This window comes from Bufo gargarizans, chromosome 4, assembly GCF_014858855.1.
Source record: "Bufo gargarizans isolate SCDJY-AF-19 chromosome 4, ASM1485885v1, whole genome shotgun sequence".
In the NCBI taxonomy this organism is placed as follows: domain Eukaryota; kingdom Metazoa; phylum Chordata; class Amphibia; order Anura; family Bufonidae; genus Bufo; species Bufo gargarizans.
Genome location: NC_058083.1, coordinates 538,639,301 through 538,700,248, shown reverse-complemented (window position 1 = coordinate 538,700,248; position 60,948 = coordinate 538,639,301). Strand labels below are relative to the sequence as shown.

Genomic DNA, 60,948 nt, shown 5'->3' with positions numbered 1-60,948 from the left:
ATCAAAAAGCTCAGGATTTAGTAGTAATGGGTACTTGTTTTTCACTGTAATTTTATTCAGTCCGGAGGACATGACTGAAAGGACCTTTTTCATGACAACAAACAAACTGGTACATGCCAGTGAAGAGGACCTCCGAATAAAGACCCCCACTTTAAACTAATTAGACATGGTTGGAGTTTCTTGCAGTGATAATGTGGAAGAGTAGTTTGTAGCACAAGGTTGATGGGACAGTCTTAGGGATGATGTGGTGGCAGAGTCTCAGCTTCCTTTTTATTGAAAACATTAGTGTTGCTAGCATAAGCAGGAGGTAGGCCTTGAGGATTCTGATCAAATGGTGAAGCTCGGGCAGTATGATGTCAGACAGTGAAAATGACAGGCAGAAACCCGGAGTAGAATCTGACCCATATTCCAGTCCAGGACTGTGCAAGCAAAAGCTAGGGCAGTTCCAGTAGAAGAGTACTGGTGGACACAAGCAGAACATAGAATGATATTGTCTTTGTGTGCAGAATTCCCATTTGAAGCTCCATGGGCATGGTGATGTACTGTATGGGTTCCAGAAGCGCTATCCCATTGACAGATGTCACCACCAAGGATTTACCCAGGCACATGGTGGGTATGCAGTGTCAAGTCACCAAGGCCTGATGCAGGATGTTTCCTGTTGAGCCAGAGTTCAGGAAAACCTGCACAGTAAACTGAATCTTTCCGAGACCCAGAAAGTGCTAACTCTGGAGAGAGCTTGTCTTCAGCCAGGGCTATCTGTTCAACCAATCCTAGGCTCTGGCGTTTTCCACATTGAGAGGGCAGTGTCCTTTGGTTCCATAATTCATGCATAAGTCCTTACTGTGTATACAACTTCTCAAACAATTGAACCTTATCAAGTTGTATAGGCTCTGAATCAGGAGATGCAGAAGATTGAAGCATGTGCCTCTGAAAAGCTAGTGTCAGGTTAGGAACTCTCCTTTCACCTGCAGACTTCTTGAGGGACTCTTTGAAACGTAGATCAATATGGGTAGCCAGGGTGATCAGATCATCCAGGGTAGATGGAACATCATGACCTGCCATTACATTTTTTATGCAACCTGACAGTCCCTCCCAGAAAGCCTCATTGTCCCATGACAAGTCAGGAGCCAGGCTGCAGAACTGTATGACATACCGCCCAACTGTGAGGTTGCCCTGGCGGAGGAGAAAAGAGGCAGGTAAGGTGGTACAAACTGATTCTTCAAAACCCTTGCAGAAGGTAGACAAAAAGGCAGACAATCTCCTTCTGGAGATTGCTGGTCAGAGCATCTCCTCATTTCCCAGAGCGGAGATGCCCAGATGAGTGCTTTAGCAGACAGGAAGCAGACCAAAAAGGCTATCCTGGCTGCCCGAGATAGTATGCAGGTACTGCAGGAGTTGCTGCTGCCAGCCACACTGAGTAGTCAGCCCCTCATATACGTCAGACAGACCCATTTGGGTTGACCACTGGGTTCCATAGCCTGAGCAAACTGTTACAGCAGTGGGTGTGGAACCACTGTGTTAACCAACAGATTTGGTTTTGGGCTAAACCTAAGAGCCTTATCCTAGCAGTTCCTGGTATTCACCCTTTAACACAATGATCTGGGCCTTGTTTCAGGACAGCCACCAGGCAGCTTCCTCCTGGAGTAGTCTGTTTGTGGTTAACAGCTGACCCACGGGGATCAGAGACACTAGTGGATGGCACAGAGGGGGCAGGCAAAAACGCAGTCATACAGTAAACTGGCAGAGATTGGTACAAGGGCAGGCAACAGAATACTGCACACCATTTGCAGGAAGTTCGCAAGCAAAGGAACCTATTGCTCAGGCATCTTCCCACAGGGGAAGGTGCCATAAGTACTGTAGGGCCATTGGCTTGTAAAGATTAGGGTTCATGCATACTGGCCCTTTAAGAACTGTAGGGAGTGCGATCAAGTACTGTAGGCTTCCATTTGGCCTGGATACCAGGTCGGGCGCTCCCTCTGCAGGAGCGCCACCCAGTCTAACACTACACCGGTGGAGTCACAGGTCACATGATTCTGCTTGCATCATGTGACTAGGAAGTGGAGCCTATTTAAACAGGCAAACTGATGGCCACAGGTTACCTGTGCTTGGTGCTTATCTCCCTGGATCGCCTCACTAGCCGTATTCTGTATTGTACACACAGAACTCTGGATTCTTGATCTCTGATTTGGATCCTGATCTTGACGATTTGGACCCTACCGTTTCTTCCCTGGCTTGGGATTGTATATGATTTGTCTAGTTCTTTTCCCTGTCTGTTCTCCTGGTATTGACTTTGGCGCATTTCTGACTCTGATCTATGGTTTTTTATTTGGTTCGTTTTTGTGTCTCCTGGTTTTGACCTGGTTTGTCTCCGTCATACTTGTGCTCTTCCCTCCTGTTTAGACCTCTGCACTTAATTCACAAAGGAACTGCTGACCAATTGTGGTCTGCCAACTAGGGCTGATTGTGCAAATAGGTAGGGACAGTGGGAACGGGAGAGTTCATGGTACGCTGCTCCTGCCGTGACAACAGGTATAGGAATGCCAAGCAGGCTGCAGCCTAACTGGAGGGACAGAGTGGACCTAGCAGCCAGACCCAGCATGAAGATGGTAGCAGGAGGTTGGCCGCCAGGTAAGGTAAGCAGGGAAGCTCGCAGCCACCAATGTAACAGTGGACTGCAGATAACAGGGACAGGCTGACCTCAGCCCAAGGTAGAATCCTCCCCACTTCCTCCAGAAGCAGTTCGGGTAGAGTGCCTCCCTGCTTGTTGAGGTAGATGGTGCTGTCTGACTGAACTCGGACTGCTTTCCATGAAATGTGGGGTGCAAAGTGCGAGACCGCATTACACAATGCTTTGAGTTCTCTCAGGTTGACAATATGGGACTCCAGATGCCTCCAGATTTCCTGGACTGATAGATCCCCTACCTGTGCTCTGCAACCTGTTTTGGATGCATCCGTAGTCAACAGGATCCAGATAGGGTGGACCATGGACTTTCCATCCTTGGGATGACACGTAACGATCAATCCACATATCATACGCCAACACTGGCCGTGGCCTTGCCAGCAATCAATAACAGAGCGCACCGACTGTCGCTTAATCCAACTTATCAGATCTCCTGCCCATCAGAATCCAGCTTTACATAATGAGGATATTGGACTTCTTACGTCTCTGTGAGATTTTGTTCTTACATTATTTGCAGCTCCTCGATGGGATCTCCTGTGGGACCAAGTTATACAAAGAGCTTTACACTGAATTTAAAGGGAAGGCGTCATCAGAAAATGAGCTGCTGTTTAAATCACTTTTTTATGTTTAACATTTTTAAATAATTTTTTGTTATTTTTTATGTCACTTTTTTATAAATAGCATTCTATTGTTACATAATGGTCAGGTGTACAGGTTTACATAGTTGGAGCATATACGTCTGTTATAGGCTATAAATTCCAGGGGCGAGGATTGAGGCTAAAGTCCTCTGGGAAGGTCCCCTATCCCAGAACCGAGGCACTGGAACATTACAGAGCTACAGCAATTAAGTAGGTGTTTGGAGCGAGCAGGTTAAAAGCTCCAATATTGTGGAGAGGTGAGAGGAAAAGCAGGAGATTCAATCCACTGCACTCCAAGTGTAACGGGCAGTGGGCTTGGACCCACTGTTCTCACTAACCAGTTTGACTTTGGGCTGTCTGTAAGGGCTTTATCCTGGCAGTCGTCTGGTTTTCAACCTTTAAAGATACAGGGATCTGGTCTTCGCTGCAGGGAAGCCACCGGGCCACTACCTCCTGAGATGGTTCCGGTGTAGCTGGTGGCTGACCCATCGATGCTAATTTCAGACGGATATTTCTTGAGGACAACCAAACCTTGTTGCCAGGAGAAAATTGTGGAATTCTTTGTTTCCTGTCGGTACACTTCTACTCGATGCAGATATGGAGAAATTGGTGGAGACCGAGCTGGCTGAACAGTAGGTGGTATACAACACCCCAGTGCAGGAGCTCTCTAGCGTTCTAGTCCAGGACAGGACCATGCACACAGAGTCAAGGAGGTCCCAGAAGTAGAGAACTAGTGGAGTTCACCCATACAAAGCTCCAAGAGCACCAAGACATACTGTATGGTCTCAGTAAGAGACCTAGGGTGGCCAGAAGTCCGGTTTTCTGGCTCTCTGTCCTCCGTCCGGTGCAGGGCCTGAACGGACACAGGGATGTCCACCCTTTCAGTAGCTCACGCTCAGAAAGCAGCACTGACTGAGGCTTCTCTCAACCCCAGTCAGTCACTGGAGCCGCAGACGTGGCTCCCTGCGGCTGACTGAGGGGGAGAGAAGCACCCCGGCTGCCCCCAGCTCACCTTCCATTCAAGAAGTTCTTCCCTCTCCTCCCCCCGTTTCCCCCCAGCCCGGCAGAGGTGGGGGCGTGGCTTCACAGAGGTGGGTGTGGTCTGTGAGGTGCGGCTTTCTGGGGTGAAGCCAGTAGCCACCCTAAAGAGACCCCTGATCAACAGAAGTCTCCAGCAATGGCTTCTTCAGACGTGGAGCTGGAATTTGATACCGATCCGCCAAGGCCTGATGCAGGACGTTGCCTGATGAACCAGAATCTAGGAAGCCCTGCAGGGTGAACAGGGAGCCCTCACTGGATAGTTCCACCAGAACAGCCAAGTCTGAAGAGAGTGATTTTTCACTTAGGGCTGTCTCTCCTAAGGACCCTGGGCCTGCGAGTTTCTCGCCTTGTATAGCGTCCTCCATCTCTGCAATATAGACAGGGATTATTAGAACGCCTATGCTGGCCCTCATCTTCAATGCCCTTCATGGTGTAGGAGGGAGACAGATGTGGACCTCCTATAGGAGAGGCTTGAGGTGCTGCTGCAGTAGATGTCAGGGTTAGGCGGGCAGATATGCTGCTAAGCCGCTTCTTGGACTAGTTCAGGCTGGCCTACAGAGAGTGGGGTCCACAGCCTGAGCTTACTGTAATGGGCAGCGAGTATGGACCCTCTGGACCTACCAGTTTGGCTTTAGGCTAGCTCTAAGGGTGTTCACCATTAAAGTGGTTAGATCACCAGCATCAGATCAGAAGAGCGATCAGATGTCACTCCCTTCCCTCTCTTGTACAAAGCTCCGCCCCTTCATGTTACAGGCTTCCCCAGAACTTCCCCACTGCTAAGCTCCACCCCCTGCACTGATCACATGGTGGTGACATCATCACAGGTCCTACATTATCACTTCTTTTCACTGCTGAACTCCGCCCTCTCCTGATCACATGATGGTGATGTCATCACAGGTCCTACATTATTACTTATCACCCACTGCACTGATCACATGGTGGTGACATCATCACAGGTCCTACTTAGCTCTTCTCTAAATTGCTGAGCTCCGCCCTCCTGATCACGTGATGGTGATGTTATCACAGGTCCTACATCACCACTTCTCCCCACTGCTGAGCTCCGCCCCTCCTGATCACATGGCAGTGACGTCGTCACAGGTCCTACATCAACACGTCTCCCCACTGCTGAGCTCCGCCCCTCCTGATCACATGGCAGTGACGTCATCCCAGGTCCTGCAGCTCTTGCAGTGCACAGATACAGAGCAGGTTCTGGTCTTCTCTCCAGAATCCCCCTTTATCCCCGGGGTCCCTCCTTGTCCTGGAGGATCTCCTCCAGCTCCTCCACCAAGGATGGACAGGAAGGAGATCAGCAGAAGAATATTAGACCTCACCTTGGAGATCATCTCCCTGCTGAGCGGAGAGGTAAACCTTTCTAGATTTCTCTCCTCTTTATTGTATTCTGGAGCCAGTCAGACATCGGGAAGGAGAATCCATCATAGGAAGTGACAGGAAGAGGCTCCTGGAGAACGGCCTCCAGACCTTCCAAGGGACGGAGAAGCTGAAGACCGGCCACCGCTCAGTGATGGGGGATGTGGAGCCATGAGGAGGGAAGTAGGCAGGTTGTCCCCAGGAGATGGCGGCAGTGTGGCCTGGAGGGAGGATTTCTACCACTAGTCTGACATCTAGATGATACTAGAAGAAGGAGGCCTCCACTACGTCTAGAGGAAAGAAGGCTTCTCCACAACATAGAGGAGGAGTCTTTACTGTAAGAGCAGGGGGACTATGGAGCTCTCTGCCAGAGGAAGGGGGGTGGGGAATTCTCTAGAAGAGTCCAGAAGGGGCTGGAGGGGGAGAATATTCCAGCTCCTAGGGACTAGATTACTGGAGATGGGGCCATGATCCCGGGAGGGATTCTGAGGGGAGATCTGGAGTCAGTGTCTCTCTCCATCTACAGGATTACACCCTAGTGAAGAAGACATCGGGGAGGACTCCCATCATCCAGGAATCAGGAGGGTGGACCCCCATCACAGAGCCTCCCCCACTGATACATGAGGAGAAGATCCTAGAACTCGCCCACAAGATGATGGAGCTGCTGACTGGAGAGGTGACACTGCTGGGAATACTGGGAGGTTCTCCAGTAACAGCACTGGAGGGGTCTGGGTGATGACGGTGTCATTGTGTTGTCAGGTTCCTGTAAGGTGTCAGGATGTGGCGGTGTATTTCTCCCTGGAGGAGTGGGAGTATATAGAAGGACAGGAGGAGCTGTACGAGGAGGCCATGATGGAGGAGCCCCGGCCTCTGACATCTCCAGGTGAGAGGAGACCTTCCTGATGATAGAGGTGTAAGGGTCCCTGGATACTACTCCCATCATCTCATATATAATACAGTCTGTGTGTTATCTCCTATAGGTTCTGACTCCAGGAGGAGAAGTCCCCCCGAGAGATGTCCCCGTCCTCTGTATTCCCAGGACTGTCCAGAGGAGAAGCTCCCAGAGAACCATCAGGTAGATGGAGCTGAGCCCTATACACATCTATATAGGGGGGTCCTGCAGTCATAGAGGGGTCATAGATTGTGGGGGTCTCTTATGTGGATCTGTTAGATTTCCCACCTGTCTGCTGTATTGTCCTGAATTGTTACAGATGACAAATCAGAGGGAAGATGTGACTGAAATCAAAGTGGAGGATGAAGAAGAGCGGATGATGGGCGATCCCCCGTGTAAGAGTGAGGTGGAGGAGGACATTCCAGGAGATGTGACCACAGGTATGGAATCATGAATGGAGGAAGGGAATTGGGAGGTTTCTTCAGATGAGGCTCCACCTTAGAGCTGCAGTAAAGGGGCACTCCGGGCAGTGACCCCTGTGTTATGTGCAGGAGCGGAGGGAGATGTGACTGTACATAGACATCCTCTCCAGGATCTTCTCTCCATCCTCTCATGGTCCAGGCTGGACACTCGGCTCAGCATCAGGTTTTGGGGGCATCGGCTGTGATGAACGGCTGCAGTAATGGCCGGGGTTATTTAGGCGTCTTCTTCTGTCCGGTTGCTGTCTGGATTGCACACGTGTCACATGGACCCATTAACCCATTCCCTACATGTATGTACTGTGTCGCAGAAAGTAAGCTTCCGCGTTTGTCTGTACATATACTGCGCAGTGATCAGAGGACACAGGACAGGCCCCGCTCAGTCAGGACAGAAGCTCCAGGCCCTGCAGTAACTGCTGGCAGTGGAGGTAATGCTGATGGTGCAGGTTTAACCTCTTAGATGCCACAGCCAATGCTGACCACCCATCTAAGCAGTTTTAGGAGGGTGGGGATCCCTCTCTGACAACATCCACTCACCTTAATTGTGAGGTGCTGGTGGTTCTCATGGCAGCCGGGAGCCTTACTAAGGGCTCAGGACCTGATAAGATATGGAAGCTGGTGAGGCCCAACACCAGGAGGACAAGGCAGTGTCACGCTGTTCTGCACCTGGTTTGCCTGGGCGAACGGGTTCACACCGGAAGGAACTGCTCTACGTCTATCAAGAGGAAATCAAAACCTGTCTCTCTCTCCTCACTAACTTAAAATCAGAACCATGGTCACTGACAACAGAAGAACATAGTGAACGTGCTCTAGATGGTGCACATCTTTAATCTGGTTGTAAAGCGGTTCCTGAAGTCTTCCACCCAACTGCAAGAAATCCTGAAAATGGCCAGGAAACTGTGCATGCACTTCAGCCACTCTTACACTGCAAAACACACCCTTCTTGAGCTGCAAAGGAAGAATAGCGTTCCCCAACATCACCTGATATGCGACGTTTCAACCCATTGGAACTCCACTCGCCACAGGTTGGACTGACTGTAAGAGCAGAGGAAGGCTGTAAATGATTTCTTGAAGATGCAGGCGGGCAAGAGTACTCCCCTGTGTAACTTCGATGTTAGCCAGTGGCAGCTTATGCGTGACACCTGACGTTTTCTCAGGCCCTTTGAGGAGGCCACTTTATTTGTCGCCAGGACTACGGGACGAATGAGGTAATTTCACTCCTTTGCATTCTGGAGCAGATGCTGACAAATCTGTCTGGCTAGGGGACAGGAGACATGGATCCTTCATCTCGTGGTCACCTGAATTCTGTGGCGGCTGAACTGGAGGAGAAGGAGGTCATTTACCCACAAGCAATGTATACAGAAATGGGTGTTTTTTCTGCACTAGTGACAGTAGAGGAGCATGAGGAGCTGAAGGGCGATGACCCTGACACACTGTGGCAGTATGCAGTCGAGATGAAGGCAGGGAGTGCCTCAGAGTCCCTTGTGCAAATGGCTAGATACATGCTAAGTTGCTTGCACAGTGACAGCCGTATTATCAACATTTGGCAGAGGGATGACTACTGGCTCTACACCATGTTAGACCCTTGCTACTGCTCCAGAAGGGGGCCTTTTTTCCACCCGCTGAGAGACATCCTGTGTAGTCATTTGGCCGCTGCTTATGTGCGTCATTGCCCATCCTCACAAAGGTCTGACCGGGGGAACCCTCTGCGATCATGTTTTACTGCCATGACTGCTGGAGGCAGGGGAGCAGGAGCAGCACCAGCTGCATCAGCACCAACTTAAGTCTGGAGTCTCTAATGAGAAGTTTTCTTCACCTGCCTACTGAACAAAACCACCTACCAGCAGCAGCAAGACATGGAACAGAACCTGAACCAGCAGGTGGTGGTATACTTGGACTGCACCCTGCCACGCCACATCCAAGATCCCCTGGTCTACTGGGCAGCCAAACTGGATTTGTGGCCGCAACTGCCCGTGTCCTTGGACAAGCTTTCCTGCCCGGCCAGTAATGTGGAATCAGAGTGGGTGTTTAGTGTGGCTGGTGGTATAGTTACCCCAAGGAGAACTGACCTTTCCACCCAAAATGTGGAGATATTGACTTTTGTAAAGAGGAATCCCGCGTGGATCAGCTAGGATTTCCACAGGCCAGTGCCTGATGCATCAGACTAGATCGTTCTGGGTGTCACCTGCTTCAGCCACTATTCAGATGCTGCCACCTGCCTGATGCCACCCAACTGCTTCCATGTTCTCCTACTGCCACCCACCATCTTGTGCTGTTACTGCCACTGCAGTTGGACCTCAACTCCCCACTCTGTGACTGGGCCATTGTGTTGACTCCTCATGGTGTTGCCACCCTCCCGACTCTATGTCGGGGCCACTATTGTCCCTGTTTGGCCTTGTCCCCATTTATTTTACCCTTCTTTTTATCTGTCAGAAGGACAAAAAAATGAGAAACACAACGGATCCTGTCTTTGGAGCAGCTGTAAGGCATGAATCACACGGTCCCTATTTTGCATTAGTATATGCTCATGATTTGGAAACTAAAAGCAGGAGTGGGTCCAAAACACAGAATACATACAAACTTTACAATCATGTGTCATCTCTGTTTGGATCCTCTCCTGTTTTTTGGGGGCCTTAGCAATACTGCAGGATTACTGACTTAATGCTGACCGTGTGAAGGCGGATGCTCAAAAGACAGGATCCATTTTTGGGGGATTGTTCTTATGATGGATGAGAAGAAGGACAAAAACTGGTGACGCCCTCTCCACTTGTTCAGGGGGGGCACTACATGTCCCAGCGTGTAACAGAACAGGTTCTGTAGAAATCTATGTGGAGTCAGCTGATGACTAGTGATGAGCGGCAGGGGTCATATTCAAATTCGCGATATTTCGCAAATATTTTGTAGAATATTCGGAAATTCTAATATTCATTATATTCAACGATTTTTTTTACTCGAAAAATCGGCAAGGTAATGATTGTGTAATATGCGAATTTTCATAATGCGAATTTTCGTAATGCGAATTTTTTATTGCAAATTTTTCAACTTACAACTATTAGACAAAGAAGATTATAGCACTATATTATCTAAATTGCTCTATATTCGTTTTTTTCCGAATATTCGCTATATTGCTATAACTTAGTTTTTTCGAATATTCGTAATATTCTAAAACAAGAATATATAGCAATATAGCGAATATTCGAAAAAAACTAATATAGAGCAATTTAGCTAATATAGTGCTATAATCTTCTTTGTCTAAGGCCCCTTTCACACGGGCGAGTATTCCGTGCGGGTGCGATGCGTGAGGTAAACTCATTGCACCCGCACTGAATCCTGACCCATTCATTTCTATGGGGCTGTGCACATGAGCGGTGATTTTCACGCATCACTTGTGCGTTGCGTGAAAATTGCAGCATGCTCTATATTCTGCGTTTTTAATGCAACGCAGGCCCCATAGAAATGAAAGGGGCCGCGTGAAAATCGCAAGCAAGTGCGGATGCGGTGCGATTTTCACGCATGGTTGCTAGGAGACGATCGGGATGGAGACCCGATCTGTACTATTTTCCCTTATAACATGGTTATAAGGGAAAATAATAGCATTCTGAATACTGAATGCAAAGTAGAATAGTGGTGGAGGGGTTAAAAAAATAAATAAAATTTAACTCACCGAGTCCACTTGATCGCGTAGTTGCGGATCTCTGTCTTCTTCTGTAATGTTGAGCTGCCGGCTAAGGACCTGTGGTGACGTCACATCTCATGATCCAATCACATGGTCCCTCACCATGGTGATGAACCATGTGATTGGACCATAGTGACATCACCACAGGTCTTTTGCCAGGTCCTGAAGATAGAACAGAGACCGGCAGCTATGGAGCAGGTAAGTAAACTTATTTTTATTTGCTAACCCCTCCATCCCTAATTTACTTTTATTTTTCCTTATAAGTTAAAGGGAAAAAAATAAAATCTACACAACACCTAACCCAAACCTGAACTTCAGTGATGAAGTCCGGGTTTGGGTCTGGGTACCAAACATGGCGATGTTTCTCATGTGCAAAACGCATTAAAACGCTTTGCACTCGCGCGGAAAAATCGCACATTTTACCGCAACGCACCCGCATCTGATCGGGCCCTCACACGCCACACTCGTGTGAAAGACGCCTAATAGTTGTAATTTTTTTTCTCATCTGAAGTTCAGATTGGAAAAAAATTACAACTATTTAAAAAAAAGATTATAGCACTATATTAGCAAAATTTCTCTATATTCGTTTTTTTCGAATATTCGCTATATTGCTATAACTTCGTTTTTTCAAATATTCGTAATATTCTAAAACAAAAATATATAGCGAATATTCAAAAAAAACAAATATAGAGAAATTTAGCTAATATAGTGCTATAATCATTTTTTTAAATAGTTGTAATTTTTTTCCAATCTGAACTTCAGATGACAACTATTAGACAAAGAAGATTATAGCACTACACTCACCTGAAGAATTATCAGGAACACCTGTTCTATTTCTCATTAATGCGATTATCTAGTCAACCAATCACATGGCAGTTGCTTCGATGCATGTAGGGTTGTGGTCCTGGTCAAGACAATCTCCTGAACTCCAAACTGAATGTCAGAATGGGAAAGAAAGGTGGGCTACAACAGCAGAAGACCCCACCGGGTACCACTCATCTCCACTACAAATAGGAAAAAGAGGCTACAATTTGCACGAGCTCACCAAAACTGGACTGTTGAAGACTGGAAAAATGTTGCCTGGTCTGATGAGTCTCGATTTCTGCTGAGACATTCAAATGGTAGAGTCCGAATTTGGCGTAAAGAGAATGAGTACATGTATCCATCATGCCTTGTTACCACTGTGCAGGCTGGTGGTGGTGGTGTAATGGTGTGGGTGATGTTTTCTGGGCACACTTTAGGCCCCTTAGTGCCAATTGGCCATCGTGTAAATGCCACGGGCTACCTGAGCATTGTTTCTGACCATGTCCATCCCTTCATGACCACCATGTACCCATCCTCTGATGGCTACTTCCAGCAGGATAATGCACCAGGTCACAACGCTCCAATCATTCCAAATTGGTTTCTTGAACATGACAATGAGTTCACTGCACTAAAATGGCCCCACAGTCACCAGATCTCAACCCAATAGAGCATCTCTGGGATGTGGTGGAACGGGAGCTTCGTGCCCTGGATGTGCCTCCCTCAAATCTCCATCAACTGCAAGATGCTATCCTATCAATATGGGCCAACATTTCTAAAGATGCTATCAGCACCTTGTTGAATCAATGCCCCGTAGAATTAAGGCAGTTCTGAAGGCAAAAGGTATTAGTATGGTGCTCCTAATAATTCTTTAGGTGAGTGTATATTAGCTAAATTGCTCTATATTCTTTATTTTGCTATATATTCTTGTTTTAGAATATTACGAATATTCGAAAAAACAAAGTTATAGCAATATAGCGAATATTCGAAAAAAAATCAAATATAGAGCAATTTAGCTAATATAGTGCTATAATCTTCTTTGTCTTATAGTTGTAAGTTGAAAAATTTGCAAACACCCCTACTCCTAAAGTCAAATATACTGCAGCCTTCTCATTGGCCCACAAGCTAGAAGCAGGGAGGGATTAAAAAAAATTATTGAATATTTGAAATTACGAATATATATCACTATATTAGAAATATTCGCGAATTTTCGAAGTACCTATATTCGCGATAAAAATTCAAATATTCGTGATCAACACTACTGATGACGGTGTAAAAGGAGTGCGCTCTCTCACTCTATAGTAGAATCTTGGGCCTCTGCACGGTTCTTTATACCTGGCACTAACTTTGACCTGTGAGGCTGAGTTCACACTTCAGTTTTGGCCCCGTGACTGCCCAAATAAGTGAAGTGTGCAGTGATTCTAAGAGCGACGCTTGTCATCAGCTTATCATACGGACTCACAGTATTATGTCACTACCACAGCAGACTCCCTATGTGTGTTACTGCAAGGCACAGTGTTCTACACCGCTATACAGGCACAGTGTTCTACACCACTATACAGGCACAGTGCTCTACACTGCTATACAGGCACAGTGCTCTACACCGCTATACAGGCACAGTGTTCTACACCGCTATACAGGCACAGTGTTCTACACCGCTATACAGGCACAGTGTTCTACACCGCTATACAGGCACAGTGTTCTACACCGCTATACAGGCACAGTGCTCTACACCGCTATACAGGCACAGTGTTCTACACCGCTATACAGGCACAGTGCTCTACACCACTATACAGGCACAGTGCTCTACACCGCTATACAGGCACAGTGCTCTACACCGATATACAGGCACAGTGTTCTACACCGCTATACAGGCACAGTGTTCTACACCGCTATACAGGCACAGTGCTCTACACCGCTATACAGGCACAGTGTTCTACACCGCTATACAGGCACAGTGCTCTACACCACTATACAGGCACAGTGCTCTACACCACTATACAGGCACAGTGCTCTACACCGCTATACAGGCACAGTGCTCTACACCGCTATACAGGCACAGTGTTCTACACCGCTATACAGGCACAGTGCTCTACACCGCTATACAGGCACAGTGCTCTACACCGCTATACAGGCACAGTGTTCTACACCGCTATACAGGCACAGTGTTCTACGCCGCTATACAGGCACAGTGTTCTACACCGCTATACAGGCACAGTGTTCTACACCGCTATACAGGCACAGTGTTCTACACCGCTATACAGGCACAGTGCTCTACACCACTATACAGGCACAGTGCTCTACACCGCTATACAGGCACAGTGCTCTACACCACTATACAGGCACAGTGCTCTACACCGCTATACAGGCACAGTGCTCTACACCGATATACAGGCTCTCTGCTGCTGTGCGATTCATCACAAATAAATTCTGATCCAATTGAATTGTTTTTTGAAAATTCGGCGAACCATCCGAATAAAATTTTTGGAAAATTTGCTCATCTTTAGTCCTTAAGTGAATTTGGGATACTTTCTTGGCTTGCGGCTGCTGGACAACCCTGTCTTGCGGCTGCTGGACAACCCTGTCTTGGGGGCACTCCCATAAATCGCCCCTTTTTATCCTGACAGCAACGAGGGATATGTGTACAGACAGCCTATCACACCTTATATACCCACTGAGGGATATGTGTACAGACAGCCTATCACACCTTATATACCCACTGAGGGATATGTGTACAGACAGCCTATCACACCTTGTATATCCACTGAGGGATATGTGTTGATATGGATAATTTGGTTGGACTTTGCGCACAAATCTCCGGTGCACTAAAAGGTACACTTCAGTATTAAAGTGCGCCCAACACAACCAATTCCGTAGCTATTATTCAGTTCTTTCTGTATAAGGGATGAAGTACTTCTTTAGCCCAGGAAGAGTCAGACACAATGCTGGTTCAAGCTGGAGTCAGTGTAAAAAACTTTTCAATAGACTCCAGACTCCTTCTTTATTAAGGCAATAGAACGACGCCCAGTGGGAGACGGCTTTACAACTTCAGCCAGTCAGCCCAGAAAGTGTAGGTACAGGGGGGCATCAACATGGCCGAACAGTGCAATGCACACACCTCATCCCTGTACAAGGAAGAATGAGTCATGTCCATTGTCTGACCAGCCAGGCGGCCGCCCATCCCCCATCACTGTCAGCATGGATCCCATTCAATACTGCTCAAAGCGACCAGTATCTAGTGAAGATCATTCTACTGGTTCTTATAGGTTTGAGATTATCTGCAAGACATTGCTACGGCTATTGTCAGTATATGGTACGAGTATACTGACAAGGCAGATATGCATGTCTTAAAAGCAGATATGTATCCAGAAAGGGATAGCGAAGCCACAGCAGAGGTATAATATGTATCTCTCGTTATGCAGACTTCACTTCTCTGATGTGTATAGGCATTTGAAGGGAAGAAGCAAACGCCCCCCTACACACTGAGAACACGTCCCCAAGCCCATGAGAAGGGTTTCATACTGACGGTTTTACCACTGGTCCCGATTCAACTCAAGTACCCTCTGCTAGAGTGTTCCTCGGTTAAATCCGACACAGGGCGACAGGTGATATTCCATAAAACACACACATTCTAAGATAAAATGCCCACATAATTCCATATAATAAAGTTTCCACAACAGTGCCTCCTCTTTGTCATATGCTCCCCAGTGTCCCTTGATGAATCATGATCTTCTTTGGAAAAGAAAAAAAAAACTGTCTCTCTTGTATACGAAAAGTCCTGAATCCAAAAAGCAAAACAGATTATGGAAAACAACAGAGCTTGAAAACAAATCTTGACTCAGAGGTTCTGCTCTGGGAGGTTTGAAATCCTCTGTATCTGGTCCATGGGTAGGTCTTCAGGGCGTCTCGTCTCGGCAACGAAAATGTAGTCATCTGATTGGGCTTTGGTGACTCGGTTGATTAGACAACAGGAACATCTCACTCCAGAAGGTATAGAAACAGAAACACCATAAGTATATATACTCCTATTTAGTTTAGCCAGGATCCAATGAAAAACAAAAAGTCCCCAAAGCTTCTCAAACTTTTAAAAGGATTCCAACCTTCACTAGCTATTGCTCTGGCTCTGCCTTGCAGGGTGCTAACCTTTTCTATATGTGCTTTGACCATGTCACTGGTGTCCGTTATCCAGGTACAATAGTTCTCACCTATGAATTCACAGAAGCATAGAAACCTAGAATGTGTCGGCAGATAAGACCCATGTGGCCCATCTAGTCTGCCCCATATACTGAATACTATGAATAGCCCCTGGCCCTATCTTATATGAAGGCTGGCCTTATGCCTATCCAATGCATGCTTAAACTCCTTCACTGTATTTGCAGCTATCACTTCTGCAGGAAGGCTATTCCTTGCATCCACTACTCTCTCAGTAAAGTAATACTTCCTGATATTACTTTTAAACCTTTGCCCCTCTAATTTAAAACTATGTCCTCTTGTAGCAGTTTTTCTTCTTGTAAATCTTCTCTCCTCTTTTACCTTGTTGATTCCCTTTATGTATTTAGCAGTTTCTCTCATCTCCCCTCTGTCTCGTCTTTCTTCCAAGCTATACATGTTAAGGTCCTTTCATCTTTCCTGGTAAGTTTTATCCTGCAATCCATGGACCAGTTTAGTAGCTCTTCTCTGAACTCTCTCCAAAGTATCAGTATCCTTCTGGAGATATGGACTCCAGTACTGCACACAATACTCCAAATGAGGTCTCACTAGTGTACAGAAACCCCCCTTGGACGCTAAAAGATAATCAAGAGTCATTTTTTCCTGCAGTACTAGAGTCTTCATCTGTCGTTGTTCCTGGGTAATCTCCCTGACAGCTTCTACAGTTTCATTGAACATCTTCGTCTACAATAGAGGAGAATCAGATCCTCTCGATTAGCTGCAATGTAAGAAGCTGGAACAAGCTTCACTAGGAATTTCTCTGATGTTCTCATGCACTAAGTAATAACAGAATAGACTGGGGGATCACCCCGGCAGTCTGAACATCACATACTTTTTTTCAACAGATATAATCTGGTCTATGGGTGTTACTAAAGAGATTAGGGGTTTCATTAGTAAGGTTGACTGTTATACCTTTCTCACAACTGGAGGATCCCACAAATCTATCCCCTTTACCGAAGCTGATGTGGAAGCATACCTGCGGGTCACCTAACTGCCCGGACACCCATACAGAGCTAATATTAAAACTATAACTGATGTTACCCTGTAGGAATGTATCATTAAATTCTATCGAAAAATGTCTCTGTGTGGTCTTGGCTAATTTCTCGTACTTCTTCATGCCAATATGAACGTTGTATATAGCATGAAAGGCTGCCATTGCTGGGGTATAATGGCCAGGGGGGGATTTAGAGCACACCCAGCAATTGGTCCTGTTTGCTGCCTTAGCTAGCTGGAAGTGCATTTTAAACAAAAGATTGGGATGCTTTTTATCGTTTCCCTCGCTAGAATAAACTATGCTACACAAATAAATGAAAATGACGCTTCTCATTCTTTGATGTAGTTGAGCAGCTTCTTGCAGTGACTTGCGTGGACCCAGTTGTCTCGTCCTTCGAGTTTAAGAGAGGTTGGCGTCATAAGCAGCACCTGGAATGGCCCAAGATATCTCGGTTCTAGTCCCGTCCTCTGATGTTTCTTTAGCATGACCCAATCAACTGGTTGAATAGAATGAACACCGATTATTGAGTCTGGGTCCGGGAGAGACTTGGTGGACTTTCTGGAGCTCCTTTTGCAGAGACTGCACATACTCCGTCAGCTGGGAATATAAAGAAGACAGCTGTTGAGGGTAGTACAATCCCGTCTTTGGAGGACTACCGAATAAAATGTCGTAGGGTGATAACCCATGGGGCTTTCTTGGGGGCATTCCTGATGGAATAAAGGGCTATAGCGAGACATTCAGGCCATGGTTTTTGAGTATCGGCCATGATTTTTGAGATCCTGTTCTTAATAATCCCATTAAGACGTTCAACCTTACCACTGCTCTGAGGATGATACGGGGTATGTAATCCCTGGTTGACATGTAGAGCTTTACATATTTCTGCAAACATCTGACCGGTGAAGTCAGAGCCGCGATCCGACTCGATCGTTTCAGGCATGCCCCAGTGGCACACTGTCTTGGACAGGACCTTTTTTGCTGTGGTAGTGGCATTGGCACATTGAGCGGGTCATGCTTCTGGCCATCTGAAAAACATATCTACACAGACTAAGGCATGCTCGTACGGCCCCCTTGGCAACATAATGTAGTCTATCTGTATGCGCTGAAAGGGATATTCCGGTTTGGGGGAATGCCGTTCTGGCGGTTTCACAGTTCTGCCAGGGTTGTGCAAAGCACAGACCAGGCAAGAAGCTGTAAAATTTGATGCTGCAGTAGTGAACCCAGGAGCAATCCAGTGCTCTTTCACCTGCGCACACATAACCATCTTTGACTGATGCCCTGGGTAGTGACTCAAATGGGCCATCATTGGAAAAACTGATCTTGGCAGACACCATTTGTTGCCAAGACTCCAGATGTCCTCTAGGCCCTGTTTAGCCCCAGAGCTGTCCACTTCCTCTTCTCCTGCATCTCTGCCTGCCCCTGCAGTTTTTTTTTTACTCTTCCAGAGATACATCAGAAGAAACGGCCAGCATTAAGATCTCTACAGAGGGGCTCAGAGCACCTTCCTTGGCAGCTCTATCTGCCAAGGCGTTCCCATCTTCCTCCAGGGACCTATCTGCCGTGTGTGCCTTCACTATCAGAATGGCCATTATGTATGGCAGGCTGAAGGCAATGAACAGCCTGTCAATCAACTCTGCATGTTTCACCAGCTTCCCCGAACTAGTCAAAAACCCTCTAGCTTTCCAGATTGGACCAAAGTCATGTGCTATCCCAAAAGCATACCTAGAGTCTATATAGACGTTAATCCTCTGGTCCTTGTGGATCTTACAAGCCTTTGCCAGTGCCCACAGCTCAGCCTCCTGTGCTGACATGTGTGAACTCAAAGAGCCTTTCTCCACAACCTCACTGACTGTAGTTACAGCATATCCAGTGTGTGGCTTACCATCTGGGGTGTAGTACCTGGAACCATCTACAAAAAGGTTTTTGGCCTCTGGAATGGGAGTCTCCCTCACGGGGCTGATGGCTGTTGACTCGAATTCCATCAAGGAAAAGCAGTCGTGATGTTCCTCGAGGTGATTCCCTACTAGGTTGGAAAATTGATTAGAAGTTGAGAAGTTAGAATGGTTAGTAAAAGTTGGAAAATTGTCATTTTTTACACCATTGTTTCCCCCTTCTCTTCTTAATAACGGGAAGAAGAGACGCTGGGTTCAAAATGGTGCATCATCTTAAAGTCAGGTTAGTAGGTGTTAGGAGAGCCACTTCGTACTTAGTCAACCTGGCAGCCGAGAGGTGTTTTGTCTGGGCCTGATTCAGGATCTCCTGCACCGAATGGGGAGTATAGAGGGTCAACGGGGAGTCCAAGACTATGTCACCTACTTTCTGTAGTAGTACAGCGCAGAAGGCCACGGCTCATACACATCCCGGTGAGCCTCGGATGACCGGATCTAGAACAGTCGATAGGTACATGGTGGGTCGGTAGCTGGACGCATGTAGTTGGGTCAATACTTCAGTTGAATGGCCCTGATTCTCATAGCAAAAGAGATAGAAGGGGAGATCATAGTTGGGCAGACCTAAGGCAGGTGCTTTGGAGAGCTCCTGGGTCAGATCCTGTAGGATTGACCAGTTGTCATCTGACAATTAAAAAGTTTTTTTTAATGTCAGCTCATAAAGGGGCCCTAATTTGGATGATATGTTAGGTATCCAGTCTCTGCAATAATTGATAAGTCCAAGAATGGTTCTCAATTGTCGGGTGTTTTTAGGTCTCTGCAGGTCTTTCAATGTCTGTACTCTCTGGGTGGTTAAATGTCGGGTGCCCTGAGAGATGCAATGTCCCAAAAAGATAACCTTTTCCTTGCAAAACTGTAGTTTCTCCTTGCTAGCCTTATTCCCCGTGGACGCCAGATGGTTAAGCAATGATACAGTATGCTGATAACATACCTCCCGCGTGGGACAGCAAAGTAGCAAGTCATCCACATACTGCAGCAGTACCATCCCTGAATCCATCGGGGCCCACTGGTCTAGCACGATCTTAAGCTTGGAACTGTATTCCGAGGGACTGGTCACCAATCCCTGAGGGAGACGTGTCCATGTTAGTTGTTGACCCTGGAATGTAAAAGCAAAAAGGTACTGGCACTGGGAGTCCAGTGTTACAGAGAAAAATGCATTAGTTAAATCAATAACAGTAAAAAACTTTGTGTTTGGGGATACAGAGGCCAGCAAGGTGTGGGGGTTAGGTACCAGAGGAGCATCACTAATTCTTTACAGCTCTCAGGTTATGCACTAGCTGGTATGTTGTTTCCTGGCCTTTGGCCGACCTTTTGGCCACTGGGAATAGTGGGGTGTTGCACGGTGATTTGGTTGGCGTGAGGACCTTTATCTGTAGATATCGGTCCACTTGGATCTTAAGACTATCCATTTGAGCCACACTAAGGTATTGTGGTAATTGGGGCAAAATGCTCCCTGGCTTGATGTTAACTGTAGTTGGCGGCACAGGCAGAAGACCCACATCGTACTTGTCAGCCGCCGAAATTTGGGAATTTACCTCTGCCAGCACATCCAACTCCAGGAAAAAGGCTATTTCCGTTAGATATGGTAATGCTACCATAGCACATAATCGTTTTTCTGTTCTCTGCACTACTGACCACAATACCAGCTGGAGTGTACTCAATAATCGCCTGTATTTCTGATAAGATATCAGCTCCTAACAAATTAATGGGAACATCATCCGATACCAGTACAGACCTGATGGCGTCCGTGTGCTGCCCTAGTCTACAATGGAGTGGTTTGGTGGTCTGTAGAGACAATGTCTGACTTGTGAGACCCACAGTGGGTATAGTCTCCCCAGAGTAGAGAACCTTGCCTCTGAGATCTGTGGATCTTAGAACAGTTCTGGCTGCACCGGTTTCAATGAGGCAAGAGAGGGGATATTTTAATTCCTCGATAAACAGGTTGATATGGCCTGACACCGGTTTGCCAACGCCCTATGAAGAATCATAGCCGTCCCCACAACCAAGTTGTTGGATCGTCTGGAATGAACTGCCACTTACCCTTGGGTCTGTTAGGACAGTCACGCTTTAGATGTACTTCCTTTTTGCAGATGTAACAAGTCCTGGTTTTCCAGCATTGTGTCTTTTTCCAACGATCTTGGTCACCAGGAGCTTGAGACACAAGGACTTTAGATGTTTTATCCTGTTTCTTCCTATCCACTTCTCTCTCTATGGCGGAGAGAGTGGATATAATGGCAGGTATTGTCATTTCATTAAATTCGGGTCTGGCTAACAATAACTGGTCTCGAATTTTCATATGGATGGCTTCTAAGAATTTGGCTCTTAGTAAAAGGTGAATAGCGGTTAACTTTTCTCCGTTGGTTGGCACATCAGGACCAACCTCCATATCTGCATCCAATGCAGCTTGTTTCAGACGACGCCAGAAACAAGCGCATTCCTCCCAAGGATTTTGACTGAGTTTCATCACATCCGTGGAAGTTTGCACCTCTGGAAGTTTGTCTAGCAGGGTAACACACAATTCCCTACCTCCAGAAGTGGCCTATTCGTCGGTGACAATGTTGCAACTGGAGATTATAACCCTTGCCAGTTCCTTTCCCAATTTTGCCCTCAGAACCTGGGCACAATCCGTTCTGCTCATGCCATAACTAAACTGATTTTGACAAAACATTCTCGCGAACCCTCGTGGATTCATTCTACAGTCAGGCAGTTCGGCCAGGATGGTTCTGATTTCCGAGGAAGCAAAATGTGTGAATGGTGGGTGACACCACCGAGAAATGTGTGTGCAGACAGCCTATCACACCTTATATACACACCAAGGTATATGTGTGCAGACAGCCTATCACACCCTTTATAAACAGACCGAGAGATATGTATGCAGACAGCCTATCACACACCTTCTATACCCACGAGGGATATGTGTGCAGACAGCCTATCACAACCCTTATATACCCACTGAGGGATATGTTTGCAGACAGCCTATCACACCTTATATACCCACCGAGGGATATGTGTGCAGACAGCCTATCACACACCCTATATACCCACTGAGGGATATGTGTGCAGACAGCCTATCACACCCCTTATATATCCACTGAGGGATATGTGTGCAGACAGCCTATCACACTCCTTATATACCCACCGAAGGATATGTGTGCAGACAGCCTATCACACACCTTATATACCCACCGAGGGATATGTGTGCAGACAGCCTATCACACACCTTATATACCCACTGAGGGATATGTGAACAGACAGCCTATCACACTCCTTATATACCCACCAAGGAATATGTGTGCAGACAGCCAATCACACCCCTTATATATCCACCGAGGGATATGTGCGCATACAGCCTATCACACCCCTTATATACCCACCGAGGGATATGTGTGCAGACATCCTATCACACCCCTTATATACTCACCGATTGATATGTATGATACCTTATATACCAACGAGGGATATGTGTACAGACAGCCTATCACACCTTACAGTGGGATGCGAAAGTTTGGGCAACCTTGTTAATCGTCATGATTTTCCTGTATAAATCGTTGGTTGTTACGATAAAAAATGTCAGTTACATATATCATATAGGAGACACACACAGTGATATTAGAGAAGTGAAATGAAGTTTATTGGATTTACAGAAAGTGTGCTATAATTGTTTAAACAAAATTAGGCAGGTGCATAAATTTGGGCACCACAAAAAAGAAATTAAATCAATATTTAGTAGATCCTCCTTTTGCAGAAATTACAGCCTCTAAACGCTTCCTGTAGGTTCCAATGAGAGTCTGGATTCTGGTTGAAGGTATTTTGGACCATTCCTCTTTACAAAACATCTTTAGGTTCATTCAGGTTTGATGGCTTCCGAGCATGGACAGCTCTCTTTAAGTCACACCACAGATTTTCAATTATATTCAGGTCTGGGGACTGAGATGGCTATTCCAGAACGTTGTACTTGTTCCTCTGCATAAATGCCTTGGTGGATTTTGAGCAGTGTTTAGGGTCGTTGTCTTGTTGAAAGATCCAGCCCCGGCGCCGCTTCAGCTTTGTCACTGATTCCTGGACATTGGTCTCCAGAATCTGCTGATACTGAGTGGAAACCATGCGTCCCTCAACTTTGACAAGATTCCCAGTCCCTGCACTGTCCACACAGCCCTACAGCATGATGGAACCACCACCATATTTTACTGTAGGTAGCAGGTGTTTTTCTTGGAATGCTGTGTTCTTTTTCCTCCATGCATAACGCTCCTTGTTATGGCCAAATAACTCAATTTTAGTTTCATCAGTCCACAGCACCTTATTCCAAAATGAAGCTGGCTTGTCCAAATGTGCTTTCCCTAGTGGCACTTTTTGTGCTGTGGGCAGAGAAAAGGCTTCCTCTGCATCACTCTCGCATACAGCATCTCCTTGTGTAAAGTGCGCCGAATGGTTGAACGATGCACAGTGACTCCATCTGCAGCAAGATGATGTTGTAGGTCTTTGGTGCTGGTCTGTGGGTTGACTCTGACTCTTCTCACCATTCGTCGCTTCTGTCTAGCCGAGATTTTTCTTGGTCTGCCACTTCGAGCCTTAACTTGAACTGAGCCTGTGGTCTTCCATTTCCTCAATATGTTCCTGACTGTGGAAACAGACGGCTGAAATCTCTGAGACAGCTTTCTGTGTCCTTCCTCTAAACCATGATGGTGAACAATCTTTGTCTTCAGGTCATTTGAGAGTTGTTTTGAGACCCCCATGTTGCTACTCTTCAGAGAAAATTAAAAGAGGAGGGAAACTTACAAGTGACCCCCTTAAATACTCTTTCTCATAATTGTATTCACCTGTGTATGTAGGTCACGGGTCACTGAGCTTACCAAGCCAATTTGAGTTCCAATAATTCGTTCTAAAGGTTTTGGAATCAATAAAATGACAACAGTGCCCAAATTTATGCACCTGCCTAATTTTGTTTAAACAATTATAGCACACTTTCTGTAAATCCAATAAACTTCATTTCACTTCTCTAATATCACTGTGTGTGTCTCCTATATGATATATTTAACTGACATTTTTTATCGTAACAACTAACGATTTATACGGGAAAATCATGACGATTAACAAGGTTGCCCAAACTTTCGCATCCCACTGTATATACCCACCGAGGGATATGTGTGCAGACATCCTATCACACCCCTTATACAGATGTAGCAGGGTTAGCACTCCAGCTCTTAACTCAAATTTCTTAACTCATCGCGTTATCTTGAGACAAAAGCCATTTAAAAGCAATTGAAGGTGTTTGCTTAGATTAGATAACACAACTCAGAAATCTCAGAAAACAGGAGTGTTAACTTTATTCCATCGGTATATCTACCGAGGGATATGTGCGCATACAGCCTATCACACCCCTTATATACTCACCAATGGATATGTGTGATATCTTATATACCCACGAGGGATAGGTGTGCAGATAGCCAATCACACCCCTTATATACCCACCGAGGGATATGTGCGCAGACAGCCTATCACACCCCTTATATACTCACCAAGGGATATGTGTGATACCTTATATACCCATTGAGGGATATGTGTGCAGACAGCCTATCACACCTTATATACCCACCGAGGGATATGTGTGCAGATAGCCAATCACACCCCTTATATACCCACCGAGGGATATGTGTGCAGACAGCATATCACGCACCTTAGATACCCACTAAGCCAACTCTTAACATGTGACTTCCTTCATGTGCTACGCACTGTAGGGTTAAAAGTAGGAAGTGGTCAGGACAATGGGACTTGAGTGAGTAATAAAGAGCCGAATCCTGTATTTATCATTGATTTAAACGTGTTATACAAAACTGGAATTACACATGTAGCTTTTGTGTTCGTTTTTCAGCCAGAAGTGAGTGATAAAGAAAAGGGAAATATTAAGGAACTAAGGACTTGTATTCCTGCTTAGAACTGATCTACTACTGACTGTGGCTCAAAAAGCTAGACCAAAAACTTAATGTGTTTCCATTCTAATAGAAAGGTTTTACATTTGTGGCTGTAAAAAAAATAATCACGCAATATATTTTTAATCCTAACAGGAAATGTCAGGAAGAAGTCTGAGGGAAACGTCATGTCATCAATAGATGATAAAAAAGAGGATACTGTGCAGCGTTCTTCAGGACAAAACTTAATCCGTTTTAATGTACACCCAGGACCTCACAGTGCAGACCCATCATATAATCCTCCTAATCATGATGAACCTTCTCCTGACCAATCACAGAATGTCACAAGTCCAGAACTATCAAATAATACTCCTAAACATGAGCCTACTCCTGACCAGTCGCAGATTGCTACCACAAGTATCGGGCAGAAAGGGGGTAAAAGGTTTCAATGTGTAGAATGTGGAAAACTGTTTCCATATAGATCAAAGCTATATTCTCACAGAAGAAGTCACACAGGAGAGAAGCCATATTCATGTTCAGAATGTGGGAAATGCTTTATAAGTAAATCACATCTTGTTATACATGAGAGAAGTCACACAGGAGAGAAGCCATATTCATGTTCAGAATGTGGGAAGCGTTTCACTGAAAAATCAGGTCTCCTAATACATCAGAGAATTCACACAGGGGGGAAGCCATATTCCTGTTCAGAATGTGGGAAATGTTTTACCCAGAAATCAATCCTTGATCAACATAAGAGAAGTCACACAGGAGAGAAGCCATATTCCTGTTCAGAATGTGGAAAACGTTTTACCCAGAAATCAAGTCTTGATCAACATAAATCAAGTCACACAAGAGAGAAGCCATATTCATGCTCAGTATGTGGTAAATGTTTTAAAAATAAATCATATCTTGTAAAACATGAGAAAAGTCACACAGGAGAGAAGCCATATTCCTGTTCAGAATGCGGGAAATGTTTTACAAATAGATCAGACCTAGTTATACATGAAAGCATTCACACAGGAGTAACGCCATATTCATGTTTAAAATGTGGAAAATACTTCCTATGTAAATCAAATCTTGTTGTGCATGAAAAAATTCACACAGCAGAAAAGCCATATTCCTGTTCAAATTGTAGTAAATGTTTTCGAGTTAAATCAGCTCTTATTATACATGAGAGAATTCACACAGGAGAGAAGCCGTATTCCTGTTCAGAATGTGGGAAATGTTTTACAAATAGATCAGACCTAGTTATACATGAGAGAATTCACAGAGGAGAGAAGCCATATTCATGTTCTCAGTGTGGGAAATGTTTTAGAGGTAAATCAACTCTTATTAGACATGAGCGAATTCACACAGGAGAGAAGCCGTATTCATGTTCAGAATGTGGGAAATGTTTTAAATATAAATCGGATCTTGTAAAACATGAGAGAATTCACACAGGGGAGAATCCATATTCATGTTCAGTATGTGGAAAATACTTCATATGTAAATCAAATCTTGTTGTACATGAGAAAATTCACACAGGGGAAAAGCCACATTCGTGTTCAAATTGTAGGAAATGCTTTAGAGTTAAATCAGCTCTTATTAGACATGAGAGAATTCACTCGAGAGAGAAGCCGTATTCATGTTTAAATTGTAGAAAATGCTTTAGATTCAAATCAGATCTTATCAGACATGAGCGAATTCACACAGGAGAGAAGCCGTATTTATGTTCAGATTGTGGAAAAAGTTTTAAATATAAATCGGATCTTGTAAAACATGAGAAAAGTCACACAGAGGAGAATACATTTTAATGTTTTGTGTTTAATGTTTTACAAGCAAATAACATTTAGAGAATTTAACGTGTTTGTCCAGTCTTCAGAGATAAAAAATGCGTCACTCACTAAATAAAATGCCCTCTTTATTGATGTATCAACATTTTAATTTTAATTGGTGGACATTTTAATTGATTAGTGCCACATTTTTCATCTTTGAAGATTGGATTTGTACATGCTGGATGCTGAGCACTAGCGTATTTAATTACACTGCGGCCATGACGAAGTCCCATAGAGCCCTAAAGAGTTGCATTCTATTGGAGCAGGACAAGGGGGTGCGGATTTTGTAGACTTTGGCTTTGTAGAAACTGTGTTCTTGTCTGGAATGTGAGAAATGCTATATCTTATTCACAGATATTAAACAGCCCGTTGAGTGTTTTTTTGGGGGGGTTAAAGGTTATGTACACCTTTAGGTGCAATTTTTTTTTATTATGGCATTGTACTTATTATGAGGTAAAAATCTTTTTTTTTTTTTTTTAAAACAATATGGAGTCCTTTTCTCTGTACAGACCTGAGATGCTCTAGTAGCAGCCTCTGGATTTTCTCTCTTTTCCGTCATGCAGGGAGCTGATGGCTCCTTATCTCTGCTCTCTGACGTTATAAAGACTCATTATCACTCAGTCTTCATCTTGCTGATAAGACTGTGGCTTAAAAGTATTTATGACTCTTAGTAATTTAGACAAAAGGGTTATTAAATGACCGGCACAAAGGGAAAGTGAAAGTACCAGTCACATAGCTAGGAAAACTGTTTACCCTTTGTCACAGAATGGCTGAATATTTTTACTAAAGACCAATTAAAAAAAAAAAAATTTAGCCCAAAATGAGTAAAATGCAATTATAAATAAAATTTCCTCCAAAGGTGAACATGGCCTTTAAATCAGTATGGATCTGATTCAACTCAAATTATATTTACCAGAGGTCAAGGGGGACTGGTCCATTTAGGAAAAGTATTGTGAATGTAAGGATTTTTTTACTATAGTGTTTTCTTGCTATAGCCACGCTGCAGGAGAATCCAGATATGAAGATCGACACGTCATGCTGACTTAAATTTTTGGGGATTTGGACATGTCAATATTTGATCTTCATTCATACAGTCTATAAAGGTAAAGGTTATGGAATTAAACAGAGAAGGATTTTTAGGGTTAGGGTTTTTTAGGGTTTAATTTGTAGTAAAGCTAGCTGATGAGCACGATGGCTCAGTGGTTAGCACTGGTGCATTGCAGCGCTGAGGTCCTGGGTTTCAGTCTCACCAAATACACAGCTGCATGGAGTTTGTATGTTCTCACTATGTTTTTGTGAGTTTTCTCCAATTTTCCCCCACACTTCAAAATGGAACCTAGGATATTAATTGGCTTTTTATGAACTGACCCTTGTTATTGGGGATGGAGCACCTAGATGGTATCTACTGGCTTCCATGAACAAGTCTCCAAGTGCTTTTGAGTCTCTGGGACAAGAAAGTGCATTACAAATGGCAGTTGTTGTAATTTGTTAAAGGGGCTGTGTCACAAACCATATTCCACGTTTTTCAGACAGCACCTGGATTACTTTTGTAATTGCATGTAATGTAGCATAGCCACTGAGCTCTTCAATAAAATGTATCTGTACAGCGCCACCTGCTGTTTCTTCTTTTTTAACTTTTTTGTCCATCTCACTGAGCTGGTCGAATGCGCTCAGTTTAACTCTTCAACTGCCACCATCTGTATGTTCTCTTAGAAGCTGTGGCAGATACAGTAAGAGAGCTGCAGCAGAAGAGACACGTCCCCTGAGCTACTAGGCTGAAGCAATTGGAGCAATGAATGGGGGTAGCTCTGGTCCCATGTGAGGTACAGGTCTGGCCCTAGCTTTGTTATAGATTGTCATATACTGTATGAAGTCTGATTTTCATTTTTTACATCAATCGGGATAACCCCTTTAAGCTTTAAAAATTCCTATTTCTGTGGCTCAGTTACCTGGTACTATCTCCTGGACAAAAATAACAGTATCTTATATCAGCATTTGTTAGCCACAACTGGGCGTACTGTCAGCATCTTGGGTCTGTTTCCTGTTTATTTTTTTGCAGAGTTTTGCCCCCAACACCCCACAGGTAATATACTTACCCCACTCCTGGTCCCCACACCGTCACTGCTGCTTCTCTCTGTACACGGATAAAAACATCCGGTGTCAGGGGGGAGCAGTCAATGGCAGGCGGGGATGAACCTCCATAGCGTCACCCGCGTTGCTAGGGAGGCTCTTCATCGTCCCCGCTTGCCATTGGCTGCTCCTGCCCGAAACTGGATGTTTTCATCCGTGTACAGGGAGAAGCAGAGGGGACCAGGAGCGTCACAGGGAGCAGGGTAAGTATATTACCTGTGAGGGGCCCTGCACATGGGGGGCTGTTGGAGATGTTGGATAACCCCTTTAATGTGTACAGGAAGCTTCCAAATTTGTTCACCATCAAAAGATTTTGGGGATAGAAGGATTAGACAAATTGACTATTTTCACCCAATCCTTTTGTTCTCCCAGGAAGATAAGCAGCCGCCAGAAGTGTCTGACAGTGGTCTTCCCCACTCTCCTACACATACACATCTGGCCAAGCTGACCATGTATATGTATAGGATATGCCACCAATATCCATTAGGTGCAGTTCCCACCTCTCTAGAACCTACTGTATCTTTAGATTGGAGCCCCCACAGCGAAACAGAGTGCACAGCACATCGGAGGGAGCTTGGCTATTTCCAGAATTTCCCTAGAAGTAAATGGAGTGTGCACAGCACAAACGTGGCCACCTCTCCATCTCTGTGGGAGCTATGGAAATAGCCAAGCCAGCACTCAGCTATTTTCAGCACTCCCACAGAAGTGACTAGAAGAGGGTGGCCACACTTGCACAATATGCTCTTGTTCAATTTGGGGGCTCCGTTCTAGAGAATAGAGCTGGTCCCAGAAGGGACCCACACCTATCAGATGTTGGTGGCATATGCTAGGGAAGGGCTAAATTGGCCATGGCCATGAAGCCATATTGCATATGTCTTGAAAGGACACCTGGGCTCTTTCTGCCCTAGAGGTGGAAGTTGACCTTTTAAAATGAGCCCTAACCAAAAAGGGAAGGGAAGTATCTTCTGAAGAGTAGGCTTTTGATATAGTAGTCTTGACCCATCTCACCAGAGAATCTCTTAGTTCTGGAACTTCTGGACAAAAAGATCTGGATTGCCCTTTTAATATCCTGAGTGCAATATCTTTTGATGCTCATCCACAGGGCTAGGATAAAACGCTGGCAAGAAGGATTCTCTATTGATATTTTGAGCTGAAGGGACCTCCAGAGTAAATGATGGTAAAGTTCTTTGGACAACTCCTTTAGATAGTATTCCCCCCCCCCCCAGAGACCCAGTGTTGTAATATTACAACATCACATTTAAGGCTACAAAAATAAACCCTCCCCCCATTTTCATTTTTTTTTTAACTGATGTACATTACTAATAGGTCCTATTGTTCAGTTCTGCAATACTATTGGATGGTTGAATGTGTAAATAGGCCTGTTTATCTGGCCATGAAATCGTACAACCCAGGTGCCTGCTTTGGAGTACATCATCTTGTTGTTTTGGGCGGGTTAAATCAAGACTCAAGTAAGTAAAAAGCTTGAAATATTTTTTTCTGTGATAGTTGATGTGTGTAGATCATGCAGATTGCAGACATCATTGAATATACTGATATTGAGAGATTTAGAGCTGGTTATTTCTATGTTGTAATTTTACAACAGTGGGTCCAAGGGGTAGCAAGGTTTTGTCTGCACAGTAGGAGGAGTATGGAGTTATCTGTGAAGTGGACAAGGAAAATAAATTGCCCACCGGCCACCTAACTTCTGATGTTCACTAGTGTTGAGCGGGAGGTGCCATATTCGATTTTGTGAATATTCACTTGAATATTCGTCTTATATTCGTAGAATATATTCGTAATTTTTTTATTTATTGCGATTAATATGCGATTTAATCATTCGCATATTGCGATCTTTAAGCTTAGAATTAGAAGTTATAAATTATAACTTCTAATTGCCTTAGAACTTAATAATAAGGCAACTTTCCTATTTTTTAATCTTGGAGATCTAGATTTACCAGAAACATAGCTCTATATTCTATGTCTTTATATTAATAAAAGAATCAAGATACCGAAGTATTCTTTATTCTACATCAACGAAGATAGCGAAGTATTCTACATCAACGAAGATAGCGAAGTATTCTACATCAACTAAGATAGCGAAGTATTCTACATCAACGAAGATAGCGAAGTATTCTACATCAACGAAGATAGCGAAGTATTCTACATCAACTAAGATAGCGAAGTATTCTACATCAACGAAGATAGCGAAGTATTCTACATCAACGAAGATAGCAAAGTATTCTACATCAACGAAGATAGCGAAGTATTCTACAGCAACAAAGATAGCGAAGTATTCTACATCAACTAAGATAGCGAAGTATTCTACATCAACTAAGATAGCGAAGTATTCTACATCAACGAAGATAGCGAAGTATTCTACATCAACGAAGATAGCAAAGTATTCTACATCAACGAAGATAGCGAAGTATTCTACATCAACGAAGATAGCGAAGTATTCTACATCAACGAAGATAGCGAAGTATTCTACATCAACTAAGATAGCGAAGTATTCTACATCAACGAAGATAGCGAAGTATTCTACATCAACGAAGATAGCAAAGTATTCTACATCAACGAAGATAGCGAAGTATTCTACAGCAACAAAGATAGCGAAGTATTCTACATCAACTAAGATAGCAAAGTATTCTACATCAACGAAGATAGCGAAGTATTCTACAGCAACAAAGATAGCGAAGTATTCTACATCAACTAAGATAGCGAAGTATTCTACATCAACGAAGATAGCGAAGTATTCTACATCCACGAAGATAGCGAAGTATTCTACATCAACGAAGATAGCGAAGTATTCTACATCAACGAAGATAGCGAAGTATTCTACATCTTCCTCAATTTAAGTTATTATCGCATTACTCGATAATGACAACTACGTCATTATCGAGTAAGGCGATTTATCTATATCTAAGAATAGTGGATTATAAATGTTGGATTCGCAATGTGGTTAATAATAATAACAAATATTATCGCATTGCGATTACAAATTAGCACTGCTAGATTCCATATTCGTTAACTTCGTTAATTCTAGCAAGCTGACCCATTCCATTAGAGACCCAGCAGCAGCTTCAAGTTAAAATCGCGATGCGATTAATATAACTTGAATTTAATCGCATTGGGATTTCAACTTAGACCTGGTTTACTAAATTACTTTCAATTAGCGAGGATGACGAATATATTTATTAGTCAAAATAATATATTCTCCATCTTCGCTAATTCAAGAAAGTCAACCATTGTAAACCAGGTACAAGTTAAAATCGTTATGCGATTTATTCAAGTTATATTATTCGCATTGTGATTGCAACTTGATTCTCAAATCCGACAGTACATTCTAGCATGGAGGCGTTCCCATGGTGATGGGGACGCTCCATGCGCACGGGAATTAGATAGAGGCGGCAACGGGCACTGACTTGAGCGGGCAGGGAGCAGGGAATCATCTCTTAAAAAAAACACTTTTTGAAAAGCTAGGGTAACAATAAAAAAAACTAAAAAAATAAAGAATATTCGAAATAACGAATATATAGCACTATATTCGAAATATTCGCGAATTAGCGAAGTGCCGATATTCTATAAAAAAATTTGCTATTTGAATATTCGCGCTCAACACTAATGTTCACATCACCCCAACAGAGGCAGTGCATCCTGATGCCCAAACCATGCCCCGTGACAGGTATCGATCAGTCCCAGTACAGATTTTTCTGGTCAGGATGTCAGTAATGGTGTCCAATCCCTCTGCACACCACTGAGTACTTTCAGAAGTTTGTGACAGAAGACATGATCAACGCTCTGGCAGATAACACCAATCAGTACAGTTTTCAGAAGAAAGGATCATCCATAAACACAAAGTAAATAAAGCAGATGACTGGCATGTATCTGAAGACAGGTCTTGTCCAAATGCCTGGAGTCCGCATGTACTGAGAAGCAGACACAAGATACAGTCCTGTCTCCGATGTAATGTCACGAAACAGATTTCAGTCTCTGTTGACATCATTACATTTTGTGGAATCTCTTGTATACTTTGTGATTTTGATGTGTACCAAGGCAGTGTGAATGGAATACGGGCAAGATCTGAACTTGGACTATCAGGGGATGTTGTGATGAAACTTGCTTCTACGCTTCCACATGGTCAAAACTATAAGATCTGTGCAGACAACTTTTTCACCAGCTTCCCATTGATTGTTAGGCTGCTGGATTGTGGAATTCATTACACAGGAACATCCAGACAATTGCGCCTTCCCAACTGTAACCTTGAGGATGAGAAAATCTTGAAAAAAAAGGGAAGTGGAGTCAAAGTGGAGTCAAACCATAACATTTGTGCTGTGAAATGGTTCGACAACGGGCAGGTTATACTTGTGTCATCCTTTGCTGGCCTACAACCAGTGGAGAAGATTCAACGCTGGGACAAAACTGCCAAAAGATTTGTTGAAGTTGAGAGGCTCCTTTTAACAAATTCATGGGTGGAGTGGATTTGTTAGACTCATTTGCAGCAAAATACAAGTTTCCACTGAAGTCCTGTCGCTGGTACCTTTACATCTTCTGGCACACCATTGTCCTAGTAGTGATCAATGCTTGGTTCCTGTACAAAAGGGACTGCAAATCTTTGGCTATCCCAAAGAAACAGATGCTAAACAGGAGACTGTTTCAGGCCCAGTTGGCATCTTCTCTTATCCTGATCAACACGGCTGTATCAGTGCCAAAGCGAGGGCGACCATCTGCAAGCCCAGTTTCATCCAGGGGGGTCCCCTTGACTTCCCAAAAGAGCCAGTATACAGATGATGGAGGTTCTTCAGCTGCTAATACAGCCAAAAAGTCAAATGCACACCCTCCAAAGGAAGTTTGCAAGAACATGATTGGACATTTTCCCATCAAAGCCGATAGAGGACGGTGCAGACACTGTGCTAAAGGCTACACCAACACACTTTGCACACTTTAACTGTTTTGGGGACTACCATAATTGAATAAATCAACAAATAAAACAAGCATGATTTGCACATACTGTATAGTCTGGATCCAGTGTTTTTTTAAAATATGATACTCATTTTTTGTATTAAATTGATAATAAAAATTACTTTTTTTCTATTATACTATTCCTATTGTGTAGATACATAAACTTATGTGGGTCTTTATAAGCTGTAAAATACAAATACACTTTAATTGTTCCTTACATGTGGTCAGAGTGTGAGTGATATTATTGAAATCCTGTTACCCTACAGGCCCAGTGTTGCAATTTTACAACATCCTCCCCAAAAGTTACTAAAATGTCAAAATAAAATAAAAACACGGATTTAGGCATCACAAACCTCCTAGAACAACATGTGAAAGGTTGAAAAAAAAATTGATGTTTTTTTCTATATTTGGGTTTCTGGGGGTTAAATACAGATGCCTGCATTTCTCTCAATCTTGTAGCAGAAGTAATGACAATGAGGAACACAACTTTGAAGGTCAACCACTTGATATGGACCTCAGATAATGTCCCAAGGGAATCTTCTGTAAGCATCTTTAAGGCCAATGACAAATCCAAGGAGGGAATAAGTTGTCTTACTTCTAGTCTAAATTATTTTTTGGCTTTGAAAAATCTTTCCATCCATCATACAGTTAGCAGATACCTGAGCCTTTAAAGGTAATGTGTCATCAGAAAATGACTTATTGTTTAAATAAAATTTTTATGTTAAGCATCTTTTTATTTTTATTTTCTGGTGATATTCTCATATTTTAAAATGTATACTGTATCCGTATTGGTTTTTGAACCACATTTATAAAATCCTGCAGTTTTCACATGGGCCACTAGGCCTTAAATATTTTAAGACTTCCACTGAATATCCCACTGGACAGAGGGAACAAAACTTTTTCAGCTTTTTGATTTTCCAGTTGAGCTACTGAAGAACAGTGGTGGTCTGACGAAGAAGAATTGCTAGGATGTCTGTATTGGTGGCAAATATGAGCCAGTTATCAAGGTTGGAAATGATCTGGACACCCTGGAGATGAAGAGCCGCTAAGGCTACCACAGCCACTGTTGTGAAGACTCTTGGTGCTGGGGACAAGCCAAAGGGCAGAGCCCTGAATGTTAGGTGATAAATGATGCCCTTATGAAGAAATACTGCTATTAGCTATCTTCTGGAGACTGGACTTATGGCCACATGAAGCATGAATCTGTTAAATCTAGAGCTGCCATGAAATTACAGATCCTATAGTGTCCAGAGGCGCTTGTTGATGTAACGCAAATCTTTGATAAGACACAACTTGCCATTGGGCTTAGGGACTGGGAAAACATCAGAATGCATCCCTTGACCTTTTTCTTCACGTTTTTCTACAAATTCTTGTAAAATTAGAAAGTTTTTTAGATTTTCCTGTTGGTTGGGCAAATAATGAAGTTATAGGTTGGCAACCCTACTCTCCAATGACGCATTTGACAGAGGAGGCCAATTTCCACAATATCTTCAGCACAAGCAGACCAATCAGGCCTACCTATTACAATCTGAGCTAGACTTGGCTATCAAAATGCTTAAAATATGTAAAGTGACAGGACCAGATGGCTTTTCAGGGGGATTTACAAGCTACTTAGACCTCAATTCTCTTCCTTTCTTCTGAAACTATTGAACAAGATTTTGACTACAGGTATTCTGCCAGACTGCCCCTTTTACCGAAACCAGGAGACGACCTGCACCTACCTACCTCATACAAGCCGATTTCACTTTTAAATGTGGACTTTAACCACCTCAGCTCCCCTAGCTTAAACCCCCTTAATGACCAGACCACGGGGGGTCCAAGACTATGTCACCTACTTTCTGTAGTAGTACAGCGCAGAAGGCCACGGCTCATACACATCCCGGTGAGCCTCGGATGACCGGATCTAGAACAGTCGATAGGTACATGGTGGGTCGGTAGCTGGACGCATGTAGTTGGGTCAATACTTCAGTTGAATGGCCCTGATTCTCATAGCAAAAGAGATAGAAGGGGAGATCATAGTTGGGCAGACCTAAGGCAGGTGCTTTGGAGAGCTCCTGGGTCAGATCCTGTAGGATTGACCAGTTGTCATCTGACAATTAAAAAGTTTTTTTTAATGTCAGCTCATAAAGGGGCCCTAATTTGGATGATATGTTAGGTATCCAGTCTCTGCAATAATTGATAAGTCCAAGAATGGTTCTCAATTGTCGGGTGTTTTTAGGTCTCTGCAGGTCTTTCAATGTCTGTACTCTCTGGGTGGTTAAATGTCGGGTGCCCTGAGAGATGCAATGTCCCAAAAAGATAACCTTTTCCTTGCAAAACTGTAGTTTCTCCTTGCTAGCCTTATTCCCCGTGGACGCCAGATGGTTAAGCAATGATACAGTATGCTGATAACATACCTCCCGCGTGGGACAGCAAAGTAGCAAGTCATCCACATACTGCAGCAGTACCATCCCTGAATCCATCGGGGCCCACTGGTCTAGCACGATCTTAAGCTTGGAACTGTATTCCGAGGGACTGGTCACCAATCCCTGAGGGAGACGTGTCCATGTTAGTTGTTGACCCTGGAATGTAAAAGCAAAAAGGTACTGGCACTGGGAGTCCAGTGTTACAGAGAAAAATGCATTAGTTAAATCAATAACAGTAAAAAACTTTGCGTTTGGGGATACAGAGGCCAGCAAGGTGTGGGGGTTAGGTACCAGAGGAGCATCACTAATTCTTTACAGCTCTCAGGTTATGCACTAGCTGGTATGTTGTTTCCTGGCCTTTGGCCGACCTTTTGGCCACTGGGAATAGTGGGGTGTTGCACGGTGATTTGGTTGGCGTGAGGACCTTTATCTGTAGATATCGGTCCACTTGGATCTTAAGACTATCCATTTGAGCCACACTAAGGTATTGTGGTAATTGGGGCAAAATGCTCCCTGGCTTGATGTTAACTGTAGTTGGCGGCACAGGCAGAAGACCCACATCGTACTTGTCAGCCGCCGAAATTTGGGAATTTACCTCTGCCAGCACATCCAACTCCAGGAAACAGGCTATTTCCGTTAGATATGGTAATGCTACCATAGCACATAATCGTTTTTCTGTTCTCTGCACTACTGACCACAATACCAGCTGGAGTGTACTCAATAATCGCCTGTATTTCTGATAAGATATCAGCTCCTAACAAATTAATGGGAACATCATCCGATACCAGTACAGACCTGATGGCGTCCGTGTGCTGCCCTAGTCTACAATGGAGTGGTTTGGTGGTCTGTAGAGACAATGTCTGACTTGTGAGACCCACAGTGGGTATAGTCTCCCCAGAGTAGAGAACCTTGCCTCTGAGATCTGTGGATCTTAGAACAGTTCTGGCTGCACCGGTTTCAATGAGGCAAGAGAGGGGATATTTTAATTCCTCGATAAACAGGTTGATATGGCCTGACACCGGTTTGCCAACGCCCTATGAAGAATCATAGCCGTCCCCACAACCAAGTTGTTGGATCGTCTGGAATGAACTGCCACTTACCCTTGGGTCTGTTAGGACAGTCACGCTTTAGATGTACTTCCTTTTTGCAGATGTAACAAGTCCTGGTTTTCCAGCATTGTGTCTTTTTCCAACGATCTTGGTCACCAGGAGCTTGAGACACAAGGACTTTAGATGTTTTATCCTGTTTCTTCCTATCCACTTCTCTCTCTATGGCGGAGAGAGTGGATATAATGGCAGGTATTGTCATTTCATTAAATTCGGGTCTGGCTAACAATAACTGGTCTCGAATTTTCATATGGATGGCTTCTAAGAATTTGGCTCTTAGTAAAAGGTGAATAGCGGTTAACTTTTCTCCGTTGGTTGGCACATCAGGACCAACCTCCATATCTGCATCCAATGCAGCTTGTTTCAGACGACGCCAGAAACAAGCGCATTCCTCCCAAGGATTTTGACTGAGTTTCATCACATCCGTGGAAGTTTGCACCTCTGGAAGTTTGTCTAGCAGGGTAACACACAATTCCCTACCTCCAGAAGTGGCCTATTCGTCGGTGACAATGTTGCAACTGGAGATTATAACCCTTGCCAGTTCCTTTCCCAATTTTGCCCTCAGAACCTGGGCACAATCCGTTCTGCTCATGCCATAACTAAACTGATTTTGACAAAACATTCTCGCGAACCCTCGTGGATTCATTCTACAGTCAGGCAGTTCGGCCAGGATGGTTCTGATTTCCGAGGAAGCAAAATGTGTGAATGGTGGGTGACACCACCGAGAAATGTGTGTGCAGACAGCCTATCACACCTTATATACACACCAAGGTATATGTGTGCAGACAGCCTATCACACCCTTTATAAACAGACCGAGAGATATGTATGCAGACAGCCTATCACACACCTTCTATACCCACGAGGGATATGTGTGCAGACAGCCTATCACAACCCTTATATACCCACTGAGGGATATGTTTGCAGACAGCCTATCACACCTTATATACCCACCGAGGGATATGTGTGCAGACAGCCTATCACACACCCTATATACCCACTGAGGGATATGTGTGCAGACAGCCTATCACACCCCTTATATATCCACTGAGGGATATGTGTGCAGACAGCCTATCACACTCCTTATATACCCACCGAAGGATATGTGTGCAGACAGCCTATCACACACCTTATATACCCACCGAGGGATATGTGTGCAGACAGCCTATCACACACCTTATATACCCACCGAGGGATATGTGAACAGACAGCCTATCACACTCCTTATATACCCACCAAGGAATATGTGTGCAGACAGCCAATCACACCCCTTATATATCCACCGAGGGATATGTGCGCATACAGCCTATCACACCCCTTATATACCCACCGAGGGATATGTGTGCAGACATCCTATCACACCCCTTATATACTCACCGATTGATATGTATGATACCTTATATACCAACGAGGGATATGTGTACAGACAGCCTATCACACCTTACAGTGGGATGCGAAAGTTTGGGCAACCTTGTTAATCGTCATGATTTTCCTGTATAAATCGTTGGTTGTTACGATAAAAAATGTCAGTTACATATATCATATAGGAGACACACACAGTGATATTAGAGAAGTGAAATGAAGTTTATTGGATTTACAGAAAGTGTGCTATAATTGTTTAAACAAAATTAGGCAGGTGCATAAATTTGGGCACCACAAAAAAGAAATTAAATCAATATTTAGTAGATGCTCCTTTTGCAGAAATTACAGCCTCTAAACGCTTCCTGTAGGTTCCAATGAGAGTCTGGATTCTGGTTGAAGGTATTTTGGACCATTCCTCTTTACAAAACATCTTTAGGTTATTCAGGTTTGATGGCTTCCGAGCATGGACAGCTCTCTTTAAGTCACACCACAGATTTTCAATTATATTCAGGTCTGGGGACTGAGATGGCTATTCCAGAACGTTGTACTTGTTCCTCTGCATAAATGCCTTGGTGGATTTTGAGCAGTGTTTAGGGTCGTTGTCTTGTTGAAAGATCCAGCCCCGGCGCCGCTTCAGCTTTGTCACTGATTCCTGGACATTGGTCTCCAGAATCTGCTGATACTGAGTGGAAACCATGCGTCCCTCAACTTTGACAAGATTCCCAGTCCCTGCACTGTCCACACAGCCCTACAGCATGATGGAACCACCACCATATTTTACTGTAGGTAGCAGGTGTTTTTCTTGGAATGCTGTGTTCTTTTTCCTCCATGCATAACGCTCCTTGTTATGGCCAAATAACTCAATTTTAGTTTCATCAGTCCACAGCACCTTATTCCAAAATGAAGCTGGCTTGTCCAAATGTGCTTTAGTGGCACTTTTTGTGCTGTGGGCAGAGAAAAGGCTTCCTCTGCATCACTCTCGCATACAGCATCTCCTTGTGTAAAGTGCGCCGAATGGTTAAACGATGCACAGTGACTCCATCTGCAGCAAGATGATGTTGTAGGTCTTTGGTGCTGGTCTGTGGGTTGACTCTGACTGTTCTCACCATTCGTCGCTTCTGTCTAGCCGAGATTTTTCTTTGTCTGCCACTTCGAGCCTTAACTTGAACTGAGCCTGTGGTCTTCCATTTCCTCAATATGTTCCTAACTGTGGAAACAGACGGCTGAAATCTCTGAGACAGCTTTCTGTGTCCTTCCTCTAAACCATGATGGTGAACAATCTTTGTCTTCAGGTCATTTGAGAGTTGTTTTGAGACCCCCATGTTGCTACTCTTCAGAGAAAATTAAAAGAGGAGGGAAACTTACAAGTGACCCCCTTAAATACTCTTTCTCATAATTGTATTCACCTGTGTATGTAGGTCACGGGTCACTGAGCTTACCAAGCCAATTTGAGTTCCAATAATTCGTTCTAAAGGTTTTGGAATCAATAAAATGACAACAGTGCCCAAATTTATGCACCTGCCTAATTTTGTTTAAACAATTATAGCACACTTTCTGTAAATCCAATAAACTTCATTTCACTTCTCTAATATCACTGTGTGTGTCTCCTATATGATATATTTAACTGACATTTTTTATCGTAACAACTAACGATTTCTACGGGAAAATCATGACGATTAACAAGGTTGCCCAAACTTTCGCATCCCACTGTATATACCCACCGAGGGATATGTGTGCAGACATCCTATCACACCCCTTATACAGATGTAGCAGGGTTAGCACTCCAGCTCTTAACTCAAATTTCTTAACTCATCGCGTTATCTTGAGACAAAAGCCATTTAAAAGCAATTGAAGGTGTTTGCTTAGATTAGATAACACAACTCAGAAATCTGAGAAAACAGGAGTGTTAACTTTACTCCATCGGTATATCTACCGAGGGATATGTGCGCATACAGCCTATCACACCCCTTATATACTCACCAATGGATATGTGTGATATCTTATATACCCACGAGGGATAGGTGTGCAGATAGCCAATCACACCCCTTATATACCCACCGAGGGATATGTGCGCAGACAGCCTATCACACCCCTTATATACTCACCAAGGGATATGTGTGATACCTTATATACCCATTGAGGGATATGTGTGCAGACAGCCTATCACACCTTATATACCCACCGAGGGATATGTGTGCAGATAGCCAATCACACCCCTTATATACCCACCGAGGGATATGTGTGCAGACAGCATATCACGCACCTTAGATACCCACTAAGCCAACTCTTAACATGTGACTTCCTTCATGTGCTACGCACTGTAGGGTTAAAAGTAGGAAGTGGTCAGGACAATGGGACTTGAGTGAGTAATAAAGAGCCGAATCCTGTATTTATCATTGATTTAAACGTGTTATACAAAACTGGAATTACACATGTAGCTTTTGTGTTCGTTTTTCAGCCAGAAGTGAGTGATAAAGAAAAGGGAAATATTAAGGAACTAAGGACTTGTATTCCTGCTTAGAACTGATCTACTACTGACTGTGGCTCAAAAAGCTAGACCAAAAACTTAATGTGTTTCCATTCTAATAGAAAGGTTTTACATTTGTGGCTGTAAAAAAAATAATCACGCAATATATTTTTAATCCTAACAGGAAATGTCAGGAAGAAGTCTGAGGGAAACGTCATGTCATCAATAGATGATAAAAAAGAGGATACTGTGCAGCGTTCTTCAGGACAAAACTTAATCCGTTTTAATGTACACCCAGGACCTCACAGTGCAGACCCATCATATAATCCTCCTAATCATGATGAACCTTCTCCTGACCAATCACAGAATGTCACAAGTCCAGAACTATCAAATAATACTCCTAAACATGAGCCTACTCCTGACCAGTCGCAGATTGCTACCACAAGTATCGGGCAGAAAGGGGGTAAAAGGTTTCAATGTGTAGAATGTGGAAAACTGTTTCCATATAGATCAAAGCTATATTCTCACAGAAGAAGTCACACAGGAGAGAAGCCATATTCATGTTCAGAATGTGGGAAATGCTTTATAAGTAAATCACATCTTGTTATACATGAGAGAAGTCACACAGGAGAGAAGCCATATTCATGTTCAGAATGTGGGAAGCGTTTCACTGAAAAATCAGGTCTCCTAATACATCAGAGAATTCACACAGGGGAGAAGCCATATTCCTGTTCAGAATGTGGGAAATGTTTTACCCAGAAATCAATCCTTGATCAACATAAGAGAAGTCACACAGGAGAGAAGCAATATTCCTGTTCAGAATGTGGAAAACGTTTTACCCAGAAATCAAGTCTTGATCAACATAAATCAAGTCACACAAGAGAGAAGCCATATTCATGCTCAGTATGTGGTAAATGTTTTAAAAATAAATCATATCTTGTAAAACATGAGAAAAGTCACACAGGAGAGAAGCCATATTCCTGTTCAGAATGCGGGAAATGTTTTACAAATAGATCAGACCTAGTTATACATGAAAGCATTCACACAGGAGTAACGCCATATTCATGTTTAAAATGTGGAAAATACTTCCTATGTAAATCAAATCTTGTTGTGCATGAAAAAATTCACACAGCAGAAAAGCCATATTCCTGTTCAAATTGTAGTAAATGTTTTCGAGTTAAATCAGCTCTTATTATACATGAGAGAATTCACACAGGAGAGAAGCCGTATTCCTGTTCAGAATGTGGGAAATGTTTTACAAATAGATCAGACCTAGTTATACATGAGAGAATTCACAGAGGAGAGAAGCCATATTCATGTTCTCAGTGTGGGAAATGTTTTAGAGGTAAATCAACTCTTATTAGACATGAGCGAATTCACACAGGAGAGAAGCCGTATTCATGTTCAGAATGTGGGAAATGTTTTAAATATAAATCGGATCTTGTAAAACATGAGAGAATTCACACAGGGGAGAATCCATATTCATGTTCAGTATGTGGAAAATACTTCATATGTAAATCAAATCTTGTTGTACATGAGAAAATTCACACAGGGGAAAAGCCACATTCGTGTTCAAATTGTAGGAAATGCTTTAGAGTTAAATCAGCTCTTATTAGACATGAGAGAATTCACTCGAGAGAGAAGCCGTATTCATGTTTAAATTGTAGAAAATGCTTTAGATTCAAATCAGATCTTATCAGACATGAGCGAATTCACACAGGAGAGAAGCCGTATTTATGTTCAGATTGTGGAAAAAGTTTTAAATATAAATCGGATCTTGTAAAACATGAGAAAAGTCACACAGAGGAGAATACATTTTAATGTTTTGTGTTTAATGTTTTACAAGCAAATAACATTTAGAGAATTTAACGTGTTTGTCCAGTCTTCAGAGATAAAAAATGCGTCACTCACTAAATAAAATGCCCTCTTTATTGATGTATCAACATTTTAATTTTAATTGGTGGACATTTTAATTGATTAGTGCCACATTTTTCATCTTTGAAGATTGGATTTGTACATGCTGGATGCTGAGCACTAGCGTATTTAATTACACTGCGGCCATGACGAAGTCCCATAGAGCCCTAAAGAGTTGCATTCTATTGGAGCAGGACAAGGGGGTGCGGATTTTGTAGACTTTGGCTTTGTAGAAACTGCTATATCTTATTCACAGATATTAAACAGCCCGTTGAGTGTTTTTTTGGGGGGTTAAGGGTTATGTACACCTTTAGGTGCAATTTTTTTTTATTATGGCATTGTACTTATTATGAGGTAAAAATCTTTTTTTTTTTTTTTAAAACAATATGGAGTCCTTTTCTCTGTACAGACCTGAGATGCTCTAGTAGCAGCCTCTGGATTTTCTCTCTTTTCCGTCATGCAGGGAGCTGATGGCTCCTTATCTCTGCTCTCTGACGTTATAAAGACTCATTATCACTCAGTCTTCATCTTGCTGATAAGACTGTGGCTTAAAAGTATTTATGACTCTTAGTAATTTAGACAAAAGGGTTATTAAATGACCGGCACAAAGGGAAAGTGAAAGTACTAGTCACATAGCTAGGAAAACTGTTTACCCTTTGTCACAGAATGGCTGAATATTTTTACTAAAGACCAATTAAAAAAAAAAAATTTAGCCCAAAATGAGTAAAATGCAATTATAAATAAAATTTCCTCCAAAGGTGAACATGGCCTTTAAATCAGTATGGATCTGATTCAACTCAAATTATATTTACCAGAGGTCAAGGGGGACTGGTCCATTTAGGAAAAGTATTGTGAATGTAAGGATTTTTTTACTATAGTGTTTTCTTGCTATAGCCACGCTGCAGGAGAATCCAGATATGAAGATCGACACGTCATGCTGACTTAAATTTTTGGGGATTTGGACATGTCAATATTTGATCTTCATTCATACAGTCTATAAAGGTAAAGGTTATGGAATTAAACAGAGAAGGATTTTTAGGGTTAGGGTTTTTTAGGGTTTAATTTGTAGTAAAGCTAGCTGATGAGCACGATGGCTCAGTGGTTAGCACTGGTGCATTGCAGCGCTGAGGTCCTGGGTTTCAGTCTCACCAAATACACAGCTGCATGGAGTTTGTATGTTCTCACTATGTTTTTGTGAGTTTTCTCCAATTTTCCCCCACACTTCAAAATGGAACCTAGGATATTAATTGGCTTTTTATGAACTGACCCTTGTTATTGGGGATGGAGCACCTAGATGGTATCTACTGGCTTCCATGAACAAGTCTCCAAGTGCTTTTGAGTCTCTGGGACAAGAAAAGTGCATTACAAATGGCAGTTGTTGTAATTTGTTAAAGGGGCTGTGTCACAAACCATATTCCACGTTTTTCAGACAGCACCTGGATTACTTTTGTAATTGCATGTAATGTAGCATAGCCACTGAGCTCTTCAATAAAATGTATCTGTACAGCGCCACCTGCTGTTTCTTCTTTTTTAACTTTTTTGTCCATCTCACTGAGCTGGTCGAATGCGCTCAGTTTAACTCTTCAACTGCCACCATCTGTATGTTCTCTTAGAAGCTGTGGCAGATACAGTAAGAGAGCTGCAGCAGAAGAGACACGTCCCCTGAGCTACTAGGCTGAAGCAATTGGAGCAATGAATGGGGGTAGCTCTGGTCCCATGTGAGGTACAGGTCTGGCCCTAGCTTTGTTATAGATTGTCATATACTGTATGAAGTCTGATTTTCATTTTTTACATCAATCGGGATAACCCCTTTAAGCTTTAAAAATTCCTATTTCTGTGGCTCAGTTACCTGGTACTATCTCCTGGACAAAAATAACAGTATCTTATATCAGCATTTGTTAGCCACAACTGGGCGTACTGTCAGCATCTTGGGTCTGTTTCCTGTTTATTGATTTATTGCAGAGTTTTGCCCCCAACACCCCACAGGTAATATACTTACCCCACTCCTGGTCCCCACACCGTCACTGCTGCTTCTCTCTGTACACGGATAAAAACATCCGGTGTCAGGGGGAGCAGTCAATGGCAGGCGGGGATGAACCTCCATAGCGTCACCCGCGTTGCTAGGGAGGCTCTTCATCGTCCCCGCTTGCCATTGGCTGCTCCTGCCCGAAACTGGATGTTTTCATCCGTGTACAGGGAGAAGCAGAGGGGACCAGGAGCGTCACAGGGAGCAGGGTAAGTATATTACCTGTGAGGGGCCCTGCACATGGGGGGCTGTTGGAGATGTTGGATAACCCCTTTAATGTGTACAGGAAGCTTCCAAATTTGTTCACCATCAAAAGATTTTGGGGATAGAAGGATTAGACAAATTGACTATTTTCACCCAATCCTTTTGTTCTCCCAGGAAGATAAGCAGCCGCCAGAAGTGTCTGACAGTGGTCTTCCCCACTCTCCTACACATACACATCTGGCCAAGCTGACCATGTATATGTATAGGATATGCCACCAATATCCATTAGGTGCAGTTCCCACCTCTCTAGAACCTACTGTATCTTTAGATTGGAGCCCCCACAGCGAAACAGAGTGCACAGCACATCGGAGGGAGCTTGGCTATTTCCAGAATTTCCCTAGAAGTAAATGGAGTGTGCACAGCACAAACGTGGCCACCTCTCCATCTCTGTGGGAGCTATGGAAATAGCCAAGCCAGCACTCAGCTATTTTCAGCACTCCCACAGAAGTGACTAGAAGAGGGTGGCCACACTTGCACAATATGCTCTTGTTCAATTTGGGGGCTCCGTTCTAGAGAATAGAGCTGGTCCCAGAAGGGACCCACACCTATCAGATGTTGGTGGCATATGCTAGGGAAGGGCTAAATTGGCCATGGCCATGAAGCCATATTGCATATGTCTTGAAAGGACACCTGGGCTCTTTCTGCCCTAGAGGTGGAAGTTGACCTTTTAAAATGAGCCCTAACCAAAAAGGGAAGGGAAGTATCTTCTGAAGAGTAGGCTTTTGATATAGTAGTCTTGACCCATCTCACCAGAGAATCTCTTAGTTCTGGAACTTCTGGACAAAAAGATCTGGATTGCCCTTTTAATATCCTGAGTGCAATATCTTTTGATGCTCATCCACAGGGCTAGGATAAAACGCTGGCAAGAAGGATTCTCTATTGATATTTTGAGCTGAAGGGACCTCCAGAGTAAATGATGGTAAAGTTCTTTGGACAACTCCTTTAGATAGTATTCCCCCCCCCCCCCCCCCCCAGAGACCCAGTGTTGTAATATTACAACATCACATTTAAGGCTACAAAAATAAACCCTCCCCCCATTTTCATTTTTTTTTTAACTGATGTACATTACTAATAGGTCCTATTGTTCAGTTCTGCAATACTATTGGATGGTTGAATGTGTAAATAGGCCTGTTTATCTGGCCATGAAATCGTACAACCCAGGTGCCTGCTTTGGAGTACATCATCTTGTTGTTTTGGGCGGGTTAAATCAAGACTCAAGTAAGTAAAAAGCTTGAAATATTTTTTTCTGTGATAGTTGATGTGTGTAGATCATGCAGATTGCAGACATCATTGAATATACTGATATTGAGAGATTTAGAGCTGGTTATTTCTATGTTGTAATTTTACAACAGTGGGTCCAAGGGGTAGCAAGGTTTTGTCTGCACAGTAGGAGGAGTATGGAGTTATCTGTGAAGTGGACAAGGAAAATAAATTGCCCACCGGCCACCTAACTTCTGATGTTCACTAGTGTTGAGCGGGAGGTGCCTAGTGTTGAGCGGGAGGTTCTTCAGCTGCTAATACAGCCAAAAAGTCAAATGCACACCCTCCAAAGGAAGTTTGCAAGAACATGATTGGACATTTTCCCATCAAAGCCGATAGAGGACGGTGCAGACACTGTGCTAAAGGCTACACCAACACACTTTGCACACTTTAACTGTTTTGGGGACTACCATAATTGAATAAATCAACAAATAAAACAAGCATGATTTGCACATACTGTATAGTCTGGATCCAGTGTTTTTTTTAAATATGATACTCATTTTTTGTATTAAATTGATAATAAAAATTACTTTTTTTCTATTATACTATTCCTATTGTGTAGATACATAAACTTATGTGGGTCTTTATAAGCTGTAAAATACAAATACACTTTTAATTGTTCCTTACATGTGGTCAGAGTGTGAGTGATATTATTGAAATCCTGTTACCCTACAGGCCCAGTGTTGCAATTTTACAACATCCTCCCCAAAAGTTACTAAAATGTCAAAATAAAATAAAAACACGGATTTAGGCATCACAAACCTCCTAGAACAACATGTGAAAAGTTGAAAAAAAAATTGATGTTTTTTTCTATATTTGGGTTTCTGGGGGTTAAATACAGATGCCTGCATTTCTCTCAATCTTTTAGCAGAAGTAATGACAATGAGGAACAAAACTTTGAAGGTCAACCACTTGATATGGACCTCAGATAATGTCCCAAGGGAATCTTCTGTAAGCATCTTTAAGGCCAATGACAAATCCAAGGAGGGAATAAGTTGTCTTACTTCTAGTCTAAATTATTTTTTGGCTTTGAAAAATCTTTCCATCCATCATACAGTTAGCAGATACCTGAGCCTTTAAAGGTAATGTGTCATCAGAAAATGACTTATTGTTTAAATAAAATTTTTATGTTAAGCATCTTTTTATTTTTATTTTCTGGTGATATTCTCATATTTTAAAATGTATACTGTATCCGTATTGGTTTTTGAACCACATTTATAAAATCCTGCAGTTTTCACATGGGCCACTAGGCCTTAAATATTTTAAGACTTCCACTGAATATCCCACTGGACAGAGGGAACAAAACTTTTTCAGCTTTTTGATTTTCCAGTTGAGCTACTGAAGAACAGTGGTGGTCTGACGAAGAAGAATTGCTAGGATGTCTGTATTGGTGGCAAATATGAGCCAGTTATCAAGGTTGGAAATGATCTGGACACCCTGGAGATGAAGAGCCGCTAAGGCTACCACAGCCACTGTTGTGAAGACTCTTGGTGCTGGGGACAAGCCAAAGGGCAGAGCCCTGAATGTTAGGTGATAAATGATGCCCTTATGAAGAAATACTGCTATTAGCTATCTTCTGGAGACTGGACTTATGGCCACATGAAGCATGAATCTGTTAAATCTAGAGCTGCCATGAAATTACAGATCCTATAGTGTCCAGAGGCGCTTGTTGATGTAACGCAAATCTTTGATAAGACACAACTTGCCATTGGGCTTAGGGACTGGGAAAACATCAGAATGCATCCCTTGACCTTTTTCTTCACGTTTTTCTACAAATTCTTGTAAAATTAGAAAGTTTTTTAGATTTTCCTGTTGGTTAGGCAAATAATGAAGTTATAGGTTGGCAACCCTACTCTCCAATGACGCATTTGACAGAGGAGGCCAATTTCCACAATATCTTCAGCACAAGCAGACCAATCAGGCCTACCTATTACAATCTGAGCTAGACTTGGCTATCAAAATGCTTAAAATATGTAAAGTGACAGGACCAGATGGCTTTTCAGGGGGATTTTACAAGCTACTTAGACCTCAATTCTCTTCCTTTCTTCTGAAACTATTGAACAAGATTTTGACTACAGGTATTCTGCCAGACTGCCCCTTTTACCGAAACCAGGAGACGACCTGCACCTACCTACCTCATACAAGCCGATTTCACTTTTAAATGTGGACTTTAACCACCTCAGCTCCCCTAGCTTAAACCCCCTTAATGACCAGACCACGGGGGGTCCAAGACTATGTCACCTACTTTCTGTAGTAGTACAGCGCAGAAGGCCACGGCTCATACACATCCCGGTGAGCCTCGGATGACCGGATCTAGAACAGTCGATAGGTACATGGTGGGTCGGTAGCTGGACGCATGTAGTTGGGTCAATACTTCAGTTGAATGGCCCTGATTCTCATAGCAAAAGAGATAGAAGGGGAGATCATAGTTGGGCAGACCTAAGGCAGGTGCTTTGGAGAGCTCCTGGGTCAGATCCTGTAGGATTGACCAGTTGTCATCTGACAATTAAAAAGTTTTTTTTAATGTCAGCTCATAAAGGGGCCCTAATTTGGATGATATGTTAGGTATCCAGTCTCTGCAATAATTGATAAGTCCAAGAATGGTTCTCAATTGTCGGGTGTTTTTAGGTCTCTGCAGGTCTTTCAATGTCTGTACTCTCTGGGTGGTTAAATGTCGGGTGCCCTGAGAGATGCAATGTCCCAAAAAGATAACCTTTTCCTTGCAAAACTGTAGTTTCTCCTTGCTAGCCTTATTCCCCGTGGACGCCAGATGGTTAAGCAATGATACAGTATGCTGATAACATACCTCCCGCGTGGGACAGCAAAGTAGCAAGTCATCCACATACTGCAGCAGTACCATCCCTGAATCCATCGGGGCCCACTGGTCTAGCACGATCTTAAGCTTGGAACTGTATTCCGAGGGACTGGTCACCAATCCCTGAGGGAGACGTGTCCATGTTAGTTGTTGACCCTGGAATGTAAAAGCAAAAAGGTACTGGCACTGGGAGTCCAGTGTTACAGAGAAAAATGCATTAGTTAAATCAATAACAGTAAAAAACTTTGCGTTTGGGGATACAGAGGCCAGCAAGGTGTGGGGGTTAGGTACCAGAGGAGCATCACTAATTCTTTACAGCTCTCAGGTTATGCACTAGCTGGTATGTTGTTTCCTGGCCTTTGGCCGACCTTTTGGCCACTGGGAATAGTGGGGTGTTGCACGGTGATTTGGTTGGCGTGAGGACCTTTATCTGTAGATATCGGTCCACTTGGATCTTAAGACTATCCATTTGAGCCACACTAAGGTATTGTGGTAATTGGGGCAAAATGCTCCCTGGCTTGATGTTAACTGTAGTTGGCGGCACAGGCAGAAGACCCACATCGTACTTGTCAGCCGCCGAAATTTGGGAATTTACCTCTGCCAGCACATCCAACTCCAGGAAACAGGCTATTTCCGTTAGATATGGTAATGCTACCATAGCACATAATCGTTTTTCTGTTCTCTGCACTACTGACCACAATACCAGCTGGAGTGTACTCAATAATCGCCTGTATTTCTGATAAGATATCAGCTCCTAACAAATTAATGGGAACATCATCCGATACCAGTACAGACCTGATGGCGTCCGTGTGCTGCCCTAGTCTACAATGGAGTGGTTTGGTGGTCTGTAGAGACAATGTCTGACTTGTGAGACCCACAGTGGGTATAGTCTCCCCAGAGTAGAGAACCTTGCCTCTGAGATCTGTGGATCTTAGAACAGTTCTGGCTGCACCGGTTTCAATGAGGCAAGAGAGGGGATATTTTAATTCCTCGATAAACAGGTTGATATGGCCTGACACCGGTTTGCCAACGCCCTATGAAGAATCATAGCCGTCCCCACAACCAAGTTGTTGGATCGTCTGGAATGAACTGCCACTTACCCTTGGGTCTGTTAGGACAGTCACGCTTTAGATGTACTTCCTTTTTGCAGATGTAACAAGTCCTGGTTTTCCAGCATTGTGTCTTTTTCCAACGATCTTGGTCACCAGGAGCTTGAGACACAAGGACTTTAGATGTTTTATCCTGTTTCTTCCTATCCACTTCTCTCTCTATGGCGGAGAGAGTGGATATAATGGCAGGTATTGTCATTTCATTAAATTCGGGTCTGGCTAACAATAACTGGTCTCGAATTTTCATATGGATGGCTTCTAAGAATTTGGCTCTTAGTAAAAGGTGAATAGCGGTTAACTTTTCTCCGTTGGTTGGCACATCAGGACCAACCTCCATATCTGCATCCAATGCAGCTTGTTTCAGACGACGCCAGAAACAAGCGCATTCCTCCCAAGGATTTTGACTGAGTTTCATCACATCCGTGGAAGTTTGCACCTCTGGAAGTTTGTCTAGCAGGGTAACACACAATTCCCTACCTCCAGAAGTGGCCTATTCGTCGGTGACAATGTTGCAACTGGAGATTATAACCCTTGCCAGTTCCTTTCCCAATTTTGCCCTCAGAACCTGGGCACAATCCGTTCTGCTCATGCCATAACTAAACTGATTTTGACAAAACATTCTCGCGAACCCTCGTGGATTCATTCTACAGTCAGGCAGTTCGGCCAAGATGGTTCTGATTTCCGAGGAAGCAAAATGTGTGAATGGTGGGTGACACCACCGAGAAATGTGTGTGCAGACAGCCTATCACACCTTATATACACACCAAGGTATATGTGTGCAGACAGCCTATCACACCCTTTATAAACAGACCGAGAGATATGTATGCAGACAGCCTATCACACACCTTCTATACCCACGAGGGATATGTGTGCAGACAGCCTATCACAACCCTTATATACCCACTGAGGGATATGTTTGCAGACAGCCTATCACACCTTATATACCCACCGAGGGATATGTGTGCAGACAGCCTATCACACACCCTATATACCCACTGAGGGATATGTGTGCAGACAGCCTATCACACCCCTTATATATCCACTGAGGGATATGTGTGCAGACAGCCTATCACACTCCTTATATACCCACCGAAGGATATGTGTGCAGACAGCCTATCACACACCTTATATACCCACCGAGGGATATGTGTGCAGACAGCCTATCACACACCTTATATACCCACTGAGGGATATGTGAACAGACAGCCTATCACACTCCTTATATACCCACCAAGGAATATGTGTGCAGACAGCCAATCACACCCCTTATATATCCACCGAGGGATATGTGCGCATACAGCCTATCACACCCCTTATATACCCACCGAGGGATATGTGTGCAGACATCCTATCACACCCCTTATATACTCACCGATTGATATGTATGATACCTTATATACCAACGAGGGATATGTGTACAGACAGCCTATCACACCTTACAGTGGGATGCGAAAGTTTGGGCAACCTTGTTAATCGTCATGATTTTCCTGTATAAATCGTTGGTTGTTACGATAAAAAATGTCAGTTACATATATCATATAGGAGACACACACAGTGATATTAGAGAAGTGAAATGAAGTTTATTGGATTTACAGAAAGTGTGCTATAATTGTTTAAACAAAATTAGGCAGGTGCATAAATTTGGGCACCACAAAAAAGAAATTAAATCAATATTTAGTAGATCCTCCTTTTGCAGAAATTACAGCCTCTAAACGCTTCCTGTAGGTTCCAATGAGAGTCTGGATTCTGGTTGAAGGTATTTTGGACCATTCCTCTTTACAAAACATCTTTAGGTTATTCAGGTTTGATGGCTTCCGAGCATGGACAGCTCTCTTTAAGTCACACCACAGATTTTCAATTATATTCAGGTCTGGGGACTGAGATGGCTATTCCAGAACGTTGTACTTGTTCCTCTGCATAAATGCCTTGGTGGATTTTGAGCAGTGTTTAGGGTCGTTGTCTTGTTGAAAGATCCAGCCCCGGCGCCGCTTCAGCTTTGTCACTGATTCCTGGACATTGGTCTCCAGAATCTGCTGATACTGAGTGGAAACCATGCGTCCCTCAACTTTGACAAGATTCCCAGTCCCTGCACTGTCCACACAGCCCTACAGCATGATGGAACCACCACCATATTTTACTGTAGGTAGCAGGTGTTTTTCTTGGAATGCTGTGTTCTTTTTCCTCCATGCATAACGCTCCTTGTTATGGCCAAATAACTCAATTTTAGTTTCATCAGTCCACAGCACCTTATTCCAAAATGAAGCTGGCTTGTCCAAATGTGCTTTAGTGGCACTTTTTGTGCTGTGGGCAGAGAAAAGGCTTCCTCTGCATCACTCTCGCATACAGCATCTCCTTGTGTAAAGTGCGCCGAATGGTTAAACGATGCACAGTGACTCCATCTGCAGCAAGATGATGTTGTAGGTCTTTGGTGCTGGTCTGTGGGTTGACTCTGACTGTTCTCACCATTCGTCGCTTCTGTCTAGCCGAGATTTTTCTTTGTCTGCCACTTCGAGCCTTAACTTGAACTGAGCCTGTGGTCTTCCATTTCCTCAATATGTTCCTAACTGTGGAAACAGACGGCTGAAATCTCTGAGACAGCTTTCTGTGTCCTTCCTCTAAACCATGATGGTGAACAATCTTTGTCTTCAGGTCATTTGAGAGTTGTTTTGAGACCCCCATGTTGCTACTCTTCAGAGAAAATTAAAAGAGGAGGGAAACTTACAAGTGACCCCCTTAAATACTCTTTCTCATAATTGTATTCACCTGTGTATGTAGGTCACGGGTCACTGAGCTTACCAAGCCAATTTGAGTTCCAATAATTCGTTCTAAAGGTTTTGGAATCAATAAAATGACAACAGTGCCCAAATTTATGCACCTGCCTAATTTTGTTTAAACAATTATAGCACACTTTCTGTAAATCCAATAAACTTCATTTCACTTCTCTAATATCACTGTGTGTGTCTCCTATATGATATATTTAACTGACATTTTTTATCGTAACAACTAACGATTTCTACGGGAAAATCATGACGATTAACAAGGTTGCCCAAACTTTCGCATCCCACTGTATATACCCACCGAGGGATATGTGTGCAGACATCCTATCACACCCCTTATACAGATGTAGCAGGGTTAGCACTCCAGCTCTTAACTCAAATTTCTTAACTCATCGCGTTATCTTGAGACAAAAGCCATTTAAAAGCAATTGAAGGTGTTTGCTTAGATTAGATAACACAACTCAGAAATCTCAGAAAACAGGAGTGTTAACTTTATTCCATCGGTATATCTACCGAGGGATATGTGCGCATACAGCCTATCACACCCCTTATATACTCACCAATGGATATGTGTGATATCTTATATACCCACGAGGGATAGGTGTGCAGATAGCCAATCACACCCCTTATATACCCACCGAGGGATATGTGCGCAGACAGCCTATCACACCCCTTATATACTCACCAAGGGATATGTGTGATACCTTATATACCCATTGAGGGATATGTGTGCAGACAGCCTATCACACCTTATATACCCACCGAGGGATATGTGTGCAGATAGCCAATCACACCCCTTATATACCCACCGAGGGATATGTGTGCAGACAGCATATCACGCACCTTAGATACCCACTAAGCCAACTCTTAACATGTGACTTCCTTCATGTGCTACGCACTGTAGGGTTAAAAGTAGGAAGTGGTCAGGACAATGGGACTTGAGTGAGTAATAAAGAGCCGAATCCTGTATTTATCATTGATTTAAACGTGTTATACAAAACTGGAATTACACATGTAGCTTTTGTGTTCGTTTTTCAGCCAGAAGTGAGTGATAAAGAAAAGGGAAATATTAAGGAACTAAGGACTTGTATTCCTGCTTAGAACTGATCTACTACTGACTGTGGCTCAAAAAGCTAGACCAAAAACTTAATGTGTTTCCATTCTAATAGAAAGGTTTTACATTTGTGGCTGTAAAAAAAATAATCACGCAATATATTTTTAATCCTAACAGGAAATGTCAGGAAGAAGTCTGAGGGAAACGTCATGTCATCAATAGATGATAAAAAAGAGGATACTGTGCAGCGTTCTTCAGGACAAAACTTAATCCGTTTTAATGTACACCCAGGACCTCACAGTGCAGACCCATCATATAATCCTCCTAATCATGATGAACCTTCTCCTGACCAATCACAGAATGTCACAAGTCCAGAACTATCAAATAATACTCCTAAACATGAGCCTACTCCTGACCAGTCGCAGATTGCTACCACAAGTATCGGGCAGAAAGGGGGTAAAAGGTTTCAATGTGTAGAATGTGGAAAACTGTTTCCATATAGATCAAAGCTATATTCTCACAGAAGAAGTCACACAGGAGAGAAGCCATATTCATGTTCAGAATGTGGGAAATGCTTTATAAGTAAATCACATCTTGTTATACATGAGAGAAGTCACACAGGAGAGAAGCCATATTCATGTTCAGAATGTGGGAAGCGTTTCACTGAAAAATCAGGTCTCCTAATACATCAGAGAATTCACACAGGGGGGAAGCCATATTCCTGTTCAGAATGTGGGAAATGTTTTACCCAGAAATCAATCCTTGATCAACATAAGAGAAGTCACACAGGAGAGAAGCCATATTCCTGTTCAGAATGTGGAAAACGTTTTACCCAGAAATCAAGTCTTGATCAACATAAATCAAGTCACACAAGAGAGAAGCCATATTCATGCTCAGTATGTGGTAAATGTTTTAAAAATAAATCATATCTTGTAAAACATGAGAAAAGTCACACAGGAGAGAAGCCATATTCCTGTTCAGAATGCGGGAAATGTTTTACAAATAGATCAGACCTAGTTATACATGAAAGCATTCACACAGGAGTAACGCCATATTCATGTTTAAAATGTGGAAAATACTTCCTATGTAAATCAAATCTTGTTGTGCATGAAAAAATTCACACAGCAGAAAAGCCATATTCCTGTTCAAATTGTAGTAAATGTTTTCGAGTTAAATCAGCTCTTATTATACATGAGAGAATTCACACAGGAGAGAAGCCGTATTCCTGTTCAGAATGTGGGAAATGTTTTACAAATAGATCAGACCTAGTTATACATGAGAGAATTCACAGAGGAGAGAAGCCATATTCATGTTCTCAGTGTGGGAAATGTTTTAGAGGTAAATCAACTCTTATTAGACATGAGCGAATTCACACAGGAGAGAAGCCGTATTCATGTTCAGAATGTGGGAAATGTTTTAAATATAAATCGGATCTTGTAAAACATGAGAGAATTCACACAGGGGAGAATCCATATTCATGTTCAGTATGTGGAAAATACTTCATATGTAAATCAAATCTTGTTGTACATGAGAAAATTCACACAGGGGAAAAGCCACATTCGTGTTCAAATTGTAGGAAATGCTTTAGAGTTAAATCAGCTCTTATTAGACATGAGAGAATTCACTCGAGAGAGAAGCCGTATTCATGTTTAAATTGTAGAAAATGCTTTAGATTCAAATCAGATCTTATCAGACATGAGCGAATTCACACAGGAGAGAAGCCGTATTTATGTTCAGATTGTGGAAAAAGTTTTAAATATAAATCGGATCTTGTAAAACATGAGAAAAGTCACACAGAGGAGAATACATTTTAATGTTTTGTGTTTAATGTTTTACAAGCAAATAACATTTAGAGAATTTAACGTGTTTGTCCAGTCTTCAGAGATAAAAAATGCGTCACTCACTAAATAAAATGCCCTCTTTATTGATGTATCAACATTTTAATTTTAATTGGTGGACATTTTAATTGATTAGTGCCACATTTTTCATCTTTGAAGATTGGATTTGTACATGCTGGATGCTGAGCACTAGCGTATTTAATTACACTGCGGCCATGACGAAGTCCCATAGAGCCCTAAAGAGTTGCATTCTATTGGAGCAGGACAAGGGGGTGCGGATTTTGTAGACTTTGGCTTTGTAGAAACTGTGTTCTTGTCTGGAATGTGAGAAATGCTATATCTTATTCACAGATATTAAACAGCCCGTTGAGTGTTTTTTTGGGGGGGTTAAAGGTTATGTACACCTTTAGGTGCAATTTTTTTTATTATGGCATTGTACTTATTATGAGGTAAAAATCTTTTTTTTTTTTTTTAAAACAATATGGAGTCCTTTTCTCTGTACAGACCTGAGATGCTCTAGTAGCAGCCTCTGGATTTTCTCTCTTTTCCGTCATGCAGGGAGCTGATGGCTCCTTATCTCTGCTCTCTGACGTTATAAAGACTCATTATCACTCAGTCTTCATCTTGCTGATAAGACTGTGGCTTAAAAGTATTTATGACTCTTAGTAATTTAGACAAAAGGGTTATTAAATGACCGGCACAAAGGGAAAGTGAAAGTACCAGTCACATAGCTAGGAAAACTGTTTACCCTTTGTCACAGAATGGCTGAATATTTTTACTAAAGACCAATTAAAAAAAAAAAAATTTAGCCCAAAATGAGTAAAATGCAATTATAAATAAAATTTCCTCCAAAGGTGAACATGGCCTTTAAATCAGTATGGATCTGATTCAACTCAAATTATATTTACCAGAGGTCAAGGGGGACTGGTCCATTTAGGAAAAGTATTGTGAATGTAAGGATTTTTTTACTATAGTGTTTTCTTGCTATAGCCACGCTGCAGGAGAATCCAGATATGAAGATCGACACGTCATGCTGACTTAAATTTTTGGGGATTTGGACATGTCAATATTTGATCTTCATTCATACAGTCTATAAAGGTAAAGGTTATGGAATTAAACAGAGAAGGATTTTTAGGGTTAGGGTTTTTTAGGGTTTAATTTGTAGTAAAGCTAGCTGATGAGCACGATGGCTCAGTGGTTAGCACTGGTGCATTGCAGCGCTGAGGTCCTGGGTTTCAGTCTCACCAAATACACAGCTGCATGGAGTTTGTATGTTCTCACTATGTTTTTGTGAGTTTTCTCCAATTTTCCCCCACACTTCAAAATGGAACCTAGGATATTAATTGGCTTTTTATGAACTGACCCTTGTTATTGGGGATGGAGCACCTAGATGGTATCTACTGGCTTCCATGAACAAGTCTCCAAGTGCTTTTGAGTCTCTGGGACAAGAAAAGTGCATTACAAATGGCAGTTGTTGTAATTTGTTAAAGGGGCTGTGTCACAAACCATATTCCACGTTTTTCAGACAGCACCTGGATTACTTTTGTAATTGCATGTAATGTAGCATAGCCACTGAGCTCTTCAATAAAATGTATCTGTACAGCGCCACCTGCTGTTTCTTCTTTTTTAACTTTTTTGTCCATCTCACTGAGCTGGTCGAATGCGCTCAGTTTAACTCTTCAACTGCCACCATCTGTATGTTCTCTTAGAAGCTGTGGCAGATACAGTAAGAGAGCTGCAGCAGAAGAGACACGTCCCCTGAGCTACTAGGCTGAAGCAATTGGAGCAATGAATGGGGGTAGCTCTGGTCCCATGTGAGGTACAGGTCTGGCCCTAGCTTTGTTATAGATTGTCATATACTGTATGAAGTCTGATTTTCATTTTTTACATCAATCGGGATAACCCCTTTAAGCTTTAAAAATTCCTATTTCTGTGGCTCAGTTACCTGGTACTATCTCCTGGACAAAAATAACAGTATCTTATATCAGCATTTGTTAGCCACAACTGGGCGTACTGTCAGCATCTTGGGTCTGTTTCCTGTTTATTTTTTTGCAGAGTTTTGCCCCCAACACCCCACAGGTAATATACTTACCCCACTCCTGGTCCCCACACCGTCACTGCTGCTTCTCTCTGTACACGGATAAAAACATCCGGTGTCAGGGGGGAGCAGTCAATGGCAGGCGGGGATGAACCTCCATAGCGTCACCCGCGTTGCTAGGGAGGCTCTTCATCGTCCCCGCTTGCCATTGGCTGCTCCTGCCCGAAACTGGATGTTTTCATCCGTGTACAGGGAGAAGCAGAGGGGACCAGGAGCGTCACAGGGAGCAGGGTAAGTATATTACCTGTGAGGGGCCCTGCACATGGGGGGCTGTTGGAGATGTTGGATAACCCCTTTAATGTGTACAGGAAGCTTCCAAATTTGTTCACCATCAAAAGATTTTGGGGATAGAAGGATTAGACAAATTGACTATTTTCACCCAATCCTTTTGTTCTCCCAGGAAGATAAGCAGCCGCCAGAAGTGTCTGACAGTGGTCTTCCCCACTCTCCTACACATACACATCTGGCCAAGCTGACCATGTATATGTATAGGATATGCCACCAATATCCATTAGGTGCAGTTCCCACCTCTCTAGAACCTACTGTATCTTTAGATTGGAGCCCCCACAGCGAAACAGAGTGCACAGCACATCGGAGGGAGCTTGGCTATTTCCAGAATTTCCCTAGAAGTAAATGGAGTGTGCACAGCACAAACGTGGCCACCTCTCCATCTCTGTGGGAGCTATGGAAATAGCCAAGCCAGCACTCAGCTATTTTCAGCACTCCCACAGAAGTGACTAGAAGAGGGTGGCCACACTTGCACAATATGCTCTTGTTCAATTTGGGGGCTCCGTTCTAGAGAATAGAGCTGGTCCCAGAAGGGACCCACACCTATCAGATGTTGGTGGCATATGCTAGGGAAGGGCTAAATTGGCCATGGCCATGAAGCCATATTGCATATGTCTTGAAAGGACACCTGGGCTCTTTCTGCCCTAGAGGTGGAAGTTGACCTTTTAAAATGAGCCCTAACCAAAAAGGGAAGGGAAGTATCTTCTGAAGAGTAGGCTTTTGATATAGTAGTCTTGACCCATCTCACCAGAGAATCTCTTAGTTCTGGAACTTCTGGACAAAAAGATCTGGATTGCCCTTTTAATATCCTGAGTGCAATATCTTTTGATGCTCATCCACAGGGCTAGGATAAAACGCTGGCAAGAAGGATTCTCTATTGATATTTTGAGCTGAAGGGACCTCCAGAGTAAATGATGGTAAAGTTCTTTGGACAACTCCTTTAGATAGTATTCCCCCCCCCCCCAGAGACCCAGTGTTGTAATATTACAACATCACATTTAAGGCTACAAAAATAAACCCTCCCCCCATTTTCATTTTTTTTTTAACTGATGTACATTACTAATAGGTCCTATTGTTCAGTTCTGCAATACTATTGGATGGTTGAATGTGTAAATAGGCCTGTTTATCTGGCCATGAAATCGTACAACCCAGGTGCCTGCTTTGGAGTACATCATCTTGTTGTTTTGGGCGGGTTAAATCAAGACTCAAGTAAGTAAAAAGCTTGAAATATTTTTTTCTGTGATAGTTGATGTGTGTAGATCATGCAGATTGCAGACATCATTGAATATACTGATATTGAGAGATTTAGAGCTGGTTATTTCTATGTTGTAATTTTACAACAGTGGGTCCAAGGGGTAGCAAGGTTTTGTCTGCACAGTAGGAGGAGTATGGAGTTATCTGTGAAGTGGACAAGGAAAATAAATTGCCCACCGGCCACCTAACTTCTGATGTTCACTAGTGTTGAGCGGGAGGTGCCATATTCGATTTTGTGAATATTCACTTGAATATTCGTCTTATATTCGTAGAATATATTCGTAATTTTTTAATTTATTGCGATTAATATGCGATTTAATCATTCGCATATTGCGATCTTTAAGCTTAGAATTAGAAGTTATAAATTATAACTTCTAATTGCCTTAGAACTTAATAATAAGGCAACTTTCCTATTTTTTAATCTTGGAGATCTAGATTTACCAGAAACATAGCTCTATATTCTATGTCTTTATATTAATAAAAGAATCAAGATACCGAAGTATTCTTTATTCTACATCAACGAAGATAGCGAAGTATTCTACATCAACGAAGATAGCGAAGTATTCTACATCAACTAAGATAGCGAAGTATTCTACATCAACGAAGATAGCGAAGTATTCTACATCAACGAAGATAGCGAAGTATTCTACATCAACTAAGATAGCGAAGTATTCTACATCAACGAAGATAGCGAAGTATTCTACATCAACGAAGATAGCAAAGTATTCTACATCAACGAAGATAGCGAAGTATTCTACAGCAACAAAGATAGCGAAGTATTCTACATCAACTAAGATAGCGAAGTATTCTACATCAACTAAGATAGCGAAGTATTCTACATCAACGAAGATAGCGAAGTATTCTACATCAACGAAGATAGCAAAGTATTCTACATCAACGAAGATAGCGAAGTATTCTACATCAACGAAGATAGCGAAGTATTCTACATCAACGAAGATAGCGAAGTATTCTACATCAACTAAGATAGCGAAGTATTCTACATCAACGAAGATAGCGAAGTATTCTACATCAACGAAGATAGCAAAGTATTCTACATCAACGAAGATAGCGAAGTATTCTACAGCAACAAAGATAGCGAAGTATTCTACATCAACTAAGATAGCAAAGTATTCTACATCAACGAAGATAGCGAAGTATTCTACAGCAACAAAGATAGCGAAGTATTCTACATCAACTAAGATAGCGAAGTATTCTACATCAACGAAGATAGCGAAGTATTCTACATCCACGAAGATAGCGAAGTATTCTACATCAACGAAGATAGCGAAGTATTCTACATCAACGAAGATAGCGAAGTATTCTACATCTTCCTCAATTTAAGTTATTATCGCATTACTCGATAATGACAACTACGTCATTATC

General features: G+C 42.9%; 1 protein-coding gene across 1 annotated transcript; it reads left to right on the top strand.

Annotated features, from left to right (window-relative positions):
- Nucleotides 1-5,554: 5,554 nt before the first annotated feature.
- Nucleotides 5,555-16,864, top strand: LOC122936063. The gene is made up of 6 exons (XM_044292064.1): nt 5,555-5,721; nt 6,254-6,403; nt 6,487-6,610; nt 6,708-6,802; nt 6,939-7,059; nt 16,630-16,864. The coding sequence occupies exons 1-6, from the start codon at nt 5,650-5,652 to the stop codon at nt 16,773-16,775; spliced, it is 708 nt and encodes a 235-aa protein (XP_044147999.1). The 5' UTR covers nt 5,555-5,649; the 3' UTR covers nt 16,776-16,864.
- The last annotated feature ends 44,084 nt before the right edge of the window (nt 16,865-60,948 follow it).

Excerpts from the sequence above, each read along its gene's own strand:
- LOC122936063 (XM_044292064.1), top strand. The coding sequence starts at position 5,650 with ATGGACAGGAAGGAGATCAGCAGAAGAATATTAGACCTCACCTTGGAG. Across the intron at positions 6,404-6,486 it reads TGGAGCTGCTGACTGGAGAG|GTTCCTGTAAGGTGTCAGGA; the intron begins GTGACACTGCTG and ends TTGTGTTGTCAG. Across the intron at positions 6,611-6,707 it reads CCGGCCTCTGACATCTCCAG|GTTCTGACTCCAGGAGGAGA; the intron begins GTGAGAGGAGAC and ends TATCTCCTATAG.